Source organism: Equus caballus, chromosome 21 (assembly GCF_041296265.1).
Source record: "Equus caballus isolate H_3958 breed thoroughbred chromosome 21, TB-T2T, whole genome shotgun sequence".
Classification (NCBI taxonomy): Eukaryota; Metazoa; Chordata; class Mammalia; order Perissodactyla; family Equidae; genus Equus; species Equus caballus.
This window is the reverse complement of record NC_091704.1, coordinates 20695732-20758097: the sequence shown is the minus strand read 5'-3', so window position 1 is coordinate 20758097 and position 62366 is coordinate 20695732. Positions and strand designations below refer to the sequence as shown.

The window sequence follows — 62366 nt, the reverse complement described above, 5'->3', positions numbered from 1 at the left end:
TAGATGTCAAAGTCCTCAACAAGATATTAACAAACCAAATCCAACAATGTATAAAAATAAATATACACCATGACCAAGTGGATTTACTCCAAGTCTGGTTCAACATCCAAAAAGCAGTTAATGTAATCCATCACATTAAGAGGGTAAAGAAAAAAATCATGTGATCAAAACAATAGATACGGAAAAAGCATTTGACAAAATCCAACACCCATTCATAATTTAAAAAGCCAAACTCTCAGCAAACTAGGAATACAGGGGAACTTCTTCAATCTGATAAAGGTCATCTACAAAAAACTGAAAACGTACTTAAAGCTTAGAAACTAGTTGTTTTCTGCTAAGATCAGGAACAAGGCAAAGATTCTGCTCTTGCCACTCCTACTCAACATTGTACTGAAGTGCTAGGTAAGGTGATATGACAAGGAAAGGAATAAAAGGTATGGAGACTGGGAAGAAAGAAATAAAATTGCCTTTGTTTGCAGATGATATGATTGTCTATAGAGAAAATTCCAAATAATAAGCAAAAAAAAATCCCTCTTGGAACTAAAAAGTAATTATAGCTAGGTTGTAGGATATAAGGTTAATATATAAAAGTCAGTTCCTTTCTTATATACCAGCAAAACACAATGGGAATTTGAGATTAAAAATACAATACTGTTTACATTAACAATAACCAAAAACAAAAAAAGAAACACTTGGGCATAAATCTAACAAAATTTTACAACATCTATGTGAGAAAAGCTATAAAACTGTTTAAAAAATCGAAAAAGATCTGAATAAATGGAGAGACATTCCATGTAAATGGTTAGAAACATTCAGTATTATTAAGATGTCAGTTCTTTCCAAGTTGGTCTATAAATTCAATCAAATCTCAATCAAAATCTCAGCAAGTTATTTTGTAAATATCATTGAACTGATTATAAAGTTTATGTGCAAAGACAAAGGACCTAACAGAATATTGAAGGCCAAGTGCTGGCAAGGAACTATCGAGACTTGAATTATCACATATATTCATACATTGCTAGTGGGAGCGCAAAATGGTATAGCTACTTTGAAAACCAGTTTATTTCTTTTAACGATCAACATATACCACCATACAATGCAATAATTTTACTTATATTCACCCAAGAGAAATGTAAACATGTTCAAACAAAAACTTGTACAAGAATGTTTCTTGTAGCTTTATTCATAATTGTCCCAAACTGGAGACAACCCAAACATTCATCATCTATTGGATGGATAAATGAATTACAGTATATCCATACAATGGAATCCTAAACAATAAACGAGAATGCAACAACATGAAGGAATTTCCAAAGCTTTATACTATGTGAAGAGAGTCAAACAAAAAGCTATAAAAAAGACAAGCCAGTTGAAATATAAATGAACAGTACAGCCACTTTGGAAAGTAGTTTGGGAGTTGCTCAAGAAGTTAAACATAGAGTTATCATCTAAGCCAGAAAGTCCACTTGTAGGTACAGTATACACCAAAATAATTTAAAACATACGTTCACACAAAAACTTTTATATGAATGTTCATGGCAGTGTTATTCATAATAGACCAAAAGTAGAAACAACCCAAATGTTCATCAACTGACAGATAAATAAACAAAATGTGGTATATGCATACAAAGGAATGTTATTCAGCCATAAAAAAGAATGAAGTACTGATACACACTACAACATGGATGAACCTTGAAAACACTATTCTGAGTGAAAGAAGCCAGACACAAAAGGCCACATGTTATATGATTCCATTTATAAGAAATGTCCAGAATACGCAAATCTATAGTGATAAAAAGTAGATTAGTCGTTTCTAGGGGCTGGGGGAAGTGACTATTAATGAGCATGGGTTTTTTTGTTGTTGTTTTTTGACTAATGAAAATGTTCTGGAGTTAGACAGTTGTAATAGTTGCACAACCTTGCAATGTACCAAACACTATTGAATTGTACAGTTACAAGGGGTGAATTTTATGGTATATGAATTGGATCTCAATTTTCAACAGTCTGTATGCTATATGATTCCATTTATATGACATTCCAGAAAAGACAAAACCATAGTAACAGAAATCAAATCACAAGGCCTAAGGGTTGGGGGAGGGGATTAATTAAAAAGGGGCAGGGAAGGATTCTGGGGGTGACGGCAGGTTCTATATTTTGGTTGAGGTGTTGGCTGTATGGATTTGCCAAACCCATGAGACTGTATACCTAATACAGTTCAGTTTTACTGTATGTAACTTATAGCTTAATAAACCTAACCAAAACAAAGAGAGAGAAACTATCTGAATCATATATTAAGAATAAACTAAACTTCTGGTTATATTTTTTGGAAGCAGTTTTGTCTAGTAGAAAGCATAGGAGCTCAGGCTTCCCATAGTCCTAAGTTCATCTACTAGGACAAATACTGTTTTTATTTTTATTTTTTGGTGAGGACGATTGGCCCTGAGCTAACATCTGTGCCAATCTTGCTCTATTTTTGTATGTGGGATGCCGTCACAGAATGGCTTGATGAGCAGGATATAGGTCCATGCCTGGGATCCGAACCCGTGAACCTCAGGCTGCTGACGTGGAGCTAGAGAACTCAACCACTACACCACTGGGCCAGGCCCCAGGACCAATATTTTTAGATCTGTGACTTTGATAAAATTCTTAACCTCTATGAGCTTCAGTTTTTTCATTTATAAATTGCAAGAGAAAAAGACAAGAAGAATAAGAGTGGTTAGTGGTGATTGTGTACCTACTATATATCAGCGACTGAGCTGAATATTTTAATAATATTTTAACTCTAAAAATATGTATATTTAGGGCAAAAAAGGGTAAAAACTTTCAAAAAATTTATAAGTTTAGAAAGTGCTAGAATCATTAATAAATGTACTCTACCTGAGCATTTGAAAGCATCATACACAAACATCTGTCTCCAAGGAGCCTGCTTAGGGGTAGAGAATAGTTGATGACACAAGTGTGGTTCCCAGAGAAACATTTTTCTAGTGGAAAGATGACCAATGCTAGGTTGCACAGGGGCCATGAATAGTTAAGTAGCCTGGGTATCTACCTCATTTCTGTCTTGACTGTGAAACTCAAATAAAGCTCATGTCAGGTGGAACTGATAGCAACTCAACCTGAATATCTGTGCAATTAATGAAGGCTGAGCTCCATTAGAGACAGCCCACGAGAGTCCACAGTTCTGGCTGACGCCGTGGGTTTGAGAGCTGCCCAGAGCAGCCTGGGTCAGCTGCCTGAGCTCACACTCTGTAGGAACCCTGTGCTCCAGGCAATACGTGAGAGCGCGGTAAGGTTTCACATTTGGGCAGAAATGGGAGGAAGGCTGGGATTTGATTAAACAGCAACTGGTTGAAATTTGGTCTGAAAAATCTTTTGCTCTCTTGTCCCTTCACTGAAATTGCGAGTTTTATAGGCCCATCTCAGTTCCCTCTTCCTTCCTGAAATTGAAGTCATTGATCTGACCCTCTGACACGTTTTGTCTGCCACACAGTTTTCACTTTATGAATATACACCTTTACCTGTTGGATCTGATTCTATTTATCCCAGGCTGATCTTGTCTGGGAGGGGAAATGAATGTGCCTGAGGGCAGGAGGAGGTCATCATGTGCTTACTCTTTACACTTCTTGGTACCTGGAACCTTGGGGTCTAAACTAACTCCTGATGAAGTGGCCAGATTTACTCGAACTCTTGAAATAAATAGCCTAGTATCACCCCTCAGACAATTCTCCCTAGAACTCTGTGCAGGGCCCAAGTTATGACATTTTTACCATTTTTGTTAAGACAAAACCTCTTACCGAAAGAGATGGGTGATCTTTGACCAATGACAAGCTCTCTGAGCCTCAATTGCCCACTATAAATGGGCTAAAAATATATTTTTTTCTGGATTGTTGTGACAAGGTATTGATATTGTAGCATCGCACTGCACAGTAGATGCTCGATAAATGGCAGCAATGATTGCCATGTCCTCCTCTAAAGAGGACCATTCACAAACAGCTCTAACTGGGTGGGGGCATGGGAGAAGCAAGCAGGAGAAGTGAGATTCCTCCTCTGTGAAAATGTTGCCATGAAAACTTTGCAGGATGACTGCGGGGAATGAATTGGATGCAGCACACTGCAGAAGCCCTGTTAAAACAGTACTAAGCAAGAGGAGCCATCGATGGAGTCAGGGATGGCGTCCATACATGCAATATTTGAGGAACACCAATAAAGTGAGATATGGAAAGGAGAAAGAGTCTTCCATTTGTGCATCTAAACCTTTCAATATGTTTGGCATTTCTATGTAAGGAAATCCAGTGTTTCTTCTAAATATATTATAGTACTGAAGAAGCTACTGATTAAAGATTTCTGCTTGTGGGATTACTTTAAAAGCACAACCAGTTTTCAGACTTCTCTTTGCTTCATGCATTACTTAATTTGCTAGTTTCAAGTTGGTATGACCCATCGAAGCCAAAACAGGTGCTTTTGAGAAGTGGTGAGAATTGAGAATTAATAGCATGCAGAGATCTTTTCTGTGTCTGAAAATAAGCTATGTATCTGAAACCTTTCTCTGTGTCTGTGCCACTTAAGTGCTGGAATCACAAAACACAGGATGAGGCACAACAATGGTTTTTAACATCCTCAAAGAGGATTTCAGAGTACCATAAGCTGCTAATGAATTTCAGGAGGCAGGTGCAAGACATACAATTACTTTTCCATTTCCATCCCTTTTTATCATTTGAGAGCACTTACAGATTATTCACTGATTTCCACGGCAGAGGATTTTTTTGAGAAAGAAATATTCTATCAGAAAACAACTATTAAGCATTGTTCAAGATATCTCTAATTGGAAGGAAAATAAGCAAGGCAATGAAAAATGACAATTTCCCTGATTAAAAGAATTTCAAGTAGATCCCATTAAAAGTTTTAAACGGTCACTTTACTTCATTTTACTAATACACTGGGTCACTAGAACTCATGATTCAGACTCCATATGATCTTTCTAGAAGGAAATCCAATATTTTACTCCTCTGAGCCCATCTCAGTGATCTCAGACCTCAGTGGTCCTTGCTTCGCTTTCATCTGCTCTTTATTTGGTGATCCTTCCACGGTCTTCCAGGATTCCAATTCCTGCTACAGAAAGTTCAGGCCTTCACAGCCAACAGTAGACTAGGTTTGAAGTACAATCCTGAGATGATCTTAAGAGTTTAGAAATAGAGTCTTGTTTCGTGGTGTTGTAGTCAGGGTCACTTTTATGAAGGTGAGGATGGCTGCTTCTCACGGAATCTCCTAACCCTCGACCCTTCCACCGGCCCCTCTACCAGCAATAACTATTTTAGCTTTTACATTTTGAAGAGTTTAAGAGATATCACCGTTTAATTATAACAGGCTGTGGAAATGTATTTTCTTGGGGTTCCAGAATTTGGCTAAGGCCAAAAGCAGATACCAAAATCACCAGGAACCTGATTAACAAAGTCTAGAGAGCTGTCAGCATTTAGAGGTGTCCTCCCAGCCTAAAAGGCTTACCGGGAGCCTCCAGAATCCACTCCATTAATTAAGCACTCTTCCTCCCCCCACCAATCATTATAGCAAGAGGACTGGGCGGAGAAAGCCTCGTTCCTTTTAGGAAGCATAGCATTCTTGGAGAGAAGCTCTCTTTTATTTTCACATTGTGGCAGTAGGGTGAGGACTTGGGCTTTCCTGAAGCCAACGCAGGAAGGTCTGAAGAGAATCACCGGCCAAATTGGAGGTGCTGCCATTTCATTATCCTGTTCGGCAATAGTGTAACTAGCAAAGGTGGAGAAAGAGAATTGGAGAGTGACCGCGGGAGCACGAGAATAGGTAAAGAACACACAGCCTGGACTCCTACCACTTAGCATGGCAAAATGTGTGAACCGTTTCAGACAGAGTGGACCATCAAAAGATAGTTTAGCTTGCTGGTGTCTCACCAAAAAGAGCAGCCTAAATGGCAGGAGTGGATCACCAGTGGATGGTGGGCCACTAAGGTGGGAGCTGAAGGAGGGGTTGACCAAAAACGTTGTCACAGCTGAATCTTCTCACCGGAAACAATGTGTTGAGCAAAACCCCAGCTGTTTCCTTTGAGGAAGACGTGTGTTTGGCTTAAGAGATAGGCAGCACGTGGACGAGTGTCACGTGAAGACGCTGGTGACTGGTCAGTGCTGGTAAGAGAGGCAGCAGCAGTCAGCCCAGGAGAAGACTGCAGCCTAACCATAGCAATCCCCTAAGGAAAATTGCCTCTCCTATTTCTTCTCCTGGCCCTTTCCCCTGAGGGAGAGAGCTGGGAAGGAGAAGAGGAAGAGAGTGAACAGCATACCTTGTTCTATTTCTCCCGACAGGTCTAGCCAGTGCTAGCAGAGAGGAAGAATGCATTTCTGCATTGAGTTTGACAAGAGCTTTAAAATGAAGAGCACTGAATATTAAATACAGAAGGCCATTCATTCATTCCACAACTATTAACTGATCACTCACTACATACCAGCACTGCTCCAGGTATATAAAATAATTAGTGAACAAAATACAAGATTCAAAGGAGACTGACACAGGCTAATATTGAAAGCGATAGGAAAATTATGAAACCTGGAAAAGATATCCTAAAAGGAACCACCAACTAGTGGGAGAAGACTCTCCCCAAAGCACATTTGGTGGACGATTGTTTAAAAAAAACAAAGCCATCTCCTGTTTATATCCCAAGGAGTTGAGGCTGTTCAAAAGACTGTTTACCTATTTTTCTCAGCACACATATTTGATATCTGCACTTAATGGGCACAAGGTGGCTCCCAGAGGGAAGGAGATCCAGATAGTAAGAATGGCAGCAGCAAGGATAAAGTAGGGAAGGGGGCAGTCAGGGAAACCAGGAGGCCCGAGGAGGAGCATTTCACAGTTTTTTGTTAGGCTAATCTTGCCATCATCGCTGAGAAACCCACTTAGCTAATAGGGCTTGAACAGGAGGATCCCTGACATTCATCATTCATTCGTCAGTAGCGTTATGAATACTGCCTGCATGCAAGATGCGACCTGCCATGGAGGCAAGCATGAAGGAGGTGTGGGACCTGCCCTGAGAGAGTCTAGTGGGAGAAAGACAATCTGCACATAAATTACAGTGGCATTATCATATATTTGCATAATGCTTCATAATTTACAAGCTGTTTTCACATACGTTTGATTTCAGAACATTGAGCTCAGGTAGGCCCCTCTTCTTTAGATGAGGAAATTCAAATTCAGCACGGTTAAATAAATTGACCAAGACTCACAGCTAGCAAGTAGAGACTCGAACCGCACCTTCTGAATTCCAAGTGTTATTTCCATGACATCTCACCACATCCTAGGACTGATAAAAAGCAGCGTGTGATAAGTAGTGAATACACAGTATTGTGCTAAAGAGCCAGGGTTGGCAAACTTTTTCATAAAGGTCCAGATAGTAAGTATTCCAGGCTTTGCAGGCCACCAAGTGTCTGTCGCAATACTCTGCCATTGTAGAGTGAAAGAAGCTGTAGACAACACGTCAATGAATGGGTGTGGCTGTGTGCCAATAATACTTTATATAAAAAAACAGGCATCAGTCCAAATTTGTCCCACAGTGTCTGTCTTTACTATAGAGGGCATAGGAGGACAGGCTCATCCTTTCTTGGCAGTGGTGTACTGGTAAATGTTTAACAACTGGATCTCTGCAGGGGAAAAGCCTGATTTGTAAGGTTTGCCAATTTCTGTGATGTAAATACTCCCATCATGGCTGATTTCAAGCTACCAGCATGAAGTCACTCGCGGATGAGTTGGGAAGAGGTGTGTGTAAGCCAGTCCCAGCACATCATTGCCTGAGAGTGTCACTGAAGACTTCTGGGCTATGAGTAGGATGTCAACAGGTGAAGATAGAGTATGGATGGAAGAGAAAGAACAAGAGGCACGTCATAAGAGTGGGCAAGTGTCCAACATGTTCTGAGAATGATGGCCAGTTCAGCTGGGCATGAGCACAAAGTGTGGGTAGGGGGTAAAGGCAGGTGGGTGAGTGGTTACCCTAGGTCTAGAGTGCAGAAAGACTTGACTGCCAGCCAAGGAGCTTGGGATTTGTTGAGAAGCCCCCTGTGGCTTCCGAAGCTTTTTAACCTGAGGACAGCTATGGTCAGAGCTGCATTTTATTAAGATGTCTCTAGCAGCCATCTGAAATTGGCAAAGACTAAATGGAGCAAGGGAGGCCTGTTGAAAGAAAGAGCTTGGGCCGGCGCGGTGGTGTAGTGCTTAAGTTCACATGCTCTGCTTCAGCAGCCCAGGGTTTGCCCTTTCAGCTCCTGGGCATGGACCTACCCACTGCTCATTGAGCCATGCTGTGGCGGCATCCCACGTAGAAGAACTAGGACGACTTACAACTAGGATATACAACTATGTACTGGGGTTTTGGGGAGGAAAAATAAAAAGAGGAAGATTGACAACAGATGTTAGCTTAGGGCCAAGCTTCCTCACCAAAAAAAGAAAGAAAGAAAGAAGGAGCCATCACTGAGATGACAAACCAATCAGAGGTAATAAATTAAACCAATCAATGCAGTTTGGTCAGCACAGTAGGAGAAAGTAGGATAATTTCCCACAGAGAGCAGTGAAGGTCTGATGTGCCCTTGGTCCTGCTTTCTTTTCTTTCTTCTAACCCTTTCTTATGCCTAGTCATCATAGATTTGCTGTAGTCCAGTAGATCTCAAATTTGGGAGTGCATCAGAATCACCTAGAAGCCTTGTTAAAGGAGGGCCTTGTGACTTGAACTCACATACTCTGAATTCCATGAGTTGTTATTCCCATGACATCTCATTGCATCCTAGTATTCATAAAAGGCAGAGTGTGATAAGTAGTGAATTTTAAGGAGAAGGTCATTGGGCTGTATGGCAGGGGCCCCACCACAAAGTTTCTGCTTCCATAGGTCTGGGGTAAGGCCTGAAAATGTGCGTTTCTAACAGTTTCCCTGGTGATATTGAAAGTGCTGGCCCCGTAGCCACACTCTGAGAACCACTGTTCTGGCAATACAGTGACTCTGCAACAGAGAGATTTTTCAGTCGCCTCAGACCAAAGTATGGAGTACTGATCTCATTATCCACTCCCTACACCTGCCAAACTCCTCTATCTGTCCCTATTGTCGTAAGTGACAGTATATTTCACCTAGTTTTTCTAGCAGGTCTTCCTTGTCTGTTTCACTTCCCTTCCCCTAGCTAGTTAAAGCCCTGTTGCTTCTATGTACCAATTCTCTCTTCAATCCATTTACTACTCTTCAGTCCTACTTCTACCACCTTAGTTCAGGCACCATCATCTGATGTTCCATAGAGAACTTCAGTATGGGGTCCTACCTTCCCTCTTGTCCTTCTTGAACATTCTCCACACTATGTGCAAGATGATCTTATAAGACACAAATCTGATCATGTCACTCCTCAGCTTGAAGTTCTTATTTTCACTTGCCCCTGAGATAAAGTTCCAGATCTATAACATGGTCTACAAGGTTCTGGATGGCATGGACTGACTTTCTCCACACTCACTTCAGAGCGCACCCCTCGTTGTCTATATACTCCACCACACTGACATCCTGTCAGCTTTTTGAACCTGTCATTCTTTCTCTGGAAGGCAGTCCTTTGGCATATAGGCTAGAATACTCTTTTTCTTCGTACTTTGCTTGTACAACCCCCAGCCATCTTTCAAATCTCAGTTTAGGTGTCCCCTCCCCAAGGAAGTGTTAACTTACCGCCTAGATGAGGTTAAATGGGATCACTATACTTGCCCACGACCCCTATGCTTCTCTTAATACTCTCTTCAAAATGAAATTACTTCTCTAAGTGTACGGATTCCCAGGAAGGGTCCAAGATCTCTGAAGAGAGGGTTCGTTTATCTTGTATACCACCACATACCAGTACTTAGCACTATGCCCACTGTGTAATAGAGACTCAATATTTGTTGAATTGTAGTCCTTCCTTCATTACTCTCTCCCTCTATCTTTTTTCCTTCTCTTGAACACTACAGAACACGTTAGTAGTTTCTTACCCAATATTTATTTCCCAGCCTTCTTCTTTGCTAACAAAGCCCTGAGGTTTTTTCAAGTTTCTGCCTATAATGTGGCCAGAGATGGTGGGACCCCTTTGAGGATATTCAAGGAGAGGAAAGTTGTTTTATTTCCAGCACTGATGTAGAATTAAAAACAAAACGAACAAAAACCGGAAACTAAAACAAGAGTTAAAAGTGACGAAACTATTGTCAGTCCAGTATGAGAGAAACTCATTTATTCATCCATCCAACCATCCAACAAGTACTACTATATGTGAAACAGTATACTAGGCATTGGATACCAATGATGAGCAAAACATATATGGTTCCTTCCCTTATGAACCAGTAGGAGTTGCCCAGGGGTGTGTGTGTGTGTATGTGTGTGTGTTGGGGGTGGGCAGTGGTGTCCCAGACAGAGGGAGCATCATATGTTAAAACCCAGAATTGAGACTCTGTATAACTTGTTGGAAGAACTGAAAACAGTTCAGCTTGGTCACAGCAGGGAATGGAGTGGGAAATGGTGAGCTAAAATGTGCATAGAGGTAGATAATGAGGGGCTTTGTTAGCTATGGTAACGGATTTATCTGAAGAACAAGGGGAATTTTGGAAGGATTTGAACCAAGGAGGGCATTTTAGCAGGGATGTTGTATAGAGATTAAACTGGAAACGTGAGAGAGGAAGCAGTGAAAATAGAGGAAGCAGTAGAAGGTCATTAATCCAGTTTTTTCTAAGTTTTTTCCCAACATGGAACATATTTAAAAAATGATGTTTTTCTACATCTTTAAACTGGAGGGAATTTGAACTGCCTGGTTAGGCTTCTAGCTGTAGGAGGAGACAGGCCTGGGGACCAGTTCTCACAGGTCAGTTGACTGCCCCCAGGGCTGAAGAGAATCAACAGTTAGGCATTTCAGCACACCTGTAAGCCATTTTACGCACATCTGTTGGAAAGCTCTGATTTGATCCTATCTCTGGTGCTTCCTTTCTCTCCTTTAAGAACATCAATGTGAATGCAAATAACCTCAAAGTTAAGAAGGGCTTTTGGCTAAACTGTCACTGAGACTTCCCTCTTCTGACTTCCTTCTCCCCGCCCCCACCACCCCCCTGCCTGGTCCTCTCCTAGTGGCTTCTAGATAACTCAAGTCTTCTAGATAAGTTTCTCTACTTCCTTTCAACTTACAACCCTCCTTGTACATTCCCTCAGAGCTCTACTCCAAGAAGATGACAGTGAGTACAACAGTGACAAAGCCAATTAGTTCGGTCACACTAATGTTTAAGTCAACCCTGTTTTTCCACACCAGAACAGCAACACATGGGGGTCAAGAAGGTCATTAATATGAAATTATACTAGTGGGATTTTCTGACAGGAACACACTGAAACAATTGAAGTGAGAAAGCAGAGAGGAATTGGAAGGAAGTAGCAAGGACACACACAGAGCTGCTGACTAAAGCTTGCCGCAGGCTCTATAATTTGCCAGGTGGATAAGGTGGTGCTTAATTTGCATAAAAAAGGAGCTAGCCCTTGCTGGAGCCTGCAGTGCCTCCAGGCTGTACCTCCATATTAAACAATACTTTGTAGTTAGACAGTTTGTTTCATCAAAAGGCTGCAGGGAGAGCTTTAACAAGCATTTAGTAATTAAATTTCAAAACATCCTTATGAGGCAAGCAGTGCACTATTTTTCTGCCTTGTTCAGAAGGAAACCAGGTGAGCTGTGAAGAGGTCAAATGACTTGTGACAGTGGACATCTCAGGAAGACGGGCCGCTTCATCCCTGTACTTCACTCAGCATAACTGACATGAGGTGAAAGTTCAGTGAGTGTCTACAGGAAAGTAAATTACGCAACTGAAAAGATCAGGGCGATCACGAGAGCGCGCAGACCACGCTTCACCCAGTTCTATAGACCAGTGGACCTCCTACTTTGGTGACATCAGATGTATCACTAGCCCTCTCTCAAATTTTTTATATAATTGAGCCCTAATACCTGAAATACCGAAATTTTCATTTAGTTTTGTGGGTTAGTACCAGGCCTGTGTATCTTTTAAAAAGTGTTTCTAAGTGAGTGTTAATATAGGCTATTAGTTTGCTAGGACTGCCATAACAAAATGCCACAGACTGGGTGGCTTAAAAGTAGAAATTTATTTTCCTGCTCTTCTGGAGGCTAGAAGTCTGAGATCAAGGTGTCAGCAGGGTTGGGTCCTTCTGAAGCCTCTCTCCTTGGCTTATAAAGGGTCGTCTTCTCCCTGTGTCTTCACATGGTCTTCTCTCTGTACTTGTCTGTGTCCACAATTCTTCTTTTTATAAGGACACCAGTCATAGTGGCTTAAGGTCTACCCTAATAACCTCATTTTAATTTAATAACTTCTATGAATCATTTCTCCAAATACGGGCACATTCTGATGTACTGAGGGTTAGGACTTCAATAGGAATTTTTTTGGAGGGGGGATCATAATTCAGCGCATAACATAGACCAAATGTTTTGTCCCACTATTATGGACTGACTAACCTTTTGTGGATGTTAAAGATAAAATAGGTCTTAAGATGGGAAGTACCTGCCTTTTGTTTTCTGGATAAAAGAAGCATAAAGGCCAACAGCTTTTTGAAGCAGAGTGATGCTTAGCACCACGCCTTCCAATCACATTCCAAGAGGCCAAGAACATTTCAGGTCTTATTCGTTATTTATCCACAGAACTGAAAATAGTGCCAGGTGCTCAATCAATATAGGTCAAATGAATGAATGAATGAGTGCATCAAGTGTTATTTCCCCTACTGTGCTCTTCCTCATGTCATCAGAAGAGGTTATTCTCAAGTGGTGAGACGGACAATGCAGTGAGGATTCTGGAAAAACAAATTCTCCTCCTGAGCGGCAGGTCAGACAAGCTTGGTGGAAGGTGAGAGGCATTTCTTCTTGGGATCTCTACTTCATTTTCTTGGAGGTGTTTTTCTCCATAAAAGCAGACAGGAAAACTTCCCTTGATCAGAATCACAGGAGAAGGGAGTTTTTGCTCTTCTCGGCTTTCTCCATACGTGTCTCCATCTTGTGCCATTGGCCTGAGGAGCAACGTGTAATCATATGTCTAACTAAGCAACAGCATGGCCAGCTTTGTCCAGAGCCAGGAGAAGGTTCCTAATCCTATTTTATGTGTTACTGAGGTGGGGCAACTATTTGTAGCTTTGCTACTGAAAATGCCTATTATGTGAAGAAATTAGTGCCCAATAGTCACTGCCACCAATCGTTTTGTGACAGTGGGGACTAGAGATTAGGAGGCATTTGAGGGACATAGCTCCTTACAACAGTGTTTTGTATCCCTGAGCTTATACATGCAACTGATCAACTTATGATTCCCACCCGTTCGATTCAGAAGTGAGGGCTTCTCAAATCTCACTTTATTTCATTCTTCCCATCTCTAGCCCACAGAACTTCCCTGACACCATGGAGACCAACCACACTCCCTGTCCCATGGCAGGCATGTGACTCCTTGTCTTGGGGTTTATAGAGGCTGTGCAGACCCACTGTGTGTCAGGGTGTGTGATCCTTCGGCACTTTCACGTACAGCTGTAAAGGTCAGTGACTGCAATAATTGACTATAAACATCCCATGAGGCTTTTGAACCTAAGAAATAGATGACATAATTTTGCGAGAGCAGAGATGTGTCAATTCTCAACCGCAGCTACCACAGCATATGAAACACTGGCAAGGATTTTACAAGATTTATGGCTGCCTTTGGGAAAGGTAGTGAATTGCTCTACCCAGGCCATGTGACCTTTCTGCTTTAGGCCACCACCAAAGAGGGAGGGAGGTTTTTCTAGTGGGATCTAGCTCCTGCCTCATCTTTTATAACCCCTACCTGAGTGTTTACACCAGCGTCCTGCACACACACAGTCCTCTCGCTCCCATATGGACTCACCTCTTAGAGGCGTGAGGCCCTCTGGGATATGGTAGCATCTTTCTCCCCTTGGTGCCTCCCACCAGTCTCTCTAACTCAGTGGTTCTCAACAAGCGCGATTGTGCCCTTGGGCCCCCCCACCCAGAAGACATTTCATAACGTCTAGAAACCTTTTGACTGTCACATCTGGAGGCTTGCTCCTGGCATCCACCAGGTAGAGGTCAGGGATGCTACCACACCCTGCACAGCACAGCCCCCCACAACAAAAATTATCTAGTTTGGCCTGATAATGAGGCCAAGGTTGAGTAACCATGCTGTCAGCAATGACCGCCCCTTTCTTTGTCCGCAATTCATGGTCTAGAATTCCATCGTGCTGTCTTCCACTTCTGCTGTTTTGAAAGAGGAGGTGGGAGCCGGCCTGGTGGAACAGAGTTTAAATTCACACATTCCGCTTCGGCTGCCCAGGGGTTGCCGGTTCAGATCCCGGGTGTGGACATGGCACGGCTAAGCAAAAGCCATGCTGTGGCAGGCATCCCATGTATAAAGTAGAGGAAGATGGGCATGGATGTTAGCTCAGGGCCAGTCTTCCTCAGCAAAAGGAGGAGGATTGGCAGTAGTTAGCTCAGGGCTAATCTTCCAAAAAAAATAAATAAATAAAATAAAATAAAAGAGGAGGAGATCCCATCTACTCCCTATGCATCTCCTCGAGCCCTTCCTTCTTCCTCCGGAGCTTCACTCCCCCACACACCTGCTCTTTCTCTTACATCTTTCATTATCATCTCTCCTACAATTCCTCATTTCCTCTTTGTCTATAAATATGGACTAGGTCTTCCTAACTTAGTAGGAATCCTCATAATAGATATTAAATGATTGATAACTCCAAAACTCTTCTCTAAGCCTTTTGAAATACACCCTCTTTCTTTTTTACTGCAAAATTTCTCATATGAGTAGAAACGTCTTTTTCCCTCTGTCCTTCCTCACCCCTCATCTTTTATTCTGGTTTCTTCTAACTCTATCCCTCATGAGGCCTTCGCTTAGACTTCAGGCATCACTGAACAGTGAGCATGGTTGACCACTTGATTTTTTGGAAAGTCATTTTCTTCCTTAGCTGCTACGTATGCATTCACCTACCTCTGAGCCACTCTGCTGTCTCTCTGTAATAATCATTAACTGATGATATACTGATAAAATTCAGAAGTTTTTTTAAACTGAATTTTCTTGCCACATGGTGTTGATAACACAACTCCCGGCATCTGATGTGTGAATGGTGAATTGGCAACAGGTTTTGGGTAGCATTAGAATCTTTCAACAACATTTTTATAAATCACAAACTGCTGTCGCTGCTTTTGAGCGTCACTTTCTACAGCAAAACAGGGAGGTGAAAATTTAATGTGGTCAACTGTCTGTCTGTTACAGCCACGCTCCTTCTGTCCCTGTGACTGGCTCACATTACACTGCCCCTGAGAGATTTCATTCACTAGTATGGCTTCCATTTTTACTTCTATATGAATGAACTTATCTACACACCCAACTACATTTTCTCTTAGAATCGAAGAACACACCTATATTTTCCTCTGAACTTCTTGAAATTATCTGACCTAACTAAACATTTGGTGTGACCTTTGGATTGTTGCTGGCCTCTGTAGTAGGAGTGGCCAGATTGGTCTGCTCATTTGATTGGTTCCTGCTGAGGTATGACTGTCCTGTCTGGCTTTCTGGAGTGTTCTTCCAGCACTCAAGTTTGTGTCCACTTTCCATCACCTTGAATTTCCTGCCCACAGAGGCATCTTCCGTTCCTCCCTGAGGCTTTGTCCTTCTATGGGTTCTCTCAGAAACTCTGTAACTCCTCATGGACCACACAAGTATTTCTGGGGCTCCCTCACATCCTATGCAAAGTGTGGTGGGCTGAAATGCTTTAGCATTATTTTCCCTCCTGCTGCTTTCTCCAATACTATCACTCCTGTGTTACATTTGTGTTGGTGCCATATTGGAGGCTGGGGTTCCTCTAGGGGGTTACAGGCTACTTTTCACTGTGACTAGGAAAGCAGGCCAATATCTCCCAACAGCACTCATCTAAGGTTTCTTTCTCCCTACCTGCTGTCGCTTCTCCCCTCCCCGCAAGGTTGGGACACAGACTGGGGCTAGGGAGGATGAAATCCCGGCATGAGGTTCCATTCCTGATCCCACTCTCCCCCTTTCTCCACTGTCCCTAGGATCAGAAGACCTGAGCTTCAGGGGTTTTCTTTTTCGTATGTGTGTGCCTAGCCTGATAACAGAGTAAGCGCAATAACCGCCACACTCACCTTGGAAGTTGGGTTGGTCCAGTCTATTCTAGCCCTTGGCAACTGAATCCTCTCTTTTCTGAATGCCTATAACACTCAAAGATGATAATCATATTATTATGTCCACATCCTACCTCCACAATTTGGTTGCAAGACCTTCAAATGGTGTAGACCCTACATGTGATATCATCGAAAGATATTTGTTCTTTGTCCCCAGTTCCTGGTACAGAACTCTTAAAACCCTTGGAATTGCCTAAGTGATAAGGGTGATGGGAGCATCTTTTGTTCTAAGGAGAAGATTCTTAGTGGACTTCTAAATAGTGTCAGGATGGGGGCTGGTCTCCAGAAAGACCAAGCCTTAAATTTTCAACTGAAGCTTGAAATTTCCAGTCCCACCCACCGAACTCCAGGTTGGAGAGAGGAGCTGGAAGTTGAGTTAATCACCAGCAGCCAATAGTTTAATCAACCATGCCTATGTAATGAAGCCTCCTTAAAAACCTCTAAATGACAGGATTGGGGGAACTTCTGGGCTCGTGAACACATCGATGTGCTAGAGTGTGGCACACTTAAAGGGAGCCTAGAACTCTGCTCATCCTCACCCTCGTGTCCTGCCTTATGATTCTCTTCCATTTGCCTCTTCTGAGTTGTATCCTTTATAATAAATCAGTAAATGTAAGTAAAGTGTGTTCCTGAGTTCTGTGAGCCATTCTAGCAAATTACTGAATTTGAGGAAGACGTCACGGAAAACCCTAATTTACAGTGATTCTGTCAGAAGTACAGAAGTCCTGGTACTTGTGACACATCTGAAGCAGGGGGGCAGTCTTGTGGGACTGAGCCCTTAACCTGTGGGGTCTACTCCAACTCCAGATAGTGTCAGAATTGGAGTTAGTGTCTGTAGAATGAGAGAATTGGTTGCTGTGAGGGAAAAAAAAAAACCCCTCTCATTTGGTGTCAGAAGTGTTATGAGTAAAAATAGCTCACCATCATGTATATCTTTGCATTCCCAAGGCCTAGGAGTATACCATGCATTTCAGTAGTTTTGATAAACTCTCTACTAGCGCCAGAGAAAATGCTTTGAATCACTAGGGGCACATTAAGGGAAGAATTCTGGTCATTTTGAGTTGAAACTCAAGAAAAAGAGTCAGGAAGTACTAGTCAAACTTTCTTCTCACATGGGGTGCTTTCATCCTCTGTATTGGAGGCTCTTGCATTTTGTGTAAGTTTAGGTGCTTAGCTATCTCAATTGTTCAATAAATAGTGGTCTTGGAGACTCAGGTCATGATAGTATTCTCAGGTTCATTTTGTTCACACAGGAACCACGAGAGAGAGGTTGGACCTCCAGTTTTGGAATCTAGCACCCTGTGAATGTGGAGTAGAAAATGGGGAAATAGGAGGTAGTCTAATAAAGTGTAAACAATGATCCAAAACCATGAGTTTGAGTGAAATTCTATTCAATGTGGTAAATTACGATGAAACATTGTTTGAAAACTGTTATTGCTTTATACTAATTTTATTTTCCTGGCTTGTGATAAAACTCTTTTCAAAAGCTGTTGACTGATGATGCATTCAGGAGATTATTCCCCAGAGTGCATTGCAGTGAAGACACAACACCCAATATGTGATGTGTGTCTAATGAACCAGCAGTAAGCTTGACATTACTTGAAATCTCTTGTCATGGGAATCAAACGAGCCATAGATTGTTTATCTCCGCCACCCATCTAACATTCAGATATATTTCCTTGATTTTGCAAAGAGTAAAATGTGGAGATAAATAGTCCTGTCTGTTTACTGGATATAGAAGACTCATGTTTTCTCTTCTCTTTGCTTCTGCCATCCAGTTACACATTTCTGTGAGGTCTCCCAGCTAACTCACCATAATTTCATGTATGGAAGGAAGATAGAGAAAGGTAACTAGATTTGGTGTAAATAATTGCATTTCACTTTCTTCTTTGAGTCCCTCTCTATCTGCTGGATCCAAATGGAATATAAACTCTTTGAATTCATTAGAAACTCCACATGGTGGCCATCTGTTGCAGATAGAGCTATTGGCTCGCTGAACTCCATTCCAACTCCTTTGAAGCATGCTTTGCATCAGTGGTGCTGTGGTCCCCAGAAAAGCAGCTTCCGCATCACCTAAGAACTTGTTAGAAATTCAGATTCTCAGGCTCCACCCCGGACCTACTGAATCAGAAATTCTCAGGGTGGGTCTTAGCAATCTATGTTTTAACAAACCCTCCAGGTGATTGTGATGCACACTAAAGTTTGAGAACTACTGCTGTACATTTCTGCTACTCATAGTGTCCTCTGCATCAGCCTATCATCACCTGAGAGCTTGTTAGAAATGCAGATTCTTGGACCCCAACTCAGACCACCTGAATCAAATTCTGCATTTTTACAAAATACTCAGATTATCGATGAGTACAATGAAGTTTGAGAAGCCATGTCTCGAGTGTCTGGTTCAATGCTTGCTGCACATTGAAATCACCTGTGGTGTTTAAAAAAATATTGAAGTCATAGAAATTTAAATTGACTTGTTATGAGGTATAACCTGGCTATTTGGATTAAGAACTTGTTATGAGGTATAACCTGGATTACAAACCACTGCCTTATGTCATGCTAGAGACTGGGAAACTAAATATATTTTCCAGCTATCTTATGTCTTCAAATAACCTATCTTCCTCCAAGCGAGTGTATCTGAACATGGGTTGGAAGGCATATGCAAAGCAGAATCTGACTTTCTGTTGGTACGCAGTTGTGGTTTTCCCATAGAAGCAGTTCAGAGATCCCAGTGTTCATCTCTAGCTTCACAAGCGTCCAGAGGTAGGGCATCCATTTTACTGGGATGGACCTCAACAGAGGTGCAGTGGAAGTAGAGCCTGAAGTTGGAACAGACGTTCCTTCTTTCCTGGGTACCTGATGATGATGGAGAGCTCTTCCTCTGGTGAGCACGTTCTGTGGCGCTGTTCTACAAGTCATCCATGCAAGTCAGCCTAGAGCCCTTCTACCTATTTTGTAAGCATGTAATTCCTTTTAAATCCTTTTCCACTTAAAACAGGTGCAGCGGTTTTGTTACCTGCTGCTGAACTTTTACTGACCCACCTATGTAAGATATAAATTCGTGTTCACGTCAATCATTGATTGTTCATGAAGTGGCTGAATTGAGCCAAGCTTTGTGTAATCTGAGTCCCTTTCTTTCCACTTAGGAATTGGATTATTGTCCTCAGAAACAAAAAATAGTCATAAAAAAACTACTACGCAATCCAAACTTATGATCCTAGTTAAGCACAGCTCTTTTCCTAAACGTTATCCCCACCTTTCCCACCAGCACACATTCCCCTCAGGCTTGAGTGCTCAAGTCATGTTTGTGATGATTACAAAATCTTATGTACTGACCTTGCCCTGTCAGTCTTGAAAGCCCTGCCCATTTGGAAAGGCAAGAATGATTCCTTCACTGCCTGGCTAAGAAATAGAAAATGATTTTTTTTCATTATTTCAGGAGTCAAAACCAAGCATGAGTTTTATCCTATAAATTCATGTGTCTGCTTTATGTCCACTGAAGAAAGAGAATCAAATTTAGTTAGAAACATGATTTTATTTTCAAATGATGTTTGTGATGACTGCAGTCTTTTACATTAGGCATCTCTGATTTTTCAAGAGTATTTTCTATGTAGAAAGGCTAACGATGGTGTCAGAAAGCGATGATCCAGCAAGGGCATGGATAGGAAGAGAGGAAGCAGGGGAAAGAGGATGGTAACCGGGAAAGTGAGGAAGAGGGAAGGCCCAGCACAGCCACAGCAGCCATGAATCCCCATCACCTGTGAGAAAGAAGTTGCCTATGGGCCCCCACCTTGCATTTTAAATGCAATTTTTAATCTTCCATGTGTTGGATGTCCCCTTCCATGTTGGTGATTGGAAGTAATTAAAGCAGTCCCAAAAGCTGTTTAGGTGAAATTTCCTGCGTAGGGATGAGTGACCATTCTATATAGGATTTTCACACAGTGACTGCTATTCTAAAGAAGCAGAGTAGCTAGCCACAGTCAATGCACCATCCTTAACAAGACCATCCCAAGTGATTTTGTAGATTATCTCATTGCCTTTCCCAAACTGGGCTCTGTGTACTGGCAAAGGAGGCAGGGTAGGTGGTTGAAGACAATTTCTGACTTGGGCTCTCCCAAGTCAGGATGCTTCCCTCCTCATTACCTTTAACCTTTCTTTGAAAATCATCTCAAAGAGTAGCCCCCGATTACACATCAGCTTCACTCCTGGATGTTGCTGGCAGTAAGGTACAGTTAGACTTACACTACAAGGGATGTAGAAGGAGAGCCCTGGAAGCCTATATTGCACTGGGACAAACGTGATCTTTGTGAAGCCAGGTTCTCCAGATTTATAAGCATTAAAGATTATCTCCATGTACAGTGAGTTGGAGCCAAATCCCACATGGAGGTTGACACGTACTTAGAGACACAAGCTTTCCTAACATTCTCCTGTTGCGTGGGTGTTTGTCATATTTAATTTGTTGGTGGTTTTATGCATTTCTTCTTCCACTGGTTGTGGAGGTTTGTGGCTTGCCTTTTAACTTTGCAAAACTTCTGTACAAAGGAAATTTTAGAACGCCAAAACATTTTCCAAATAATTTCAAAATAAACTGGGTCCCCAACTAATTTGATCTGTAGGAAATAAAGAACAAAGGCTTAACAGAGAGCTTTAAAATATAATTACTCACATGTGCAAACATGTTGAAGTGTGGGTTTTAAACGAAGGCATATCATGCAATACTTTCATGCTCTAACTGTTGCCCATTAAAAAAACTCCTGTGCCATATGCAGGTGTGATTATACAGCCAACTGCCAACTCTGGCTGGCTCAAGGATCCTTTTAAAAATGGCCAGATGGATATGAATGTCGGATTTGGCAGTTAAAGTATAGAGCCCAATATATCCCTTTTAAGTACTAAGGCACTGAAGCAGAATATCGATGTTTCCCCCACTGCTGAATAGATTTCAAAAGAACAGTTTGGGTTTTAAGCTAAGAATTATATTTCCTCATTTCTTTTGAATCTCGGGCTAAACTTTGTTCTGATTTTTATGACTTTTCTTCAGTTCATCTAATGAACAACATTAAAAAATTTTTTTTTGGTGGTTAAGAAAAAATGAGTCTGAAATTGGCTTTTGAGGTGACCTGGTGTCTTTAAAGGAGTGTCCAGTGAAGGGGCCATACAGCAATGGCATTAGAGCTCCCTTGGGTAACTCCCCGGAGCCTGCCATCTGCCCTCCAGAGACGGGGCTTACAGGAGAAGGACATGAAAATGGAACAGAGGGGCAGGAAAGCGTCTCCTTGATTCCTGATGTTATGAATCACCAAAACACACATCTGTCGCCCCAGGAGAACAAGGCTCAGCGGCGACCTGCTACCAGCACTGCTGTGGGAAAACGCCGTAAATATTGTCGTTACTATTTCCGCTTGCTCAGATTTCAAGTTCTCAGGGCAGTCAGGAAACTCCAGATGACTGGTCATCTTTTCAAATAACTCATGTGGCTGCTAGAATGTGGTTTCGCCTCATCTAATGCGCGATGCAAGGCTTCCTTCTTGTAGACAAGAGCACCTGCAACACGTCCCCAGAGTGTTGCCCAGGGAGGCCTCTCAACAAGACTGCCGGAGTGGGACCCTGTTCAAGAGAGACCCAGCACAGCATATGTAGGTGCTTCAGGCCTGGGGAGGGAGGAGAAGAAAGGAAAGGGTGCTTTTATGTAGCGCCTGGCTCAGTCCAGGTGTAAGACATGTGATGATATATGTGGTGATGAGGTGGGGGTGAGTTGTCAAATGGTCCAATATTCTCATTGTCACCTAGCCAGGCGACAGCCAAACTTCAGTCTTGCACCTTTCATATTAGGAAATAAGGTCAGAATGAGCATTTTAGATGAAATGTAACAGGCAAAGTGGAAAGAAAAATCTGGGAGTCACGTGACTTCATATAACTTTTAAAATAGTTTCAAGTATAAACAGTGACTGCAGAGAGAGGAAGCAGATAATAGGTGACCTCACATTTTCTGGCCCAAAGGTGAAATTCTCTGCAGTCAAATTCTCTTTGCATAACCTACCCCATCTGTTTCTTCCTTTCCCAGGTACAGCTTAAGGACTCATCCGTATTACGTACTTTTTTTCATTTGAGCATCACTAATAGACTCATAGACAAACAGACATCTCAAATACAACATCCCTCAAATTGAGCTCCTAATCTGGCCCTAAAGCCTGGTTCCTGTCTTGTTGATGGTAAATCCAGCCTTCCTATTACTCAGGCTGAAAACTCAGCGTCAGCCCGGTTCTTCTGTTTCTCTTACACTCTACATCCAATTCTTCCCCCAAATCCTCATGCTTCTGCCTTCAAAACCCTTTTCGTCATTTCCACGGTTACCACTCTGGATCTGAGCTAACATGGCCTCCCCTTCTGTTACAGCAATAGCCTCCCTACTGACACCCTTGTGACTCTAGACTTGATTCTCAGCTGGAGGAGCCTTTCAAGCAGAAATTAGATCAAGTTACCCCGTACGCCAAACTCTCCAAGGGCTTCCCAATTCACTCAGCAAAAAAGCCCAGGTCCTCCTCAGGATCCACAGAGCTCTAATGACCTGGCCTGTATCTCATCCCTTAGAAGTCACCCCCCTCACGGAACTCCCCATTGTTCTCTAAACACCCCACACATACCACTGCCTGAGCGCCTCGCCCTGCTGTTCCCTCTGCCGGGAATGCTCTTCCCACACGGCTGACTGCCCTACTCTCCCACTTCATCTTTTCTTACATTTTACCTTCCCAGTGAGGCCTGCCCTGACCATCCCCTTTATTATGATAACTGAGCCTTTCCAGCACTCTCAAGCCCCCTTAACATCTCACTTGCTCAATTTCTTTTCTCCTGAATGCATATCATTTCTAATCACACTGTACCATTCTCTCATTTATCATGTTTGCTGTCCATCACCCTCACTAGATGATACGCACCATGAAGGCAGGGAGTTTCCTATTGTTTTCACTAATGTTCCCTAAGTGCCTGGAACAGTGCTGGCACAGAGTAGGCGCTCAGTAAATATTTGTTGAATGAGTGAAGCCACCTCAGTCATAATGTCATCAGATTATACTTTCATATTCCAGGCATATTTATAAGGGTTTGCATATTTGTGTGGCATAATTTAAGCCAACAAAACTCTATGTGGCAGGCATTATTATCATCCTAAATTAAAAGAATGAGAAATGAAGGCAAGAGAAGTAAAGAACATAAATTAACAGACCGGGGTGTGGTACAGCCAGAACTGAAACCCATGTCTCCCCTACTGCCAAGCCCAGGGCCCTCATTCCCGTTCTACCGCTCAGATCTCACGCGAATCTTCCACGTAGACGGGACCCCCTCTAATCATCATTCTCTCTCCCCTCCCATTCCCCTCTGACTCCACCCACTACAGTGTTCCTTCCCACTGCTCATGTCTGCCTCTTCATTTCTTCTATGATTTTCTAAAAGTCTTATGAACCTAGAGTCCAAATCTCCCGACTCCTGACTGAGCAGCCTTTTTGTGGCACCAGGCTTACTTGCCTATGTGAATACAAACCGGTGATGCTCGGGTTCACATACCATAGTACAGAGAGACGCAAACAGCAAAATCTCTGCAAAGAGCATGAAACTTTGCCCATGTTTTGAGAACAGGTCTGATTCTGTTCCAGGCACAATTATTTAAACTTAAACTCCACTTGTTTTTCACGGGGTGCTATCCTACAAAAAACTGGGAAAAACAAGTCAATAATCAAGCTGGGGTGGGTAAGAACTCAGTTCCTGCTGGGTTGGGGCCTGGATCTGCCTGCCTTCTTCCAGGTCACTTTATCCAGGTGTGCTTTTCCTGCTTAGTAATGTCCAAAAGCTGAGTCAGGTCCCAGCAACCTAGAGACTGCAACTAAGGATTTGAGGCGTGTATATTTTCAATCTTACTGGCCGATAAATGAATGATTACTCTGAGTGTGAAAATGTGGTCTCCCCTGATTGCGATGCAAGAGCATGTTGGAGGGACAAACACATGATCACTAGAGGAGTCAGGTGGTGATGGTCGCCCTTCTAGCTTGCCTGCACTGGGGCCCAGCTATGGAGATTTCAAATGCTGTTTACACACATCAGATTTCCCCCAAGAGTGGAACAATGCCGGACCTTTCCAGAGAATTTACTGAACGCCGCCCCCGCGTGCTTGTTCTTCCCTTGCCCTACTCTTTTTCCCCTCTTAAGTCTTTGCTTGAATGATATTGACCCACTTCTTGCATTTCTCTCCTTTCTACTTTAAAAACTACTTTTAAAATTATCTATAGGAATAAGATCAAGAAGACATCAGGGATGCCTGCTGTCTCCATTCTATTCAGCATTGTCCTGGAGGTTCTAGATAGTGCAATAAGACGAAAAATGAATGAGTGAACAAAAAAGGCATCCAGATTGGAAAGGAAGAAGTCAAACTGTCATTATTCGCAGACAACATGATCAACTCTGTAGAGAATCTGATAGAATCCACAAAAAAAGCTACTAGAACTAACAAGTGAGTTTAGAAAGGTTGCAGGATACAAGCTCAATATAAACCATTCTATTGTATTTCTATAAACTCACAAGGAGCAAGCAGAAATGGAAGTGAAAAATCTCACTTAATAAATAGCATCACAAAGATGAAATACTGAGGGATAGATCCGACAAAAGACAAGAAAGATCTGTAACACCACGCTGTGAGAAATTAAGGAACAGCTAAGTAAACGGAGAGAGAGATCATATTCATGAGTGAATTACTCAATATTGTTAAGACATCAGTTCTTTCCAAACTGATCTATAGAGTCAAGGCTATCCCCATCAAAACCTCAGTAATTAGGAAGCTAATTCTAAAATTCACATGTAAATGCAAAGAATGTAATACAGCAAAAACAATTTTGACAAGAAGAACAAAGTTGGAGGGCTAAAATAATATAATTTCAAGACATTAGATAGCTACAGTAATCAAGGCACTGAGGTATTAATATAAAGACTGACAAATAGGTCAGTGGAACAGAATAGAGAGAACGGAAATGGACCCACATATATATGGACAACTGATTTTTGACAAAGTGTAACAGCAATTTAGTGTAATAAGAATATCCTTTTCTACAATGGGGGATTCATATGCAAAAAAAAGAAAATCAATCCACAACTCATACCATATAGAAACATAAACTCAAAATAGATAATAGATCTAACTATAAAACCTAAAACTATAAAACTTCTAAAAGAAAACATGAGTGAAAACCGTTGTGACTTTGGATTAGTCAAAGATTTCTGAGCTATGACACCAAAACGTAATCCATAAAAGAATAAACTGATATGTTGGATTTCATTAAAATGAAAAATTTATGCTCTTGGAAGACCCTGCTAACGAACGAAAAACAAGCTAAAGCCTGGGAGAAAATATGTGCAAACCTATATCTGATAAAGGACTTAGACAAAGAATATTTAAAAAACACATGACATTCAATATAAGAAAATAAACAACCTAGTTAAACAATAGGCAAAAGATATGAGCAGCACTTCACCAAAGAAGATATACAGGTGGCAAAGAAACATATGAAGAGAGATCAGCATCATTTGTCATTAGGGAAATGTGAGTTAAAAATACAAGGTGGTATCACTATACAACTATTAGAATGACTAAAATTAAAAAGGCTAAGTATACCAAGTGTTGGTGAGGATGAGGAGCAACAGGAATTCTTATGTTACTGGTGGGAACCTAAAGGGGAAACCTCTTTCCACTTTCAGTCTCTTGCTAACTCTCCTAAATGTCTGATGAGAGTGCCAGCTGAGGCTTTTACTTTCCTTGTATGAGAGGAGCTTCCTCTGTGAACTCTCCTTTAAGATTTTACAGACTTCAAATGATTTCGCTGTTCCTACTTCCACCACATTGTTTTAATTTCCCTCCTTTCTGTTTCCATGGTAAGGATATCACTTTATGTTTCTATATTCATCCTGCCCCTGCTGGCTTCTCCCAGAAGACACTTGAATCTCCATGGCTTTTTGTAAACATTAGAGAAACTGCCTTTTCACAGTCATGACATATTCCTTCTTCGTGGGAAGAAATAAAATGAACCAGGTCCTCCTTGCCACTGAGCATGCCAAGGAAGGACACATCCTCTAGATTTTCCCTTACTTTTCCTCCACAAAACCGCTGGATTCTGTCTAGGAAAGAGTAGGATCTGGAGGAGATGCTGCTTTTCCTGCATTTGCTGACCCTGGTGTGAATTGAGTCAGCTCATTTTTTTTTTTTTTAATTTTTTCCTTCTTCTCCCCAAAGTCCCCCAGTACATAGTTGTGTATTCTAGTTGTGGGTCCTTCTAGTTGTGCCATGTGGGACGCCGCCTCAGCATGGCCTGATGAGCGGTGTCATGTCCGCGCCCAGGACCTGAACCAGTGAAACCCTGGGCTGCTGAAGCGGAGCGTGCAAACTCAACCCCTAGGCCACTGGGAAGAGCCAGCTCATTTTTAACATGTTGTACCTTTATGTGAGCCATGGGTGAGGTACTGTGAGAAGCGAGAGGCAGCAATTTCTTCCACAGCAGTTTCTTCCATCAGGTACCTACAAGAAGTCTCTGTGAAGTCCCTCGCCTCAACTAATTGAGTGTTTAAGGAGTTGAGCAAAAAGAGGTTTTGAAAAAGAAATTGACGTTTAAAACAAAAGTCACGCTAAAAACGAAGAATAGGTTAGACTTTTAGCACTCGTTTCCCTACCCCTCCCTGTCTATGCTGGGAAGAATTTGGCAAGTTTGTATAGCTGGTACGCAGCGCACTAAGGGAGCAAGTGAAATGTTTTAGGGTCCATTTTAATGTTGAAAGCTATACAATGAAACCTAACACCAATTTTGCATATGAAATCCCACTAGTTTTTTCTCTTTTTTTTCAAATGGTCTGTCTTTTTTTGCTGTAGAGTTAAATTAGAAGTTGAAGGAAAAAGATGACACAGTGGAGTGGTCTTTCCATAGCTTAAGAAATCCAACAGTTATTGCATCTCATAATGTGTCAAGAATAATAGCACAGTTTTTCATGTCTCATCTTTCTCAGCTTGTAATGTGCTCCACACACAATATACTTTGAAGGAAGTTGGGGTCTTACTCTTTAAGTTTCTATTTGGAGAAATGAAAGGATATGGGCCTAAAGTAAGAGAGATGCATGTTTCTATCTTGGCCCTGCCAGCAAGTAGCTGAGTGACATTGAGATATTATTGAACTTCTTTGAGCCTCATTTCCTCATAGGTATCATATAGATCAGGAGCTGACAAACATTTTCCGTAAAGAGGAAAAGAATAAATATTTTAGGCTCTGCAGGAAAAATAGTCTCTGTTCCAACTACTCGGTTCTGCAATTGTAGCAAGAAAGCAGTCATAGGCAATAAACCAATGGGTGTGGCTGTGTTCCAATGCAACTTGATTTACAAAAACAAGCTATAGGCTGCATTTGGCCCCCAGGCTGTAGTTTGCTGATCCCCGATATAGATAATACCTTCCTCCCAGTGTTGTCCCAAGGACTCAATGCTATATGTTGAGTGATTAGAACAGTGCCTGGTATAGCATCAGCTCTAAGACGTAGTTCTCTCTTCCTGTGTCTCTGATTCACTTTGCGGCCACTGTGACCCAAGTTAGCACGTGCTCTGGTAAGGGATGTGTTTGTCAGCAGAGCATCAGACTGTTCTGGAGGGAGTTTCTCTTTGCATTCTTCTTATTATATGTGAAAGTACTTTTAAAGCTCTGAGCACAGTATGAATGCCAATTGTTATTTTTTTTCCTTCCTGATGTCAGGGAAAGGAGAGGGAAAAGCAGTCCCAAAGGACGTGACCCCTTGGCCCAAGGCAGCCTCTTTGTTAATCTTCCTGTAGAGCTTTGAGAAGAAGCAGAGCTGATGGGGCAGTGTCTTTTCCTCCTGCTGGATAAGTTTTCTCATTTTGTGGTCAAGAAAGTCAAGGTCCATGTAAGATTTTAGAATGAGAAAAATGTGGCATAGTTGAACAATTTCTGTTTAAGCCTCATCCCAACATAGTAAGATGAGGGAGATTTATGGGAAAATATATGTTGCTGTTGAGTTAATACCAAGAAGTAGAAGCTACTCTATCATTGGTTTAGATAATAACCCTGAAAATAACATTTGTTGAGAGTCATTTTTATTTTTTAGAAAGTAATGTATTTCTACTGTAGAACATTTGGAAAATGTAAGAAAGTATATAGGCAAAAAAGAGCAAAAAAACAAAACAAAAACAAACCCCCAAAACCAACAACACTTTGCTCTCCCATCTAATGTTGATGTTAAATCTTTTACTCCTTCTCATCTTTTACAGTAGATGGAAGCTCTCTCCATGTTTTTAGTTTACAAAATTGGAATCATACCTTATATTCATAAGGTTACATTTGTATGCTGCTCTTTTCACCATAATAGCGTGAAGTGAATACATTCCCATGTCTTTAAAACCTTTTTATGACATCATTTTTAATGGCTGCGTAAGATTCTAAACGTTGAGATAACACATTTGGGGGCTGATCTTTCAAGACTGCCCTTAGAATCTTTCACTCCTTCTCAGCACCTTTGTCAGAATTAGAAAAAGAAAAAAAAGAGAGAGAGAGATTAAGACTCAAATCAGTTTGTTCATCTTCTTTTTAAAGTGGCAAAATGCTTGATGCAGGGGAATCATAAGACAACAGGATTGTCCTTTCCAGCTGGCTCAGAGCTGAAGCGAGGCAATTGAGCATGAGTCTGATGTGGCAAGAGGCTAGCAGGGTTCCCAAACTAGCAGCCACCTGTGCTAGCCAGGGCATCGCCTCAGGCACAAGGCTGCACGGTGACAATTCAGGAGTTGACAGCATCTGCTCGTCTTGCATAGTCACCACATGCATGCCCCATCTTGATTGATTGGATTGTTTCATCTTGGACATTCTCCTGTCACAGAACATTCAGTGCTTGCATGAGCAATAATGAGTTACCCCAGGGATAACCTCTTCAGAACTAATAAATCTGTAACTCTCAGAGCGCTGAATATATCTGCCCCTCCAAAGATACAAAACAAGGCACTAATAATGTTTAATAGTATGACGTTTGTGTCCAGATGAGTATGAAACATTTTATGTTAGCAATTAACCCTTTTGTTCGTGGCACTAATGAATGAGATTAGAGCTGGATTTAAGGATTTGTTACATGACAAAGTCCACTGACCTTAATTACTCTAATCTTATCTGACCTAGATGAACGAAATGCATTTCTAGCGCATAGAGTGGTAAGCATTGTTACCTTATAATGTGTAAATTGCTGGTCAGCTCTCTGATGTTAAAAACAAAAACAGAATGAGAAATAATGAAATATAGACTAATTTATGCATAAATCTCCAAAAACAAAATTAAAAGTGCCTCAAGTCTGGGTCACATCACATCGCTCTTTGATCCTTTTCTAATTTTTAAATAAAAATTACTTTCCTGCCCCTGATTATTAAAGTTTACCTACCAATTGTGAAAACAACAGATAATAAAAAAAACAACTTACAAAGAGACAATGAAAACCACCCCTGATTCGACCACGCAGATATAACCAGTGTTCATATTTTGGTTTATATCCTTCCGGGGAATTTTCTTCTATACATATATATGTAGAAATGTATATTTATTTTCCCAATATATAGGAATGGGATCATGTTATATGTGTATTGTTTAATAGCGTTCTCTTTTTCATGATAAACAATATATCCTGGTCCGATATTGTCCTTCTTCTCCCTTCCGACTCTAGGGAATTAATTGCTTTTGCTCCTCTTCAGAGCAGCTGCCACCTCCCCAGCTTCTTGAGGTCTCTCCCCAGACTCGCTGCAGAAGACACTGCAGCCTCACCAGATTCTACTCTCCTCACGGTGCATGAAGCCCACAGCGCAGACCATTGTTAAAGATTTCATGGCCAATTGAGGTGGTACAAAGACACCCGCTTGGCAGGCTCCATAGATTTGACCTACTTAGACCTTCCTGATTCCCTGGCTGGGTGGTCCCTGGGTGGCCTGAAAGACTATTGTTTGTCATCTTCAATCCTGGGAAGAAAGTTCATCCAACTCTCCCTCAGTTAGGCCTTTTCCTACCTTCTAGCCTCTGAAGATCAGTGATTCTCAAGCTTCTGAAGGGAAGAAAGAGTTGCTGGGTTTTTTGTAAAAAGTATTCTTTCTTTGTGGTATAACACACACAACATACAATTTACCATTTTGCCATTTGTAAGTGTACAGTTCAGGGGCATTAAGTACATTCCCGTTATTGTGCGACGATCACCACCGTCTGTCTCCAGAATGTTTTTCATCTTCCCAAACTGACACTCTGTACCCATTAAAGAATAATTCCCCATTTCCCTCTCCCTCCAGTCCCTGGCAATCACCGTTCTACCTGTTGACTCTGTCAGTTTGACGTTAGGTACCTCATGTAAGTAGAATGATACAGTATTTGTCCTTTTGTGACTGGCTTATTTCGCTTAACATAGTATCTTCAAGGTTCATTCAAGTTGCAGCATATATCAAAATTTTCTTCATTTTCAAGGCTGAATAATATTCCATTGTATGGATATACACATTTTTTAATCTGTTCATCTGTTCATGAATACTTGAGTTGCTTTCACCTTTTGGCTATTGTGAATAATACCGCTGTGAATATGGGTATACAAATAACTGTTTGAAATCCTGCTTTAAATTCTTTTGAGTATATATCCAGATGTGCAATTGCTGCATCATATGGTAATTCTATTTTTAATTTTTTGAGGAACCCCATACTTTCTACAAAGGCTGCACCATTTTACGCTCGTATTAGTGATGGACAAGGGTTCCAATTTCTCCCTCACCAAGACGTGTTATTTTCTCAGGGCTTGTTGATGTTTTTGATAATGGCCATCCTAGTGAGTACCAGGTGGTATCTTATTGTGGTTTTCATTTGCATTTCCCTAATGATTACTGATTTTGAGCATCTTTTCATGCTCAAAATTGGCCATTTGTATATCTTTTTTGGTGAAATGTCTATTCAGATTGTTTGCTCATTTTTTAATTGAGTTGTCTGCTTTTTCTCTTGTTTTACTTTGTTTTATTTTGTAACTTCTCTTCCATTGCAGATCGATACTGTTAGAAAATCAAGTAAAATCACTATCAGTGAATTACTGGATATCAAGATCAAAGATGTTAAGATGAATTCCTAGGGCATCTGTTTCTAGCCATAACGAAGTAAAATGGATCAATTCACTCTTCCATCTTAAACAATTAGACAACCAGAAAAATAGATGAAACAATGGTTTTTAGCTGTCGGACAAAAGTCCCTTTAGGGTTATGATCCTTTCAGAGAAGGGAAACAAACAAGGTGAATCCTACTCTTGCCTCAGCTTACCATTGATTGCCTTTAGCTTACCTAAAGCTCACCCTAGAGGATCAAACTGATCCCTGGTAATGTAACTGCCTGCCAGAACGAAGTCCACCACGATGTGGAGGAACACAGCAAAATCCAGCACCCAGCAGCGAAAATCCACACTCTCCACAATCCAAAAAAAAAAAAAAATCACCAGGTATTCAAAGAAGCAGGAAATATGATCCATAAGCAGGGAAAAAAATAATAAACTATTAGAAGGTGAATTATAATAAAAATGAAACATCCCCCTTTGATTCTTTTCTAATGTAAATAAATGATATACAAAATATGTCCCTTTTAAAAAAATTATTAGATTTAATAGACTCAAAAAAATTACTCTTTCAAATTGCATTAAAGTTTCTAAACGCTTCCTTCCAAGTTCTGTTCTTATTGCTCCATGGACTGGTAACAATCCCCAGGCCATCAGCTGCTCCACAGACCACACGTGGTGTAGCTGTGCTTGGACCAATTCTTTTTTTTTTTAACCTCCAGCAGGTTGACTTGATTATGTGACTAAGGCAAAGACTCACATTTGAATATATGGCCATACAAGAGCCTTGTGTCCCTAAGTGAATTACACATCTGCAGGGATTCCAGACTGAGCGATTCCCACCTCGGTGGGTTTCCAGTACCATGCCAGACCCCAAGGGAACACCTGAAGTGAAGACCCCTTGAGGTGAAGACTGAGTCCTCAGAGTGAAGTGTGGCAGGGAAATGTATGAGAAGCCTAATTAGCACAGTCACTTTAGATAAGTGAGACATGAGGTTTTAAGTAAAAACCCTTCTGAGCCTAATTATTTCCCCTTTCAGTGCAGACTTCAGAGGAAACCACTCTAAATCATTCTGGAAATAAGTCCTCAGTTCACAGGATGCAGAGAACTAATTATTTAACACACTGAATTGCACGTGTATTGTAACTGCAGAGTACGAAGAAGTAAGTAGAAGAGCTACCACAGAGCTCTTTACTAGTTACCTCTCTAGGGCAGATGTCCATGGACACATTGTTCCAGAAGAGGATGGAGTGTTTTATGTTCTGTTAATTAACAGCAGCTTCCTTTACAGTCTTGAAGATAGCTACTCAGCCTGTCCAGGTTCTAAACCCTTTTGTGGAACATTCTAAATACTTCCAAGGTTTGCTCTAGGTGATCCATTCTTTTTTTTTTTTATTGCAGTAACATTAGCTTATAACATTACATAAATTTCAGGTGTGCATCATTACATTTAGATTCCTGTGTAGATTACATCATGTTCATCACACAAAGACTAATTACAATCCATCACCATAGACATGTGCCTAATCACCCCTTTCATCCTCCTCCTTTCCCCCTTCCCCTCTGGTAACCACCAATTCAATCTCTGTCTCTATGTGATTTTTTGTTGTTGTTTTTATCTTCTACTTATGAGTGAGATCATATGCTATTTGACTTTCTCCCTCTGACCTATTTCGCTTATCATAATACCCTCAAGGTCCATCCATGTTGTCATACATGGCCAGATTTCATCATTTCTTATGGCTGAGTAGTATTCCATTGTGTATACATACCACATCTTCTTTATCCATTCGTCCCTTGATGGGCAATTAGGTTGCTTCCAAGTCTTGGCTGTTGTGAACATGCTGCAATGAACACAGGGGTGCATGTATCTTTACACATTTATGTTTTCATGTTCTTTGGATAAATACTCAGAAGTGGAATAGCTGGATCATATGGTAGTTCTATTCTTAATTTTTAGAGGAATCTCCATACTGCTTTCCATAGTGGCTGCACCAGTTTGCACTCCCACCAGCAGCGTATGAGTGTTCCCTTCTATCCACATCTTCTCCAACACTTGTTGTTTCCTGTCTTGTTAACTATAGCCATTCTGATGGGAGGGAGTGAGGTGATATCTCATTGTAGTTTTGATTTGCGTTTCCCTGATAGTTAATGATGTTGAACATCTTTTCATGTGCCTATTGGCCATCTGTACATCTTCTTTGGAGAAATGTCTTTTTGCCCATTTTTTAATTGTGCTATTAGTTTTTTTGTTGTTGAGATGTATGAGTTCTTTATATCTATTGGATATTAACCCCTTATCAGATATCGGGTTTGCAATATCTTCTCCCAATTGTTACATTGTCTTTTTGTTTTGTTGATGGTTTCCTTTGCTGTGCAGAAGTTTTTTAGTTTGATGTAGTCCCATTTGTTCATTTTTTTAATTGTTTCTCTTGCCTGATCAGGCATGGTACTTGAAAATATCCTACTGAGACCGATGTCGAAGAGTGTACTGCCTATGATTTCTTCTAGAAGTTTCATGGTTTCAGGTCTCACATTCAAGTCTTTAATCCATTTTGAGTTAATTTTTTGTGTATGGTGTAAGACAATGGTCTACTTTCATTCTTTTGCTTGTGGCTGTCCAGTTTTCCCAACACCATTTATTGAAGAGACTTTCTTTTCTCCATTGTATGTCCTTGACTCCCTTATCAAATATTAGCTATCCATAGATATGTGTGTTCCTCTCTGGGCTCTTGATTCTGTTCCATTGATCTGTTTCTGTTTTTTGTGCCAGTACCATGCTGTTTTGGTTACTATAGCTTTGAAATATATCTTGAAATCAGAGAATGTGATACCTCCAGCTTTGTTCTTTGTTCTCAGGGTTCCTTTGGCTATTTGGGGTCTTTTGTTGTTCCATATAAATTTTAGGATTCTTTGTTCTATTTCTGTGAAAAATGTTGTAGAACTTTGATAGGATTGCATTGAATCTGTGGATTGCTTTAGGAAGCATGGACATTTTAACTATGTTAATTCTTCCCATCCCAGAGCATGAAATATCTTTCTATTCTTTGTGTCTTCTTCAATTTCTTTCAAATATCTTTTATACTTTTCAGTGTACAGATCTTTCACCTCTTTGGTTAAGTTTATTCCTAGGTATTTTATTCTTTTTGTAGCCATTGTATGTGGGATTGTTTTCCTAATTTGTCTTTCTGATACTTTGTTGTTAATGTATAGAAATGCAACTGATGTCTGTATGTTGACTTCATGTCCTGCAACTTTACTGTATTCATTTATTATTTCTAAAAGTTTCTTGATGGATTCTTTTGGGTTTTCTATATATAAAATCATGTCTTCTGGGGCTGGCCCCATGGCTGAGAGGTTGGGTTCGCTTGCTCTGCTTCGGTGACACAAGGTTTCACTGGTTTGGATCCTGAGTGCAGACCTAGCACTGCTCATCAACCCATGCTGAGGCAGCGTCCCACATGCCACAACTACAAGGATACACAACTGCAAATATACAACTATATACTGGGGGAGTTTTGGGGAGAAGAAGGAAAAATAAAATCTTTAAAAAAAAATCATCATCTGCAAATAGTGACAGTTTCACTTCTTCCTTTCCAATTTGGATCCCTTTTATTTCTTTTTCTTGCCTGATTGCTCTGGCTAGAACTTCCAATACTATGTTAAATAAGAGTGGTGAAAGTGGGGCATCCTTGCCTGGTTCCTGTTCTTAGAGAGATAGCTTTCAGTTTTTCTCCATTGAGAATGATATTAGCTGTGGGTTTGTAATATAAGGCCTTTATTATTTTGAGGTGCTTTCCACCTATCCCCATTTTATTCAGAGTTTTTATGATAGGTGCATGCTATTGCTTGTCAAATGCTTTATCTGCATCTATTAAGATGCTCTTTTGATTACCATTCTTCATTTTGTTAATGTAGTGTGTCACTTTGATTGATTTGTTGATGTTGAAGCATCGCTGGATCCCTGGAATAAATCCCATTTGATCATGGTATATGATCTTTTTAATGTATTTTTGTATTCAATTTACTAGTATTTTGTTGAGGATTTTTGCATCAATGTTCGTCAATGATATTGGCCTGAAATTTTCTTTTTTTGGTTGTCCTTGTCTAGTTTTCATATCAGAGTAATGTCGGCTTTGTAGAATGAATTAGGAAGCTTCCCCTCAACTTGATTTTTTTGGAAGAGTTTGAGAAGGATAGGCATTAAGTCTTTTTTGAACGTTTGGTAGAATTCACCAGGGAAGCCATCTGGTCCTGGACTTGTATTTTTTGGAAGGTTTTTGTTAGTATTTCGAACTCCTTACTGGTGATTGGTCTATTCAAATTCTCTACTTCTTCTTGATCCAGTTTTGGAAGGTTACATGACTCTAAGAATATATCCATTTCTTCTAGATTATTCAATTTGTTGGCATATAGCTTCTCATAGTATTCTCTTATAATCTTTTGTACTTCTGAGGTGTCTGTTGGAACTTGTCCTCTCTCATTTCTGATTTTACTTATTTGAGCCTTCTCTCCTTTTTTCTTGGTGAGTCTAGCTAACAGTTTGTCAGTTTTGTTTCTCTTTTCAAAGAACCAGCTCTGGGTTTCATTGTTTTTTCCTATTATTTTTTAGTTCGTTTTTCATTGATTGGTGCTCTGATTTTTATTATTTCCTTCCTTCTACTGATTTTGGGCTTTGTTCTTCTTTTTCCGGTTCCTTTAGGTGTGCTGTTCGATTGTTTATTTGAGAGTTTTCTTGTTTGTTGAGGTAGCCAATATTGCTATAAACTTCCCTCTTAGAACTGCTTTTGCTGTATCCCATAAATTTTGGCATGTCATATTTTCATTTTCATTTGTCTCCCGATATTTTTTGACTTCTCCTTTGACCCAATCATTGTTCAGTAGCATTCTGTTTAATCTCCACATAATTGTGGCTTTTCTGATTTTCTTCCCGTAGTTGATTTCTAGTTTCATACTTTTGTGGTCAGAAAATATGCTTTTATTATTTTAGTGTTCTTAAATTTCTTGAGACTTGTTTTGTGGCCTATTATGTGGTCAATCCTGGAGAATGTTCCCTGTGCATTTGAAAAGAATGTGTATTCTGTGTTTTTTGGATAGAATGTTCAGTATATATCTACTAAGTCCATCTGGTCTAATGTGTCGTTTAAGGCCAATGTTTCCTTATTGATCTATTTGGATGATCTATCCATTGGTGTAACTGGTGTGTTAAAGTCCCCTACTATTATTGTGTTACTGTCTATTTCTCCTTTTATGTCTGTTAATAATTGCTTTATATATTTAGGTGCTGCTATGTTGGGTGCATAGATATTTACAAGTGTTATATTTTCTTGTTGTATTGTTCCCTTTATCATTATGTAGTGCCTGTCTTTGTCTCCTGTTACAGTTTTTGTTTTAAAGTCTATTTTGTCTGACACAAGTATTGCTACCAGAGCTTTCTTTTCTTGCTATTTGCATGGAGTATCTTTTTCCATCCCCTCGCTTTCAGTTTGTCACTGTCTTTAGGTCTGAAGTGTGTCTCTCATATGCAAGATATATATGGATCTTTTTTTTTTTTTATCCAATCAGCCACCCTATACCATTTGATTGGAGCATTTAGTCCATCCACATTTAAAGTAGCTATTGATAAGTATGTACTTATTCCCAATTTGTTACTTTTATCTGGGTATTTTAGTAGTTCTTCTCTGTTCCTTTCTTATCTTGCTCTCTTCCCTTGTGGTTTGATGGCTTTCTTTAGCATTATGTTTGGATTCTTTTCTCATTTTTTTTTTTGTATTTATTTAGGTTTCTGGTTTGTGATTACCATGAGGTTCACATAAAATAACTTACACATAGAACAATACATATTATGATGGTGATCTGTTTAGTCTGACCTCCTGCTAAAAGCTGCACTGTTTTACTCCCCTCCTCCAACATTTTATGTATTTGATATCGTATCTAACCTCTTTTTACCATGTGTGTGTATCCATTACCCTCTTATCATGGAAATAGGTAATATTAGTACTTATGTCTTTAAACCTTCATATTATCTTCATAGGTGGTTGATCTGCTACCTTTATATATTTTTGCCTTTCCCAGTGATTTTATTGCCTTTTTTTGGGATAATTTTCTTATTCCTATTTGTGGTCTTCTCTTTCCCTATTAAATAAGTCCTTTTAACATTTCTTATAAAAACTGATTTCTTCGTGATAAGCTCCTTTTATTTTTGCTTGTCTGGGGAAATCTTTATCTCTCCTTCCACTCTGACTGATAACCTTGCTGGGTAGGGTATTCTCTGCTGCGGGATTTTCCTTTCAGCACTTTAAATATATCTTGCCACTCCCTTCTAGCCTGTAAGGTTTCTGCTGAGAAGTCAGCTGATAGCCTTATGGGCTCTCCTTTGTCTGTCACTTGTTGCCTTTCTCTTGCAGCTTTTAGGATTCTCTCTTTATCTTTAATTCTTGACATTTTAATTATAATGTGTCCTGGTGTGAGCCTCTTTGGGTTTATCTTATTTGGTGCTCTCTGTGCTTCCTGTAACTGGATGTCTGTTCCTTCCTTAGGTTAGGAAAGTTTTCCGCTATTATTTCTTCAAATAGATTCCCTGCCCCTTTGTCTCTCTCTTCTCCTTCTGGGACCTCTGTAATAGGAATGTGAGTGCTCTTGATGTTACCCTAGATGCACCTTAGACTGTTCTCATTCTTTTCAATTCTTTTTTTTTTCACCTGTTCAACTTGGGTGATTTCCTCTAGTCGCTCATCCAGCTTGCTGATCCATTCTTCTGGATCATCTACTCTGCTATTGAGTCCCTCTAGTGAATTTTTCACTTCTAGTGTTGTATTCTTCATTTCTGATTTTTTTTTTTTATTTTCCAGTTCTTTGTTGATCTTCTTGCTGAATTCATCCATTCTTCTCCTAAGATTAGTGAGCATCCTTATGACTTTCTGTTTGAACTCTTTGTCAGGTAGATTTTTTATTTCTGTTTCATTTAGTTCTTTTTCTAGGGTTTTGTCCTGTTTCTCTTACTTGGAACATATTCCCTTGCAGCCTCATTTTGCCTCTTTCTCTGTGCTTATATCTATGTATTAGGTGAGTCAACTATGTCTTCTGATCTTGGAGAAATTGCCTTGTGTAAGAGATGCCTTATGAGGCCCAGCAGTGTGCTTCCCTCTTGTCACCAGTTCCAAATGTTCCAGAAGTGACCCTTGTGTGGGCTACATGTGTCTTTCTGCTGTGGCAGGGTTGCTTTTGCTGCAGATACCCAGGGAGGCAGGGCTGTCCCCCTGGCCAACTTGTTGTAATGCTCAGCTGTGTGTGGCTGCTACGGACACTGTAGTCACTACATTGGGTTTGGGAAGCCCCAGCACAGTTGGCTTCAAGGTCTAATAGCACATTCTTGTTGCAGTTTTTTGTTAAATGAGCAGGCCCCAAGCCTTGCTGGTTGCTAAGGCTCAGGGACTTACAATTGCTGTAGACCTCCAGCCTGCAAGGCTCTTATCAGCTCTTCCTGTATTGCAGCTGAATGGGGCTGACCCTACACAAGGGAGCACCCAATTGTTTCAGGCTTTGGAAGGTGGGGCTGATCCCCTCTGTGGCTGTTTGAGAAGCACAGTCTTCTGCAGCTGACAAGCCCCACTACCCTCAGGGCCACACACACTATCGACACAGTCCTGCCACATGTGCACACCCCAACCCCTAGCAGTAGACCCAGTTACCCCACTGCAGAGGCCTCACACACTCCACCAATATCCCACACATTCCACTCACTCCTCACACAAGCCCCACCACACAGAGGCAGACCCACTCACCTGGATGCACAGGATCTAGCCACCCAGCCTATGCAGACCTACAAGTTGCCTGAGTGGGGTGGAGCCAGTGCCTAGGATGAGCTGCCTGCCCTGGCTGAGCTGGATTAAATCGACACTCTAGTGAGTGGGGCATCTCCTGGGCTAACAGGCCAGGGGAAGAACTCCAATGGCATCTGCCAGAATCTGTGTTAGCACACCTTTACTAGGTCACAATAATGGCTGCCACCAATATCTCAGTCCCTGGACAGGTCTCACCTCTCACTAAGATGCACCCAGAGCATATCAGATGAGTCTCTTTACATCAAGTACTGTGCACCTTACTTTTTTGTGATTTTAGGTTGCTTTCCAAAATTGGTGAATTTGTGTGTGGGTCCTTTAAAAGCTGCTGTTTTTTCTCTTATGTCCAACAGCTTTTCTAGGGGCATTCCCTGTTGTTGTTGTTTATAGCCAGCAAAGCTAGTTATTATGACACTTGTTTCAGTTGTACTGAGTCCAAAGGACGCTTAGTAGCACTCCCTTCTGAGGTCCCCCACTCCTCAAGGGAAGGCTATGTACCTTAGGATTACCCCTGGGCAGCCATGAAGCACCACTGCTTGTGAAAGTGGCTTTTTTTTTCTCTCCAGAAAGGAATTTCTGCCTATTCCACCTCAGTCAGGACTGTCCCTTGTTGCAGAGGTTCTTTTTATCCAATTTTCAGTTCTTTATCGGGGTAATTGTTCCCAGTGTAGTTGTAAATTTACTGTGCCCATGGGAGGAAGTGAGTTCAGAGTCCATCTATGCCACCACCTTGACCTAGGTGATCTATTCTTGATATCCAAAGAATTGCTGTCAGGGGTGTTACACCTCCAAGGTGGAACAGAGCATCTTTGAAGGAATATGAATTAATGGGTTAAAAAAAATCTTTTGTGTGATGTAGCTGGGAGGAGAAAGGAAACCAAGAAAAAATAAATATGTATATAGGGGGGATATGCAAATATCACTGCATCATATTTCTTACTTTCATTTTGGAACTCATTGCAACCCATCTATCAATACCTTTTTCTACTCCTTTTGTTTCTTATCTACAAAAAGGATAAGATGTTAACAGTACCTACCATAAGTTTAAATGAGTTAGTATATATGGACATATATTGGCACATGCTACTTGCTCAATAAATGTTATCTCTATATATACATCTATAAATGTTTACTTATTCTTTCATCCATTCAAATATGCTCAGAAATGTCTAGTATCTGAGGGCTTTTTTTAAAAATTACACAATTGGGCTTTTTAAATTAAAAGGTCTGGTGTAATTTTAAAGAATGTATCACTGTTAAATTCCAGTTAGACAGATTATTTTCTGTGGCAAAAGCATATTTCCCCAGGGACAAGGAGTTGAGTCTTTCAGTGTGGGAAGTGGAATTAATCTATAAGGACAGGTTGCTTGGCATCTACTTCATTATCTACAGATGTTCATTGTTCTCTTTGGTTTCCTCACAGAGTCATTAGTGCCCATTTTCTATGACTGGGTTCTGTGGTCTATTGGTGAGAAAAAACAATGAGGTGGCAAAGTACTGAGGACACCTGCCTTGGCTGGGTGTTGTCACATGTACCTAGAGTGCACAGAAGAATGACAGAGGTGATATACTTAACTAAGTTAGGTTAAAAGCAAAAGATGGGAAATAGTCTTTTCATTTTTAAATTTGAAGTCCACATCCCTTTATGCTGCTGTGCAGAATAGAATCTCATGGTGATTATTAGCATGTCTTAGGGGGCACTCTGCTGAGACACATGAAGAGCTGCCCTTTCCTTTGGCATTCATGTCTGCAACTCTTAGGTGAGCACCTGGCCTGGTTATAGATAGTTGTAGCAAGTCTGTGAACAGCACCTTTCCTCTTTCCAGTGGGAGACTGATCTGTGGGTTGCTGAGTTTCTTCATGGATTTCAGTGGGTGCTCCGACTGTGAATGTGGAAACTTCTCAAAGGATGACAAGTGGCCACCAGGGACAAATGTTCTAATTACTTTCGGTGACAGTAAATAAAACTATTTTGAAATGGATCAGAGGTGCTCTCTATAGAGAAAGGACTCAGTTATCCTTATGCTTGGCTAAGTTGGTTTTCTGGAATGAGAATGTAATATTCCCGAGAGACTTGAGTGTTCATGTTGAATTATTTTCATTTAAAAATAATCATGTAGGGGGTAGAGGTGAGCTTTTCTGCTAGACTATAAGTGGCAAAAAATTAGATAATAGGGAATTTACTTTTCGTTTCTCTTCTTCCTAACTTTCCTCCTTGACATTCTCTAAATTTCTATTATTGCTCACTTTTGTTGTTGTTGCTGTCTCCATGTCCTCTCTTGACACCCTCAGCCAACTCCTTGGTTTCAAATATCGCCATTGCTTTCTGAGAAACAAGCAAATCTCTCTTTATAGCTATGGATGGGATTTCTTGGTATATGAAATAATAAATCGCTATCATCTAAGCCATCTTGGTTTGGTATTCTCTTGCTTGTATCTGAAAGCATCTTGACTCTTTTCCCTCTAAACAATAATGGGAGAGTGAATCATTCTAAAGCCAGGTCATGATCATGTTAACCCCATGTTTAGAAATTTCCAGTAGTTCCTCACTCCTTACCAAAAAACTCCAAATTTATAATTGAGCATTTAAAACTTTCCTAAACTTTGTCACCACTTATCTTTCTAAGTTTATTTCCCATATGCTTCCTTGACAGGTCCCTTCCAGTGGTTAAACACGTTAAGAGCTGGGGGTGGGTGAATGTCGCCCACCCACTTCCCTCCTCCACCCCGCCTCCAGGGGCTGAATGTGGAACTAGCTGATGTCAGCCAGATTTTGACCTAGAAATTCACTTCTGTTTGGGAGGCAAAGACCATCTTTGGAAAGCTCTTTTGTGTCCGCATGTAGAAAAAAAGAGCAAATTGAATGCCCTGAAAGGTGAGGGTTGCCTTTGGGGTCACTGCTCCTGATCCCTGAGCCCCAGGATCAGCACTGCAGTGTGCTAACCCTTGTGTATTGTGTGCCCTTGAGATGCGAGGTTCTCCTCTGGCAGCAGGAGGCACACCCAGAGAACACTGGCGCCGCAAGACCCACTTCCAGCACACAGGAAAACAAAGCGGAACAAGGCCTACAGGTGGCGGCAAGGAGGGAAGCACCCAGTAAGCAGCCAGCCACTGTCACTGCCTCAGCAGCTGTTTCTGCTGCTGTCCAAGAAGAGCTCAGAGAGCCTGTCCCTGTTCGTGACTGCAAGCTCAGGAGTTCAATCAGTGCATTCTAGTGACCCTGAACTCCGGGAGGAAGTCTCCACCACGAAAGAGAGTCAAAGCCAAGTCAAGGCAGGAGCGGATAGGCCTTCCCCGTAGGGTGACTTCCCCATCTGGGAACCCTCGCCTGATTTCCAAATTCTCCAGGCAGAGTGAACGTGGAGCTGGCCAGTCAGTCCCAGAGCCCTGCCTTGTGATTCAAGAATGGGAGCCATGCCCCTCAAGCACTTCTTGGGCCAAATGGGAGCATGAGGCTGAAGAATGGAACTGGATGTGGTGCCAAGGGAACAAGCTCAGGACATGTCTTTTTCAGTTTTAGTACTCCTCAGCACTGTCTCTCCCTCTAATCACGCTTCGCTGTCTTTGCCTCGAAGAGCGTTTCCTTCTCTTACTCCCCACCCTATCCCCGGCCCTGCTTCCCTCTTCTCTTTCGCCCTGGGCACTGCAGTACTCCGTTATTTGGGGGAGACAAATCTTCCCTGCTGAGCGTCCTCCTGATTTGGGATGCAGAGCGAGCTCTGTCCTTGGGATGGACTGTGGCTTTTTTCTCCCCTGTGACTTTTTCTTCGCCAATATGCCCTGCCTTCCCCTCCGTTCTTGTTTTCTGTTGTCCTTTTATTCGGAATTCCCAGGTGAATTTTATGAATGTGGGAGTGGAACAGATGCTGAAAGTTAGCCAGGATTTTGTTTTTGTTTTTGTTTTTGTTTTTCAAAATTTTGTGGTTACTTTCCTTTCTCCTTCCTCCTCTGCACAAAACATTCTGCGTAACTGCCATTAAATTGGGTACAAAACCACTCGTTGGGGCTGTGACATCAGAAAAATGAAATATACTATTTTCACTAAAAATTTTTAACAAAGAATACTTTAAGGCTCAATCCAAAAATGACTTCCATGAGACTCTTCTGGTCTCCTGGGAAGACCGATATCATTTTCCTCGGAACTTGCTACCGACATCTAACGCTTTCTTTCGTCCTTTTCTTGTAACACATTTTTTAATGTTTTATCTTTCCTATAAATTGAAACTAAATGAGAGTTGCGTCTGAGTCTGCTTCAACTTTGGATGCTCCACAGTGTTTTGCATAGAGATGTTCATTGAATGTTAGGAAGTTCTGGAAAAACAAATGGAAGTTTACGAAGTTTCCTTCTTAGGAGTGCAGTCCGGGGACCTCAGGGCTCACTGCATGTCTTAGTCAGCTCAGGCTGCTGTAACAAAAGACCGTAATAGATTGCTTGGCTTCAACAATGAACATTTATTTCTCACAGTTCTGGAGGCTGGAAGTCCAAAATCAAGGCGCCAGCAGGTTCAGCGTCTAGTGAGAGCCTGCTTCCTGGTTCATAGGTGGCCGTCTCCTCTCTGTGTCCTCAGATGGTGGAAGGGACAAGGGAGCTCTGTGGGGTCTGTTTTATAAGAACACTAATCCCACTCCTGAGGGCTCCACCTCACGACCAGGTCACCTCCCAAGGGTGCACCTCCAAATACCATCACACTGAGGGGCAGGCGTCAACATGTGAATTTGGGGGGACATAAACATTCCGTCTGTAACACTACGGTTCTGAGCTGGCTTAGAAGGCACCCTCCACATCACTTGAAGTGAAAAGTGAAAATTCACTCTGATGACAGCCCTACCCTGCCAGTGGTGCCTCTTGAAGCTGTGGACACTGGGCATTTTCATAAAAACCTTGCTCACGTGTCCTCCAGGAAGAGCTAGAGGTGAGAATTGTATTAGATTCAGTGCCATTATAAAATGACGCTTTTGTGGCATCCCCAAATTAGGTTCTTATTCAAAGCAGTCCCTGCTTAGTTAAATGAAGGCTTAGAAGTACAGAGCTCACAGGAAGAAGAGAAAAAGCCCTCTGCGTCTCTCCATTTCAGAAAATACTCTGAGTACATGCCCTACATCTTAATTTTTGCAGCCATCCTTTTTGTTTTTAAGTTACTATTTTCTACACTTTATTTTTATTTACATTCAAGAATGAATCTTCTGAAGACTTCATGTTTGCAATGTTTTCTATTAAACTTGCTTAGGTATTGTGATAGCATTCTGCGTAGCCATAGACAAATGGGTGCCATAAATATGTGCTTTTAAGAAATGTCACTTCCAAGATTCTTAGCATCTAAATGCCGTGACAATGAGGAGCCCCGTGATATTGCTGCTGTGGCGGCTGTGTACAAGCTGCAGCCAGTCCACCAGGAGCTTTGTACCACTCCTGAGTTTAATGCTTTCTATTAACTCACAGGTGTAGTCACTTTAAATAAATCCAACTTATGAAAATTTAGACTTGCCAAGCAGAATAGCTGGCAGAGTGATTACCTGCCGAAGAAAGTAATTCTTTGCCATGTCAATACTTTAAATAGCAAGCTCTAGTCATTTTAAAGTTTGAAACTTTTATTTCCCAGTACCTCTGGGTTTGCTGGAAATGCAACAGACCTATATTCTCATTATTGTTCTACCACAGGCAGTCTAGTCCTCGACAATTTCTATTTTTTTTTGAGGAAGATTAGCCCTGAGCTAACATCATGCCCATCTTCCTCTACTTTACATGTGGGACGCCTACCACAGCATGGCTGTCCATGTACACACTCGGGATCCGAACAGGCGAACCCTGGGCCGCCGAAGTGGAACGTGCACACTTAACCGCTGCACCACTGGGCCAGCCCCTTGACAATTTCTGAAGCCAGTTAAAGTAGGGTGAACAGCTAACAGTTCATGTGAAGTGCTGTGTGGCTCATGAGTCCAGAATAAGAGAGGAAAGAAGATGCTAACTGTTCTATCTTCCTATTGACTGAGTTGCTGTGAATCCATTTTGAACCTCAAAAAAGTTATTTTATTTTGCCTACAGGGAAATCATATTAAGCAGCCTGCTCCATGTAAAGTAGTTTGGGTGTCTGTGAAGAAAGGAAATATGATTGGAGTTGGCAGAATAACATATTATGTGGAGAAAAATCAGATCATCAGAGAATGATTGGAGTTTCATCGGTCATAGCCTTCTCATAATCAGTCTAAATCTTTCATATTTTAGATGCAAAAATTACAGTGGGCATCTTAGTTTTGTCTGCCCAGCATTTCTTCTCTTCTTTTCAAGTCAAGCTTAGAAGATGGGTCCACTTTCAGTGAAGAGTTCCAAAGGGGGATGGTGGTATCGGCCTTCTAGGATGGCTCCCTGAAGGTTCTTGTCTTACATTACACTAGGTCCATGCAATTTTTTTTTTAAATGAAGAAAATTGGCCCTGAGCTAACATCTGTTGCCAAGCTTCCTGGTTTTTTTTTGTTTTTTTTTTTGCTTGAGGAAGATTTTTCCTGAGCTAACATCTATGCCAATTTTACTCTATTTTGTATGTGGGACACTGCCACAGCGTGACTTGATGAGCAGTGTGTAGGTCTGTGCCTGGGATCCGAACCCATGAACCCTGGGCCACAGAAGCGGAGCTTGCAAACTTAACCACTATACCACCAGGCTGGCCCCTTAAACTTTTTATGTATAGTGGGTCCCAGGGAAAATCAGCTCATCATGTGAATTGAAAGCATGTTCCACATTTATTATTGTCATCAGATAAAGCAGGTTTGGGATTTCTTTCTTTTTTTTTTTAGTTTGTTTTTATTCATTTTGCTTTGGCCCGTGTGGGATAGAACAGAGAATGAAATTACAAATTATGAAGCATAGTCATGCATTGATAGGCATAGAAATTTAAATTTAGCTTTGAGTTTGAATTAGTCTGCATAATGTCTAAACCACACAGTTCTTCCTTCTACCTATGGTTCTACCTAAAAAATAAAACACAAAAGAGTTCCTGAGTTGAGATCTAGCTTTCCACTCTGTCTTATACTCTGATCTCCGAGGATGCAAAATTTGCTGCAGTGGCATGATATGGAGATGTGTTCTGTCTTGAAAATAAATATTTCTGTTAAAAATAGATGCAGATATTAGTGGTGGATAAATCTCATTAAGTTTGAAATCTGGATTGACTTCACATGAGGGGTCCAGGAATTCTGAGCCTTAATGACAGATTACACAAATATTTGGGGATTAAAGAGCTCATCAAATCCAGAAAATAATGCATGGCCTTTAAGGAATTTTTCGGAAAAAAACCCACTTATGTGTATATATCCTTAAAAGAGAAGAATGAATGGCCAAGGCTTTAAAGTTTCAGAGACTTATATCTTTTTCACTTCTATGGGAGGAGAGAATGCTATTCTGACCCACGCCACGGGAGCAAGCAGACCAAACAGAAGGGCACGCGATGTTTTCTCAGTGGCCACATTATGAACTGGGCTCCCTTGCAGGTAAAAAATGTGACAGCCTGGCCTGGGTTCAAGTCTTGTCTCTCTCACCTTACTTACCGTGTGGCTTACTCAATTCATTCTCTCTCATAGAGCCTCCACTCTTTCAGCTTAAAAGAGAGCAGGTGACACTGTGAGCATTGATTTCCTAGTATAGATAAACTTTCAAAACCGTAGTTAGTTAAAAAATGTTTTTTGAATGGAAAGTGGAATCTACCTTCCTGCTGACTATATGAGAAGCTGTTTATTTTCGTGAAGAGCCAGTCTCTGCATCTCCGAGGGGAGCTCTGCTTCAGTGGCCGTTTCTTCACTCCTGGTTCAGCAGTAATTTGTGGGTTCTAACACAAGGCAAGGCCGTGGTCCTTCAAAGAAAGAGTCCCAGACTTGTGGAAAAAGCACTGGGCTTGAAATATGACTTCTCCCTTATCTCTGACCTTGGAAAAATCATTGCTTTCCACGAGTTATGGTTTCGCATCTGTAGGATGGTTTCGGGGGCTGAATGTCTGTATTCCCCCAGCGTCCACATGTTGAAGCCCTAAGCCCCAATGTGATGGTTTTTTGTAGGTGGCGGCTTTGGGAGGTTGTTCATTTCAGATGCGGTCATGAGGGTAGAGTCCTCATGAATGGGATTAGTGTCCTAATAAGAAGAGGAAAAGACCAGAGCACACGCTCACTCTGCCATGTAAGGACACAGTGAGAAGGCGGTTGTCTGCAAGCCAGAAAAAGGGTCCTCACCAGGAACTGAATCAGCCAGCACCTTGATCGTGGATTTCCAGCCTCCAGAACTGATAAATAAACATCTGTTGTTTAAGCCCCCCAGTCTATGGTATTTTGTTATAGCAGCCCAAGCACACTAAGACAAATGAGACTAAAAATACCAACCTATTTTGTAGAGTTGTTAGGTCACAAATGAGACATTGTATATAAAAATCTCTGTAAATTTTCGAGAAAATTTTCTTTGAAGAAAAATAAAGCAAGGCAATGGATAAAGAGTGATGAGGGGGACGTGCCTATTTTGTAGAGTGTGATGAGGACCTAGTCAGCTCTGTATGACTGGAGGGTCTGTCTGATAGGGGACATTTGAACAGATACTTCCATGATGTAAGCAAACGAGCTGAGCAGGTTTTTGGGAGAATAATGTTCCAAGCAGAGAGAACTACATGTGCAAAGGCCCTGAAGCAGGAATGTTAACCATAAAAAAGATTCTTCTAATAGGCTCTGTGAATTCAGAGTTGATGAGATTATTTCCAGCTAAGGAGTGATAATGACACAAGACCCTCCCGGCCAGTCCGGGGAAGACAGAAGTTGTGTTGGAAAAGGAATAAAAGCACTGCATATTTACACAGTATTTTATGCTTTTCACTTGCCTTTTCTTAGATCACATCTCATAAATTCTTATCGCTAGGAATATATTTATAATTCTTATCCAACTCTCAAAGGGAGCGGAGAATGATCACATTTCAGTTTCCTATAAACATAAAAAATGGACTTTGCTATTGGTCATCCCTTTCCCATTTCAGATTATCATCACTATCATCATCTTCAGACACAGAATAGATTGTAGTTAAGAAGCCAGACTTTGGAGTCAAGCAGACAGAAGTTCACATCACAGTTCAACTGCTCACCAGATTTCCGACCTTGACAAAATTGCTTAGGCCGTCAGAACCGGAGTTTCTTTATTTGTAAAATGGAAATAATAATAGTATCTAATGAGTCTGTTGTGAGAGTAAACTGAGATTTTATACAGACACACACACACACACACACACAGTATTTAGCACAATACCTGACGTAAAGTAAATAATGCATAAATGATCGTTAAAAAAAGCCAATGGGAGATGCCCTCTTTTTACCTATTGCCCCTTGTGGCTGTGGTATTGGAAAATTGCTCACTGGTGCTATTCTTCTTCACCCTCTCTCTATGGAAATACTCAAAAACATCAAACTTCAAAGCAAGAAACTTACAGCCTAAAAGTCACGCTATGCAAAGTTTGTCCAAAATGAATGGAAGTGAAAATGAGTGGAGGTAACAAGAATAAATATTTATAAGTCTTTCCTACATAAAAAGGCTTTCAAAGACAATCTATTCACTCTTTGATAATAAACCTGTAGCCTGAATATTATTCATCTTCTCTATTTTATAGATAAAAAATTTGACTCAGACAGGTTGAGTGATGTCAGCTAAAATCACACAGCTTACAAGTGACAGCACTGGAACTCACATTCAGGCCCTCTCATTCCAGTTCCCTGGGGTAGTTCTTGGTGTAGCTGATGCCCAAGAAATCCCTGCAAGACTGGAAAAACTTCCAGGGGATTAACCAAGTTGGCTGCATTATTGGCTTCCCTCCTACTCGTGGATTTTGCTTTCTCACTGAGGATTATTAAAGAAACTTACCTAAGCCTCTTCATAAACCTTCAAAAATTTCTGGTTATGGGACAGCTGAGGAAGTCTGCGAGGCTTCCTTTTGCATGAATTCCAGAGGGTCTAGAATTTAAACAGCCTCAGTGGAAAGCAAGGTCTCTGCATTATGTAGCCTCGTTTGATCACTTGTCTGGAGCTCTGCAAGGACAGGGACCATGTCTTACCCGTCTTTGCATCCCAGGGCCCAACACTGAGCTTGGCACCAGGAAGCGCGCAGGAGGGGTTTGAGCACCGGGCTCACAGGCACCATCACGGCTTGATTGATACCAGGTACCAGACACCATAGCTATCAGTTAGCATCACCAGTTAAGCTCTGCTTTTACTGCAGTGAACAGAGCAGACATCAGCTGTCATGAGAAAACACACCACACGGTAAGTTTTTATTTTTTAATTCTGAATCCAAGCCACTGACCTGGACAATGAGATGACAGAGCCCTCCAGTCTCTACATCTTCCATTTGTTCTCCTCTCTTTCTGGTTCTTTTTCAGAGAGAGCTTCATTCGTAGAAGCCTGAGCCTGAGCCAGACCTACAGGCCTTGTTTGCCTCAATAGGGAAAATAATTTTTAAATGAGGATGTTAAATTGCCTTCTACTTTGAGTCTCTTGAATATTAGTGTTGACTTAAACCTTCCCCATGGAGAGGAGTGGCACGGACCGGCTGAGCGGTGAGGTGGCATCAGCACCAGCCTGGAAAGGAGCCGCGCTAGGTTGACATCTCTGCCCTCCGTCATGTAACAATGGCTGAGGTTATTGACCAGTTACTGTACTGATCACTTTACGCACATTACTCTGTTTAACCCTGGATGGAGGAGTCCCGTTATTACTCCCATTTTCCAGATGAGGAATTTGGAGCAGAGAGGTCAAGTGGCAGATCTGGGATGAAAGAAAACAACTGGACTTCACAGCCTGTGCTCTTAACCAAACTGCCTGACCTGAGGCAAGTGCAGCACCCTCCCGGCACCTCCATTTCCTCACTAGTGAAATGAAGGGAGGAACAGCTACTTCATTAGATTGTTAGGAAAAGCCACCGAGATAATACCTGAAAAACACCTGACACTTAGTAGGCGCTTAGGATCTCAGTTCTCTCCCTTCCCTCATATAACCTGGGATGGAAGAAAGTCACCTCTTGAGCAATCCTTTAGAAATATCAAGTTAAAATTAATCCAAACCGTGCCAGAGCCAATGACAATAAAGCTGATTTGTTCAGACTTATTACTTGTTTCAATAAAAGACCTGTCTCCACTTTCCTCAGCAGACCCGCAGAGCCAACCCAAACTGAAAACACACGCAGCGATCGCAAACTCATTGTCGAAACACGGCAGACACTTCAAGAACCAGGAAATTCCTTCTTAAAATGACTTGCTTCTTAGCCAAAGTGACATAGTTCAACAATACGACAGTGCAGCTGTGGTCTTCACGGCGCACAGTGGGGCTTCATGCTCCTGCAGCGCATGGAAACACAGGGCCGCGCTTGCCAGCTGGCGACGACATTCCGGAGACAAGATATGCATGGCCTCGTCTTCCAAGTTGAGAGCAATTGCTGGCAGTACACCGTGAGCATGTCAAGTTAAGGGAATAGTTTTTTAAAGGACCATCCCTGTTTTTCTTTCTTTAAATGGTAGCCACCAAAAGTTATGCAAACACTTCAGCTGTGGAATATTTAATCTGACATTTGGCATGGCTTCCTTGTTGATCCAAGACACGAAGTATGCAGTATATGCCTCACAGTTGTTTCCTTGCTTACTGAAAGAAGATAAACCAGAGTCAATTTAATTTTCCTTCTCCTCTGTTTTAACTGAGTCCTTGCTTGGCTCCATCCTTGATTCCCAGGTAACAGGATGACGGTAGGATGCATAACTAATTTAACCTGGTGGCTGGATTTAATATTATTTTTTGGAGGGGCCCTACTGAATGCTTTAAGAGTCCCTGTGGACAATTGTAGTTTTCTCAAGGGTTTGGCAGTTCTGCTCTTTGGGTCTGGTGTTTCAGGGTTTCACGCACTCTCATGGAATCATTGCCAGAACTGTCCTCTCACCTTCTTTGTCCGCTGGGTTTTTAGCAAGAGGAGAGCAAGCATCTCGTGGCGTCTTCCACCCACTCACACTGGACATGCGTCCTGGCTGCGTGTGCTCTTTCACTCCACCGGCGGGAGTTTACTCATCCGGTTCCTTCTTTAACTCTCTCACTGAAGATGTTTTTTCCTAGCAGGGCAATCTCCTGTGGGTTCTCTTTGGAATCAGTCACATGGTTTCTGATCCCCAACAGGTAGGGAGCACATGGCCACTCCTCAGAAAACACCCCGATCCTGAAGAGTAGGGTTAGTGGGCAGTTCACGTTTTTTACTGTGTGGAGGAAAGGATGCAGCTCTGGCCAGCATTCCAAAGGGGAGGAGAACCTTTCCTTCCTCGGAGGAAGAGTCAGAACAGTTGCCTAATGTAAACAAACACAATTCCTCAAGTCCTATCCTTCCTGCAGGTGGGCCAATAAAACTAAAAGCGTTAGAAATCATAGTAAAATTCAGGCTATATCTTCCTTCTCCTCCACTTCAACGCTCATTGTTGTAACAACACTGATGTAAATGTCAGGTTGCTGGCACTTGGCTCTGGGCGATGGCATAATTGTTTCAGAGACATACTGAAACAGTGCTCAACCTTTACGCAGCGATGGGTAGAGGGGAGAAGAGAATAGAATGGAAATGTTAAAAAAAAAAAAAAACCACCAAACCAACCCTGAAACTCTAAAGTAAACTGGAGACTGACAAATTGGGACATTTCCTGAGTTCTGATTTGAGTTTCTGGGTCCCATTCCAAATAAAAATATGTATTTGTTTCTAATGGGGAATCCAAAGAACACAAACCTGAGCATTAAAAGCTGTGTCCTGGTTTGTTCTTTCATGGTTTTAGAGCTTGAGGGACTCAGTGAGGCGAACTGAAACTTCGCAACATCCAAAACCTTTAGCTGACAAATGAAAATGTGCTTGAGGGTTGGGAAAGGCTGTAAGAATGGGCCTTTCTAGTAGGAATAAAACAGAGTTATATGTTCCGATTATCAATTATCAATTTGTATTCAAAATACCTGCATATAAATACTATCAGCGGCAGCTTTTCCCAGATAGCGGGATAGCAGGTAATTTTTGCTTCCTCTTTATAATCCTTTCTCTCTCCTTTCCCATTTTTGACACTGAGTATTTATTTCTTATATAAACGGAGAAAATGGCAATTAAAAATGCATTCTTTCTCCAGATGTAGCCGTGTACTTTGGCGGGGAGCGTGCTGGTAAGTCCTGACTGAGGCCGTTCTGAGTGTCCTCCTGTGACGGGGCACTCTCGGTCAGGATACTGCCTTGGAAATTTTCCAGCACCCCTTCTACCACAGGACAAAATTCTCGAGCTCTGAGCCCACTTTTTCAAGACTTATCTGTGGAAGAAGGAATTAATATCAGATCCTTATAATAGATCAATTGTAACTAAAATTAAAGTCGAGATAAAACTGAATTCCATAAGCCAAGAATGTTTAATAGAAACTGCTTCCCCAAATTTTCTCAAAGTGTTTTCAGCTGTGTAGCGTCTTCAAGGACGACAGCAGGAGGTTTTCCAGTAAATAACTGACAAGCAGTGTAGGGTGTTGCAAGTTCCCTTAGGATTCCTACAGTGTAGCTACTGTGGGCATTGAAGAACTCTTTAGGGTTTAAGATAGCAGGTCTTATATGCTGACCCTAACTGACTGGGGTCAGTTCCGGAATGCTCCGTGGAGAGGGAGCGGGAGGAGCTGGTTCAGTGGTCATGCTCAGACATGTTGAGTGATATCTGCCATGCGTCTAAGCCAGCAATCAATATTGGTGGTGTGGTTGGTTTTAAATTGTCAAACCTATTCTAGTGTTTGACTAAATGAGTTTCTAGTGATTTGTGTGGTGATCAAAATGTCACTCCCACAATATTGAGTTGGACAATATCTAAGCATATCCTAGGGGCTACTGAAACTATTTCTATCTTCCTGCCTAGGTGACTGCTTTTGTTCATGTCCAGGAGCTTCAGAGTCACTGGCCAGAGCTCTGTGAAGACTCCGTTATCTGTGCTGGAGACTGTGATATCTCAAAGTGGGGTTTTTTTTTTTTGGTGAGGAAGATTGGCCCTGAGCTACCATCTGTGCCAATCTTCCTCTGTCTACGTGTGGGATGCCACCACAGCATGACTTGATGAGTGGTATGTAGGCCTGCACCTGGATCCAAACCCGCAAACCCTGGGCCTGCAAAGTGGAGCGTGTGAACTTAACCACTACACCACCAGGTGAGACCCCCTTTTTTGTTTCTTTTTTTAGAAAACCTCTTATTTGTAATTCTGCACCTGAGATTGTTTGTATTTCATAGAATTTGAGAAAAGGAAGGGAACTTGGGGGCCTCTAGTATAACACATTTATTTTACAGATTGGGAAGAAGATGACTGGATAGGTAAAGTGACTGCCCGAAGTCACACAGCTAGTTAAGGGCAGGACTACACCCATATCACCTGACTCCTAATCCAATCTTTACTTACTGCACCGTAGACTTTTTCATCCACCACATTCACGAACTCTTGTAAGAGATTTAATAATTCAGGTAGATGATGCCTCTGCAGAAGGACAAACCAAGGAGCAGCCCCACTGCTTCTAAGTTATTTTATTTATTTCTTATGATGTTGAGTCTTCCTATCCAAGAAATTCTATTCAGTTAAGTTCTTGGTGAATGCTGTCACCATTCCTTTAGAAAGCCAACACTGACAGCCCTTGATTCATATTTGATCTTAAAAGAAAGTGAAAGAGGTGGAAACAAGAGGTTTATAGATCACAAAATGGTACTTTTAATAACCTACCTTTATATTGGCATTTCCCACAGCCCCACAGCACTCTACCAAGCAAAGGAAGTTTTAAAGCAAAATGGTTGTATGAGGGCAGCGTTACAGCATCTCTCATCATCTTTTGCCATTGAATTTTAAAAGCTTTCTTGTTTATATATAGATGGTAGTGTACTCAATATGTGCGTGGAAACCTTACAGAAATTAACTAAAACTGAATTCCTATGGAAAAAATGCTTTACTTTGCCATATTGCTGCAACAGAAATTTTATTGGCAGAGTAAGTTGCAATATTACTCCCAGGAGAAGGATTCTGCTTATGTGAAAAAGAGTGTGATTGCCTCATTCAGAATCAAAAGAGGAAAAGAAAAAAGTGAGCAAACTGGGAAGTCTGTGGCCATAACCAGAGTTAAACTCCACATATGTTAAACCTAACTTATAGAAAGCCACATTTATTAAATAGATAAAGAAAGTGGTGAATCGTCCCAAGACATTATACCCTATAAGGTTTAGATCCATACAGGATTCAGTAAAAGAAAAAGAAAAAGGAAAAAAAAAAAGATCCAGAACTTCTAATATCGAAAACCCAAGGATTTAGCAGAAAATAGAAGTGAAAGCAACTTTATCAGTCCTTCCCTACTAACCATCAAAACCAACTAAAAGACTACAGAGAGGGAAAAATACATAATAGAATTATGCTGACACTTAACCTTTGCAATGGTTTCAATTTGGTACTATAAAATTTCTGACATTTCTATCAGAAAAAAAATGACCTTTGAATCAAAGCAGAGAAAGATTCAGTGAGCTACCACACAACTGAAAGAATAGTGGGGCAGTGTGAATTGTGACGAGTAAGAAGAGAACATTCTGGAAAATTCCTCTAAATAGCCCTTAGTTTGAAAGTCAAGGACTGAAAGAGTTGGGAGGCTGTGAGAGAAACTGCTGTGATTGGCAGCCATCTCTGTGCTGTGTTTAGACGTCATAGATCCCTTGGGGAAAGCAAAGGATCTTTCCCCCAGTATTCTTTGTCCCAGAAGGTTAGTAGCAATGGTGATCTGAAGAAGTAGTGTCTAACAGATGGATTGTTGAAGAGACGGCAGTTGCCTCACTTGGAGCTATTTCTGCTGCTATGTATCGCAATTGTTAAGTGCATGCTAATATGTGAAGGAGAGGAGCTGGTGGTAGAAAGAAAATATATGCCCTCTCACCAAATAGATAGGGCATAGAGGGGTTGGCCTGGTGGCTCAGCAGTTAAGTGCTCACATTCCGCTTTGGTGGCCCAGGGTTCACAGGTTCGGATCCCAGGTGCGGACATGGCACTGCTTGGTAAGCCATACTGTGGTAGGCATCCCACATACAAAATAGAGGAAGATGGGCACAGACGTTAGTTCAGGGCCAGTCTCCCTCAGCAAAAAGAGGAGGATTGGCAGCAGATGTTAGCTCAGGGCTAATCTTCCTCAAAAAAAAAGAAAGAAAGAAAGAAAGGACATAGAGGTAAGAATTCTTGATGTTAAACTCATACCAGTAAGGTTCTACTGAATGAAACAGAATCTACTGAGTTAAACAGAATATTCTCCCAACTTGGTGGAAGTGGAACTTGGTAGAGTAGTTTCAAGAACATATAGAAAAAGGTTACAATCATAAAATTCTTTAATTATAATGGCTCATAATTCCCAACTATCTCCTCAACCAAAGGCTGCTGGATGACTTAAATGGCCAAACGAACGACATTAGCTTGTGCAGCCAGGCATTCAGCCTAGATGTGAAGGGGAGACAGGAAACTTACCCAAGTACAACCAGAGGAAGTACAAGAAGAATCCATCCATACTATTTATTGTTTGTTTGCCTATTTATTAAAAAATGGCAGTTACAGATAGCCTTGTTTCCTTTTTAACTCAAGCAGAGAAAATAATGAGACTTTTGAAAAAAATTCGTAATAAAAAAGAGGAAGATACATACCACATTCCAACAAAGATCACAGCTTTTGAAAATATTTATTCCGGGAAACTGAAAAAAAGTGGGTAATAAATACTTTCCTTTTAAAGGGATGATAGCAAAAAGAGAAAAACATGAACTCTAAGAAAAGAGATAAAAGATGAAACAAATAAATAGACTAAAATTTAAAAGTACCAGCTTAGCTATGAAAACAAGTAAGGTATTTCAAAATTGCAAACAGTATTATAAGTTGAAAGATAAATATATATATAGAGAGAGAAGAGCCAACAACGCAGAGGGACAAATCAGTAACATGGAAGATGAGCAGGAGGAAATTCTAAAGCATGCATAGGGAAAGGACAGAAAGCTGGAAATAATCAAACAGAGGGTAATAGATATAAAATGCAAAAACAGAGATACTGCATATGAATAACAAGTGTGAATGAAGTACTTAAAAGAGTTAAAAAAGCAAAAATAAATTATAATTGGGCTGAAAGAACTTTGGACTGTGCAGAGTAAAAAGAGTTACGCGACTAGGTAAAATTATTGGAAAGCAATCAACAATATCTAATGACATCCTGAAATTCAAAGGCAAAGAGTTCTAAAGGCATTGAGACAGAAGAAACAGATCAAGTAAAACAGGATAAAAATCATGTTGGCTTCAGCATTCTAAACGTGTTCACTGAAAGATAGAGCAAAAGTATCCCAGGACTGGAAACTGTTCAAATGCCTATTAACAGTAGAATGTATAAAGAAGTTTTGTATTCACAGAACAAAATAGTATATAGCAACGACTGAACTATTTTCTATATGCAAACAAATAAGTAAATCTCACAAAAATAATGTCGAATGAATGAAGCTAAAAATAAAGGACTAAATGCTGCAAGAATCCAGTCATATGAAAGAACAAAATAGGGGGTGTCCCCATGGCTGAGTGGTTAAGTTTGCATGCTCCGCTTCTGTGGCCCAGGGTTTCCCCAGTTTGGATCCTGGGCGTGGACATGGCACTGCTCATCAGGCCATGCTGAGGTGGCATCCCACATAGCAGAACTAGAAGGACCTACAACTAGAATATACAACTATGTACTGGGGGGCTTTGGGGAGAAGAAGAGGAAAAAAGAAAAGACAAAACCAAAATAAGGCAAAACAAATCTGTGCTGCCAAAAGTCAAGGAATGGTTACCTGGGGCAGGAGTCATGGGGAGGATGTGATTCCAGGATGAGAGGACTAGTGGGGACTTCTATGAGTGCTGGTAATACTGCTTCTTGATCTGCATGCATTTTATACAGTGTGTTTAATTATTTATTTTATGAAAATTGACCAAATTATACACTTATGATATGTACACTCAAATAAAAAGTATTTTAAATGTCTAAGTAAATTAGAGACAGCAATCCTTGAAGATGAGGAGGATTCAGTGTATACACGCTGTGGATGGATGCCTTGTTTAGGAGGGGGCTAAAAATACTGAATAACATTGGATTTTGCTAGAAAAACTTTTAGATAAGTGTTCATATTAAAATTTTAATGGTAATAATGAAATATGTAATACATTGTACAGCTTTGAAGTCAGCAGAAGATAAAATAGAGAATAAAGAAAATTTCATCAAGTTAATAGAAAGTAGTGTGGGGGACTGGAATTGGCCACCCCAAGATATGTCTCTTTGGCATGAGGATTATTTTGGGCTGGTTACTTTTAAAAACTGCAGACATGAGAGAAATTCTGCAAAGCAGAAATTACCCTTTGTAAGAGACATTTACATTTATAAAGCAAATCTCCATCTGTAAAGGTTTTTCCCTCTCTGTACCAGGAAGAAGAAGGGATGACCTTATCTCTAGAAACCCTTATCAATGCAGAAGGCAAGGACTTAAACCTGCATAATAACCTTACCCTTGTTTACTGTGCTTTTCTGGTAATCTCCCATAACTGACTCCCCGGCCCCTAACGTCCTCCTTTGTCTTTAGCTGAAGAAGGTATTTAAGGTGAGAGTTTCTGCCATTTTGGTGAGTTGCTCAGTTTTTCTGGGTCTATCCTCTGTACACATTTTATAAGGTTTTGTTTAATTTTGTCCTGTTATTCTGTCTCATGTGAATTTAATTCATTGTCTGGCCAGAAGGACCCAGAGTGGGTAGAGGAAATGTCTTCCTCTCCTGCAGATGGAATGATGCAAAGAATGTAAGAAAATATGTGGTGAACAGAAACATTAAAAGAAGGAGATAGAAATTAGTCCAAATATGTCAATCTCCATAAAAATATAAATGAATTCAACTCACTTTTTAAAATACACAGATTATAAAATAAGATTAAAACATCTACCATCCAGAACTTGTTTTCAAAATACCATTCTCCAATAAAAGTAACCAGGGCTACTTGGAGAAGTGGTTGATTTCAGAGTTAGGGGAGTATGAATAAATATCTATAAGTTTATGATGGTATAAATAAATAAACAGAGATGAAGAAAGCATTACTCTCCCTTAGAGCAGATTAAATCAATCAATAATTGTAGAAGGAATGAGGAAAATAGAAAATCACCATAGAACAGCATAATAATTGCTGCAGGCAAGATCCACCAATGATTACTAAAATTAGTGGGTAAAAGTTTAAGAGAAACAGGATATTGAACAAGCTCAAAGTATGTCCTCAAAATACAGTGGAGAAAACTGGCAGATAACACCTTAACTAAATGATACAGTTAATATCATCAATAATAAGACATACTGCTATCATTTAATACACTGTGAAAAGCTGATCTCTCTGGTGCTCTTCTCAACAAGCTTAACCTAATCTAATCCTGAGAAAGAATCAGATAAACCCCAACTGAGGGACATTCTACAGGATACCTGACCAGTGCTCTGCAAAGTGTCGAGTTCCTAAAAGACAAGGAGAGACTAAGGAACTCTCACAAATTGGAAGGCACAAGACAGCTAAGTGCAATGATCAAGATCCTGAATAGTATAGGGGAGGAAGACATTTCCTCTACCCGCTCTAGGTCCTTCTGGCCTGAGAGTAAATTAAATTCACGTGAGACAGAATAACAGGAGAAAATTAAACAAAGCTTTATAACATGTATACATGGGAGAGGCTCAGGCAACCTGAGATCACAATGGCTGAAGCCACCACCTTAAATATCATCTTCAGCTAAAGACAAAGGAGGATGTTGGGGTTGTGGGGGAGTCAGTTACAGGAGGTTACCAGACGAGTGCAGTAAACAAGAGTAAGATTATTATGCAGATTTGAGTCCTTGCCTTCCACATTGATGAGTTTCTAGAGATAAGTTCATCCCCCTTCTTCCTGGTACAGAGAGGGAGACACCTTTATAGACGGAGATTTCCTTTACAAATGTAAATCTATCTTAACAAAGGGTAAGTAAATTCTATTTTTCAGAGTTTCTTTCCCGTCCGCAGTTTTTTAAAAGTAACCAGCCCAAAATAATCCTCATGCCAAAGAGACATATCTTGGGGTGGCCAATTCCAGTTCCCCACAATAGGATCCTGGAACAGGATTAGTAAAAAAACTAATAAAAATCCAAGTGAAGTCTGTAGTTTAGTTAATTGTATTGTAGCAATGTTAATTTCTTGGTTTTCATAATTTTATTATGGTAATGTAAGATGTTAATGTTAGGGAAAGAATGGATAAAGGGCATATGGAAACTCTGTACCATTTTTGCAACTATTCTGTAAGTGCAAAATTACGCTTTTTTAAAAAAATTTTAAAAATTTTTAAAAAAATCAGACATTATGTATTAGGTTATAGAGACCTCAATAGCCTTCGAATTCCTTGATTGTAATTGGTTCATCAGGTTTCCCCCATATTTTTGAGTCAATATTTGCAAGCTATTCTTCTGGAAAAAAGGAATTATCCAAATTGACTCAGAAATAGACAATATCAGTAGATTAATAACTATCAAGAGTTTGAAATTAGGGGCTGGCCCGGTTGCCCAGTGGTTAAGTTCACACGTTCTGCTTCTTGGCAGCCCAGGGTTTGCCGGTTCCAATCCCAGGTGTGGACATGACACCACTTGGCAAAAGCCATGCTGTGGTAGGCGTCCCATGTATAAAGTAGAGGAAGATGGGCACAGATGTTAGCTCAGGGCCAGTCTTCCTCAGCAAAAAGAGGAGGATTGGCAGATGTTAGGTCAGGGCTAATCTTCCCCCTCCCCCCCAAAAAAGAGTTTGAAATTATAGCAAAGATAGTTTTCTCACAAAAGATATCCACCAGACCCCAGGTTTTTAAGCAAGTTTTATCACAACTTTAAGAAACAGGTAATCCATATATTATAAAAACTTGTTAATAAAAAAATGTAAGGGTAGGATAACCTTAGTATCAAAATCAGATGAGAAAAGTATAGGAAAAAACATCTAGTCCCATTACTCTTACGAAGGTAGATGAAAAATACTAAACACACTTTAATCAATTGAATCCAATGTGTGCATTTGAGTGTGTGAATGTGTGTGTTTATGTGCATATGTATCATGCCGAACTGGAATTTATCCCTAGGATGCAAAAAGAGATCTATCAGTATCACTTGGCATATTCTAAGAGACTAAATGAGGAAATAAAAAAGAACAAAGAAAAGCTATTCAAAGAAGAAATACAGGTAACAAGTAAATCCGTCTGACAGATTATTTCATCTCATTGATAATAGAGAGAAACATATGTAAAATGCCATCTGTTTTTTGCCAATTAAATTGGGAAAAATAGGAAAGATTGAACCAAGCAATGATGTTGCACCCGTGGGATGGGAGTCTAGATTATTACAATGTTCTCAACGATTTAGCAAAATAGATTACAATTTTAAATATCCGTGGTCTTTATCTCAGAAAATCCACTTCTGGGAGTATGTTTTAAGTAAATAATTGGCAAGGGTACAAAGATTATCTGCAAGAATGTTTATTTTTGAAAAGGTATTTACAGCTAAGGGAATGTTGGATTTTATTTCCTGTCACTCACAACTCTGGATGTGATCCCCGAGTTAGGACACCAAGTGGGACTTAAGGTGAGGACCTGACACAGCTGCGTGGATCAGGAGACAACTTATAATGTCTATAACCCCTGTTTTGTACATTTGTTAACGTCATTATTTACTCCCAAAATGTTAATTGTCGACCATTAAGGATTGACAGATGTGCAAGACTCAGAGCAGCCTGAGCCAGTGGCTGTCACACTGGAGTGTGCCTCAGAATCACCTGGAGGCTTGTGAAACAGCAGATTGCTGGGCCCCCCTCCCAGCCTTTCTGATTCAGTAGACCTGAGAATTTGCATTTCTGACAAATTTCCAGGTGTTTGCTGATGTTGATGGCCAAAGGACCAGATATTGTGAACCACTGTTTTGAGGAAAGCCTGTTGATTCTTTTCCTTTATTCATGGAGTAATTGACCAGAGAGAAAATAGAAGAGACTCTAGGGCATAAGCCATCCTTTTCTCCTCCTCTTCTCTAACAACCTGCCTTTATTGTACTTTCAAAGGGCCATTTAGAATGTCAGTTCAACATAGTGCTCTGAAACCTCACTGTAAATCCTCTTCTTATATAAAAACAAAGAGTAAAAAACAAAAGAAACAAACAACTTGGGCACGGAGGCAGGTTCTTCCTGCAGCTCATGTAACAGGATCTAGTTACCAAAGTACCAGGATCTTTCTAAAAAAACCCTAAGAGCACACTTAAGGGTCTCTACTGTGTTGACACTAAACCTGTCCTTGTCCTTCTTAGCAAGACTCTGCATAATTTTCGAGTCTTCAAAATCTTGGGCTACACTTTTCCAGCAATCTCTCTACTCATGGGCTTCTTATCGAAAGGAAAAGAAAAAAAATAATAAAATATCAAAATAAAAATACAGTTTGTCTATTTTATTACCACCTTAAGAAAAGATGTAGGAAGAGAAGCATTTTGTACTCTGGCCCAAATGTGGCGGGGTCATGGTCTGACCCCCTCCATCAGTGGGGATGACTGAAAATCGAGTCTGCCCAGTTGATCGTTTGCCAGAGGACACATCAGCACTTTGAGCTGATGACTGCACTTCATGGTCTAAATTCACATTTCATTAAATTACCAAAGGTAATTCGATAGGACTGAAGTAATGAGGCTTAAGGTGTTGGCTCAGTGCTCCTTAAAAGACGCAAATTGCTAGCAATCACAATTCAACTACACGGTGCTTAACTCACCATCCTAGCCAGAGCCTACCTGACTTTGAAACCTTTTGGTTCTCTTTTAAACTTTGAGACAGTAATTTTATTTCTTAGGCACATCATAAATTTCCAACTCCGTATTTGCTAGAACAATTTATAATCAGAAAAATAGCCAATATTCTGCCGTATTCAGCCTTTTTTCCTTTTATCTTTATCAATAGCTTGGCAGTTAAGAGCACAGTCTCAGGAATCCTATCACTAGCCTTCAAATTCTCACCTTGCCATTTTCAGCTGTGTGATGAAAAATAGAAATGGCAAGCAGTAGGATATACTGGAGCATATTAGGAAGCCATTTGGTGTAAACCTAATTCGGCCTG

At 40.8% G+C, this 62366-nt stretch overlaps 1 long non-coding RNA gene across 1 annotated transcript; it reads right to left on the bottom strand.

Annotated features, from left to right (window-relative positions):
• Positions 1-21177: 21177 nt before the first annotated feature.
• LOC138919817 (uncharacterized) lies at positions 21178-22821 on the bottom strand. Its single transcript, XR_011430388.1, has 2 exons — positions 22706-22821; positions 21178-21874 (listed from the first exon to the last, which is right to left on the bottom strand). It is a non-coding gene; the product is annotated as an uncharacterized lncRNA (long non-coding RNA).
• Between the last annotated feature and the right edge of the window lie 39545 nt (positions 22822-62366).